This window comes from Lolium perenne, chromosome 4, assembly GCF_019359855.2.
Source record: "Lolium perenne isolate Kyuss_39 chromosome 4, Kyuss_2.0, whole genome shotgun sequence".
NCBI lineage: Eukaryota > Viridiplantae > Streptophyta > Magnoliopsida > Poales > Poaceae > Lolium > Lolium perenne.
Window position 1 is genome coordinate 231,686,200 of NC_067247.2, and position 60,948 is coordinate 231,747,147.

The 60,948-nt window shown below is 41.5% G+C and overlaps 1 protein-coding gene across 9 annotated transcripts; it reads left to right on the forward strand.

Moving 5' to 3' along the window:
* The first annotated feature begins 31,844 nt into the window (after window positions 1–31,844).
* On the forward strand, window positions 31,845–46,239 carry LOC127326132 (switch 2). Of its 9 annotated transcripts, none has more exons than XM_051352996.2 (14): window positions 31,845–32,878; window positions 33,135–33,180; window positions 33,421–33,624; window positions 33,800–33,846; window positions 33,982–34,023; window positions 34,517–34,634; window positions 36,336–36,446; window positions 40,118–40,224; window positions 40,865–41,783; window positions 41,857–42,104; window positions 43,064–43,190; window positions 43,279–43,554; window positions 44,390–44,624; window positions 45,749–46,239. In XM_051352996.2, exons 7-14 carry the CDS (start codon window positions 36,408–36,410, stop codon window positions 46,069–46,071), a joined length of 2,274 nt encoding a protein of 757 aa, XP_051208956.1. In that variant the 5' UTR covers window positions 31,845–32,878; window positions 33,135–33,180; window positions 33,421–33,624; window positions 33,800–33,846; window positions 33,982–34,023; window positions 34,517–34,634; window positions 36,336–36,407; the 3' UTR covers window positions 46,072–46,239. The 9 variants fall into 9 exon arrangements, with proteins under 9 accessions (XP_051208956.1, XP_051208959.1, XP_051208954.1 ...); XM_051352999.2 differs by having other exon boundaries at window positions 33,800–33,825; XM_051352994.2 differs by adding an exon at window positions 33,276–33,332 and having other exon boundaries at window positions 33,800–34,634.
* The last annotated feature ends 14,709 nt before the right edge of the window (window positions 46,240–60,948 follow it).

Here is a 60,948-nt window from a genome sequence, read left to right on the forward strand (position 1 = left end):
CGGATTCCTTCCGTCCGAGCTCCTTCTGCGGGTTCAGACAAGGGCTTGGGAAAAACTGAGGAAAAACTAAGGAGCTGGGGAAAACTGAGTACAACTAAGGACCTGAGGGCACGAAAATAGAAATCCCTAAGATTTATAATAACTTATCCATCGTACATGGAGTAATGTCATAATTTGAACAACTCATTGTTTTCATTTGACCAGAGCAAAATAACAATTATTAAGTTCTTTATTATAAATTCTAAGGGCTAGATAGGATGCCAACGACGAACATAATAACACTTTATTTTTGTTCTAGAAGTGCATTCCTATCATATTCCTTGTCAGTCACTTAGGCCATTGTATTCTTGTATTGCATTGTTTTGTATGACATTTCATACCAACCAATATGGTACTAATACCCAAGAATTTCATTGTGTGACCAAACTAGGAATACAACCATAACATGTATATCATGTATATACACCTGAGCTAGACTTTCTAGTCTTCTCTTTTCTTTCTGCCAAAATATCTTTTGTAGTTTCTCTTTTAGCTTTCCTCATTATTCAGAAAATACTTCACCTTCAATAACTTCTAGGTTTGTTGGTCAAATACCAATAACCTTGAGGTTCTTACTTTGAAGTTGATCATCATATGACAAGTGTTTCAGATTTCACTATTAGTAACTTTGTAATATGATGAACAATTTCACTCATAATTTTATCCATCATATCATGACGACTTTTCCGAGACCATGTCTGTACATGCTAGGCTCGTAAAGTTTAACCTAAGTATTCGCATGTGCAAATCTGGCTTGCACCCGTTGTATGCACACGTAGAATCTATAACACCCGATCATCACGTGATGCTACGAAACGACGAGTCTTAGCAACGGTGCATACTAAGGACGATCACTTCATGGATATGCGAATATCGTTAGTGCCCCAATAGTTGGAGGATTGGGACGCCTTGCGTCTTCAACCTTCCTACATTCCCATAAAACTTATGAGTTTATGTAGTCTCACCAAATTATATTCTATCATCTTGCAATAAGGTCTTAGATATCACATATATCTCATACCTTGATTATTTCTGAAAACAAAATTTTCAGCTCCTTACTTTTCAAACAGATTTGAACTTCAAGTTTCATGGAGACAAGATAACTTTAGGTACTAATTGAAACCATAGCTCTTTGAATCAACAATGTGAGGTTTACTAAAAGTTTGCAATAGGACTTAATCACTTCTTGATTCTTTAACAATACGGTACCAGTCCGTAAAGTTTCTTGTTAGATTTTAACAGTATTTCTATCTCAATTACAAGACTAGCGCTTGGTAGAAAATGGATGCCAATACTACAAATTAATTTAAAATACTACTCAGACTATGTTTATGATAATTAGTTCATGTTTTAATCTAATTACTAATGAACTCCCACTTAATACAACATCCCTCATAGTTGTTAAGTGGTACACGATCCACATCCACTACACCAAAACCGATCATCACGTGAGATGATGTAGCTTCAATGGTGAACATCAACATGTTGATCATATCATCCATATGACTCGTGTTCAACCTTTCGGTTTCCGTTGTCCCGAGGCCATGTCTGTACATGCTAGGCTCGTCAAGCAAACCCAAGTATTCCGCGTGTGCAACATGGCTTACACCCGTTGTATGTGAATGTTGAGTCTATCACATCCGATCATCACGAGATGCTTCGAAACGACGAACTGTGCAACGGTGCATACGAGGGGAGAACACTTTATTATCTTGATATTAATGTGAGGGATCATCTTATAATGCTACCGTCGCGTTCTAAGCAAAATAAGATGCATAAAGGATTAACATCACATGCAATTCATATGTGATATGATATGGCCCTTTAGTCTTTGTGCCTTCGATCTTCATCTCCAAAGCACGAACATGATCTCCATCATCAACGGGCATGATCTCCATCATCGTCGGCGTAGCGTCAAGGTCCATGGCGCCGTCTTCATGATTGTTCACCTCATGTAGCAACTATTACAACTACTTTGAAATACTACTCAACATGAAATTTAAAGACAACCATAAGGCTCCTGCCGGTTGCCACAATACAATAATGATCATCTCATACAAATTCATCATCACATTAAGTGTGTCACCCTACGGTTCGTGAACTATGTAGACATGGTTGAGAACTCTCTCCGACCAATAACCAATAGCGGGATCTGGAGATCCATAATGGCTCCCACATATTCAACGATGACTTAGTGATCGAATGAACCATTCACATACGATACCAATTCCCTTTGTCACGCGATATTTTACTTGTCCGAGGTTTGATCATCGGTATCTCTCTATACCTTGTTCAACCTCGTCTCCTGACAAGTACTCTTTACTCGTACTGTGATATGTAGTCTCTTATGAACTTATTCATATGCTTGCAATCTAATTAGACGACATTCCACCGAGAGGGCCCAGAGTATATCTATCCGTCATCGGGATGGACAAATCCCACTGTTGATCCATATGCCTCAACTCATACTTTCCGGATACTTAATCCCACCTTTATAACCACCCATGGCCGGCTAACCCTAGAGGGGTGGAGTCCCAGGTGGACTCCACCAAGGTGGTCGGCCACCCCTTCCCAAGGAAAGGTGGGAATCCCACCTCAAGTGGGAATCCCACCTTGGGTAGGTTTCATGTCATATGGAAGGTTTTGGTTTGGGGTCTTATTCGAAGACTTGTAGACCAACTCTTGGGTGTTCCACCTATATAATGAGGGCCAAGGGGAGGGGGCCGGTGATAACCCACAAGTATAGGGGATCGCAACAGTCTTCGAGGGAAGTAAAACCCAATTTATTGATTCGACACAAGGGGAGGTAAAGAATACTTATAAGCCTTAACAACTGAGTTGTCAATTCAGCTGCACCTGGAAAAGCACTAGTAACAGGGGTGATGTGAAAGTAACAGTAATATGGGAGCAATAGTTGTAGGGATTCGTTGCATAGAAAACAAAAAATTTCTTACCGCGAGAACGCAATCCAAGCCAAGATGCAATCTAGAAGACGGGAGCAACGAGGGGATGATCAAGACTCACCCTTGAAGATTTCCAAAGCCTACAAGAGTAGGATCTTGTTGCTGTGGTAGACGATCACTTGCCGCTTGCAAAAGCGCGTAGAAGATCTTGATCACGGTGCCACAATCGGGCAGCACCTCCGTACTCGGTCACACGTTCGGTGTTGATGAAGACGACGTCATTCTCCCCGTTCCAGCGGGCAGCGGAAGTAGTAGATCCTCCTCGGAATCCCGGCAGCACGACGGCGTGGTGGCGGTGGTGGTGGAGAACTCCGGCAGGGCTTCGCCTATGCGCTGCGGGAGTATTATGTGGAGGAGGAGAGGCTAGGGTTTGGGGAGAGGGGGTGGCTAGGGCGCCGGCCATGGGCAGCCCTAGGTGGTGCGGCCAAGAGTGGCTGCCCCCTCCCTCTCCTCCTCATTATATAGGTGGAAATCCCCAAGAGTTGTAGTCCAAGTCTTCGAATAAGACCCCAACAACAAAACCTCCCATAGGTGGGAAACCTACTCAAGGGGGGAGTCCTACCCAAGGTGGGACTCCCACCTTTCCCTTCGGTGGGGTGGCCGGCCACCTATGGTGGAGTCCACCTGGGACTCCACCCTTTAGGGTTTGGCTGGTCATGCAAGGTGGAGTCCCTTCCATGGTGATTTCTTCCGAACTTTTCTAGAACCTTCTAGAACCTGCCATAAATGCACCGGATCATTTCCAAACTTGGAATATGACTTCCTATATATGAATCTTATTCTCCGGACCATTCCGGACCTCCTCGTGATGTCCTGGATCCCATCCGAGACTCCGAACAAAACTTTGAACTCCATTCCTTATTCCATATCTACTTAAACGACATCAAACCTTAAGTGTGTCACCCTACGGTTCGCGAACTATGTAGACATGGTCGAGATCTCTCTCCGACCAATAACCAATAGCGGGATCTGGAGATCCATAATGGCTCCCACATATTCAACGATGACTTAGTGATCGAATGAACCATTCACATACGATACCAATTCCCTTTGTCACGCGATATTTTACTTGTCCGAGGTTTGATCATCGGTATCTCTATACCTTGTTCAACCTCGTCTCCTGACAAGTACTCTTTACTCGTACCGTGGTATGTTGTCTCTTATGAACCATTCATATGCTTGCAAGCTATTTAGACGACATTCCACCGAGAGGGCCCAGAGTATATCTATCCATCATCGGGATGGACAAATCCCACTGTTGATCCATATGCCTCAACTCATACTTTTCGGATACTTAATCCCACCTTTATAACCACCCATTTACGCAGTGGCGTTTGATGTAATCAAAGTACCTTTCCAGCATAAGTGATTTACATGATCTCATGGTCATAAGGACTAGGTAACTATGTATCGAAAGCTTATAGCAAATAACTTAATGACGTGATCTTATGCTACGCTTAATTGGGTGTATCCATTACATCATTCACATAATGATATAACCTTGTTATTAATAACATCCAATGTTCATGATTATGAAACTAATCATCTATTAATCAACAAGCTAGTTAAGAGGCTTTACTAGGGACTCATTGTTGTTTACATAACACACATGTATCAATGTTTCGGTTAATACAATTATAGCATGGTATATAAACATTTATCATAAACATAAAGATATATAATAACCACTTTTATTATTGCCTCTTGGGCATATCTCCAACAATAGTAACAGTAACACAACAGCAGTAATAGTAACACAGAGGCAATGGTACCAGAAAATAGTTGATACTACTTCCATTGACATGTAGGAACGAGTATATGACGATGAATGATGGACCGGGGTTCCCAGCTATCTACACTAGTGGTAACTCTCCAATAACAAGTGTTGGGTGAACAAATTACAGTTGGGCAATTGATATGATTGAAATAGCATTAAGATAGAACATCAAGATTATTAATCATGTAGGCATGTTTTCCATATATAGTCATACGTGCTCGCAACGAGAAACTTGCATAACATCTTTTGTCCTACCAGCCGGTGGCAGCCGGGTGATGCGTGCAGTTAACACACGTCCGTTGGGAACCCCAAGAGGAAGGTGTGATGCAGACAGTAGCAAGTTTTCCCTCAGAAAGAAACCAAGGTTTATCGAACCAGGAGGAGCCAAGAAGCACGTTGAAGGTTGATGGCGGCGAAGTGTAGTGCGGCGCAACACCAGGGATTCCGGCGCCAACGTGGGACCTGCACAACACAACCAAAGTACTTTGCCCCAATGTAACAGTGAGGTTGTCAATCTCACCGGCTTGCTGTGAACAAAGGATTAACCGTATTGTGTGGAAGATGATTGTTTGCGAAGAACAGTAAAGAACAAGTATTGCAATAGATTGTATTTCAGATGTAAAGAATAGGACCGGGGTCCACAGTTCACTAGCGGTGTCTCTCCCATAAGATAATTAACATGTTGGGTGAACGAATTACAGTTGGGCAATTGACAAATAAAGAAGGCATAACAATGCACATACATATATCATGATGAGTACTATGAGATTTAATCAGGGCTTTACGACAAAGTACATAGACCGCTATCCAGCATGCATCTATGACTAAAAAGTCCACTTTCAGGTTATCATCCGAACCCCTTCCGGTATTAAGTTGCAAGCAACAGACAATTGCATTAAGTATGGTGCGTAATGTAATCAACACAAATATCCTTAGACAAAGCATCGATGTTTTATCCCTAGTGGCAACAGCACATCCACAACCTTAGAACTTTCTGTCACTGTCCCAGATTTAATGGAGGCATGAACCCACTATCGAGCATAAATACTCCCTCTTGGAGTTACAAGTATCAACTTGGCCAGAGCCTCTACTAGCAACGGAGAGCATGCAAGAACATAAACAACTCATATATGATAGATTGATAATCAACTTGACATAGTATTCAATATTCATCGGATCCCAACAAACACAACATGTAGCATTACAAATAGATGATCTTGATCATGATAGGCAGCTCACAAGATCGAATGTGATAGCACAATTAGGAGAAGACGACCATCTAGCTACTGCTATGGACCCATAGTCCAGGGGTGAACTACTCACACATCGATCCGGAGGCGATCATGGCGATGAAGAGACCTCCGGGAGATGATTCCCCTCTCCGGCAGGGTGCCGGAGGCGATCTCCTGAATCCCCCGAGATGGGATTGGCGGCGGCGGCGTCTCTGGAAGGTTTTCCGTATCGTAGCTCTCGGTACTGGGGGTTTCGCGACGAAGACTTTAAGTAGGCGGAAGGGCAGGTAAGGGGGCCACACGAGGGCCCCACACAACAGGCCGGCGCGGCCAAGGCCCAGGCCGCGCCGCCCTAGCGTGTGGCCGCCTCGTGGCCCCACTTCTTATCCTCTTCGGTCTTCTGGAAGCTTCGCGTGAAAATAGGACCCCGGGCGTTGATTTCGTCCAATTCCGAGAATATTTCCTTACTAGGATTTCTGAAACCAAAAACAGCAGAAAACAGCAACTGGCTCTTCGGCATCTCGTCAATAGGTTAGTGCCGGAAAATGCATAATAATGACATACAATGTGTATAAAACATGTGAGTATCATCATAAAAGTAGCATGGAACATAAGAAATTATAGATACGTTTGAGATGTATCAAGCATCCCCAAGCTTAGTTCCTACTCGCCCTCGAGTAGGTAAACGCTAACAAAGATAATTTCTGAAGTGACATGCTATCATAATCTTGATCATACTATTGTAAGCATATGAGATGAATGCAGCGATTCGAAGCAATGATGGAGATAATGAGTAAACAAATGAATCATATAGCAAAGACTTTTCATGAATAATACTTTCAAGACAAGCATCAATAAGACTTGCATAAGAGTTACTCATAAAGCAATAAGTTCGAAGTAAAGGCATTGAAGCAACACAAAGGAAGATATAAGTTTCAGCGGTTGCTTTCAACTTCAACATATTTATCTCATGGATAATTGTCAACACAAAGTAATATAACAAGTGCAATAGGTAAACATGTAAGAATCAATGCACACAGTTTACACAAGTGTTTGCTTCTAAGATAGAAAGAATAGGTAAACTGACTCAACAATAAAGTAGAAGATAGGCCCTTCACAGAGGGAAGCATGGATTACTATATTTGTGCTAGAGCTTTTCATTTTGAAAACAAGAAATAATTTTGTCAACGGTAGTAATAAATCATATGAGTTATGTATAAGATATCTTATAAGTTGCAAGCCTCATGCATAGTATACTAATAGTGCTCGCACCTTGTCCTAATTAGCTTGGATTAACACGGATTATCATTGCATAGCATATGTTTCAACCAAGTGTCACAAAGGGGTACCTCTATGCCGCATGTACAAAGGTCTAAGGAGAAAGCTCGCATTGGATTTCTCGCTTTTGATTATTCTCAACTTAGACATCCATACCGGGACAACATAGACAACAGATAATGGACTCCTCTTTTAATGCTTAAGCATTCAACAACAGTTAATATTCTCATAAGAGATTGAGGATTTGTGTCCAAACTGAAACTTCCACCATGAATCATGGCCTTAGTTAGCGGCCCAATGTTCTTCTCTAACATTATGCATACTCAAACCATTTGATCATGAAAATCTCCCTTACTTCAGACAAGACGAACATGCATAGCAACTCACATGATATTCAACAAAGGTAAAAGTTGATGGCGTCCCCAGAAACATGGTTACCGCTCAACAAGCAACTTATTAAGAAATAAGACACATAAGTACATATTCTTCACCACAATAGTTTTTAAGGCTATTTGTCCCATGAGCTTGTTGGAGATATGCCCAAGAGGCAATAATAAAAGTGGTTATTATATATCTTTGTGTTTATGATAAATGTTTATATACCATGCTATAATTGTATTAACCGAAACATTGATACATGTGTGTTATGTAAACAAACAAATGAGTCCCTAGTAAGCCTGTTAACTAGCTTGTTGATTAATAGATGATTAGTTTCATAATCATGACCATTGGATGTTATTAATGACAAGGTTATATCATTATATGAATGATGTAATGGACACACCCAATTAAGCGTAGCATAAGATCACGTCATTAAGTTATTTGCTATAAGCTTTCGATACATAGTTACCTAGTCCTTATGACCATGAGATCATGTAATTCACTTATACTGGAAAGGTACTTTGATTACATCAAACGCCACTGCGTAAATGGGTGGTTATAAAGGTGGGATTAAGTATCCGGAAAGTATGAGTTGAGGCATATGGATCAACAGTGGGATTTGTCCATCCCGATGACGGATAGATATACTCTGGGCCCTCTCGGTGGAATGTCGTCTAATGTCTTGCAAGCATATGAATAAGTTCATAAGAGACCACATACCACGGTACGAGTAAAGAGTACTTGTCAGGAGACGAGGTTGAACAAGGTATAGAGTGATACCGATGATCAAACCTCGGACAAGTAAAATATCGCGTGACAAAGGGAATTGGTATCGTATGTGAATGGTTTATTCGATCACTAAGTCATCGTTGAATATGTGGGAGCCATTATGGATCTCCAGATCCCGCTATTGGTTATTGGTCGGAGTGAGTACTCAACCATGTCCGCATAGTTCGCGAACCGTAGGGTGACACACTTAAAGTTGGATGTTGAAATGGTAGAACTTGAATATGGAATGGAGTTCGAATATTTGTTCGAAGTCCCGGATGAGATCCCGGACATCACGAGGAGTTCCGGAATGGTCCGGAGAATAAGATTCATATATAGGAAGTCATTTTATGTGATTTAAAATGATCCGGAAGGTTCTATGGAAGGTTTTAGAAGGTTCTAGAAAAGTCCGGAAGAAACCACTAAGGAAGGCGGAGTCCCGGAGGGACTCCACCTCCCATGGCCGGCCAACCCTAAGGGGGAGGAGTCCCAAGTGGACTCCCCTATGGGGGCCGGCCACCCCCCACATGGAAGGGGGGAATCCCACCCAAGTGGGATTCCCACCTTGGGTAGGTTTCCCTATCACATGGAAGGTTTTTGGTTCGGGTCTTATTCGGAGACTTGTAGTCCAACACTTGGGGCTTCCACCTATATAATGAGGGGCCAAGGGAAGGGGGCCGGCCACCCAAAGACCACAAGGTGGCCGCACCCCTTAGTGGCCGGCGCCCCCCTCTCCCAAACCCTAGCGGCCCTCTCTCCTCTATCACATCCCGCACGCTTAGCGAAGCTCCGCCGGATTTCTCCACCACCACCGACACCACGCCGTCGTGCTGTCGGATTCAAGAGGAGCTACTACTTCCGCTGCCCGCTGGAACGGGGAGGTGGACGTCGTCTTCATCAACAACCGAACGTGTGACCGAGTACGGAGGTGCTGCCCGTTCGTGGCGCCGTGATCAAGATCTTCTACGCGCTTTTGCAAGCGGCAAGTGATCGTCTACCACAGCAACAAGAGCCTCATCTTGTAGGCTTTGGAATCTCTTCAAGGGTGAGACTCGATAATCCCCTCGTTGCTACCGTCTTCTAGATTGCATCTTGGCTTGGATTTTGTGTTCGCGGTAGGAAATTTTTTGTTTTCTATGCTGCGTTATCCTACAGAGCTATATATTGTAAAGGCAAAGAATAGAAGTTTTAAAGGTAGCACTCAAGTAATGTACTTTGGAATGGCGGAGAAATACCATGTGGTAGGTAGGTATGGTGGACACAAATGGCATGGATTTGGCTCAAGGATTTGGATGCACGAGAAGAATCCCTCTCAATACAAGGCTAGGCTAGCAAGCTTGTTTGAAGCAAACTCAAGTATAAAATGGTGCAGCAAAGCTCACATATGAACATATTGTAGCTATTATAAGACTTTACATTGTCTCCTTGTTGTTCAAACACCTCAACCAGAAAATATCTAGACTTAGAGAGACCAATCATGCAAACCAAATTTTAACAAGCTCTATGTAGTTATTCATTAATAGGTACAAGGTACATGATGCAAGAGCTTAAACATGATCTATATGAGCACAACAATTGCCAAGTATCACATTATTCAAGACATTATACCATTTACCACATGCGGCATTTTCCGTTTCCAACCATATATCAATGAACGAAATAGTCCAACCTTCGCAATGAACGTTAAAGATAAAGCTAAGAACACATGTGTTCATACGAAACAGCGAAGCGTGTCTCTCTCCCACACAAAGAATGCTAGGATCCGATCTTATTCAAACAAAATGAAAATAAAAACAAACAGACGCTCCAAGCAAAGCATATAAGATGTGACAGAATAAAAATATAGTTTCACTAGAGGAACCTGATAATGTTGTCGATGAAGAAGGGGATGCCTTTGGCATACCCAAGCTTAGACGCTTGAGTCTTCTTGAAATATGCAGGGATGAACCACGGGGGCATCCCCAAGCTTAAACTTTTCACTCTTCTTGATCATATTGTATCATCCTCCTCTCTTGACCCTTGAAAACTTCCTCCACACCAAACTCGAAACAAACTCATTAGAGGGTTAGTGCATAATTGAAAATTCATATATTCAGAGGTGAAATAATCATTCTTAACACTTCTGGACATTGCACAAATCTACTGAAAGTTAATGGAATAAAGAAATCCATCAAACATAGCAAAACAGGCAATGCGAAATAAAAGGCAGAATCTGTCAAAACAGAACAATCCGTAAAGACGAATTTTTCGGGGGCACTTAACTTGCTCAGATGAAAATGCTCAAATTTAATGAAAGTTGCGTACATATCTGAGGATCACGCACGTAAATTTTCAGATTTTTCTGAGTTACCTACAGAGAATTCTGCCCAGATTCGTGACAGCAAGAAATCTGTTTCTGCGCAGTAATCCAAATCTAGTATTGACTTTACTATCAAAGACTTTACTTGGCACAACAATGCAATAAAATAAAGATAAGGAGAGGTTGCTACAGTAGTAACAACTTCCAAGACTCAAATATAAAACAAAGTACTGTAGTAAAAACATGGGTTGTCTCCCATAAGCGCTTTTCTTTAACGCCTTTCAGCTAGGCGCAGAAAGTGTGAATCAAGTATTATCAAGAGATGAAGCATCGACATCATAATTTGTTCTAATAATAGAATCATAAGGTAACTTCATTCTCTTTCTAGGTAAGTGTTCCATATCTTTCTTTAGAGGAAATTGATATTTAATATTACCTTCCTTCATATCAATAATAGCACCAACAGTTCGAAGAAAAGGTCTTCCCAATATAATGGGACAAGATGCATTGCATTCAATATCCAAGACAACAAAATCAACGGGGACAAGGTTATTGTTAACCATAATACGAATATTATCAACTCTCCCCAAAGGTTTCTTTTTAGCATTATCAGCAAGATTAACATCCAAATAACAATTTTTCAATGGTGGCAAGTCAAGCATATCATAGAGTTTCTTAGGCATAACAGAAATACTTGCACCAAGATCACATAAAGCATTACAATCAAAATCATTGACCCTCATCTTAATGATGGGCTCCCAACCATCTTCTAACTTCCTAGGAATAGAAGTTTCAAGTTTTAGTTTCTCTTCTCTAGCTTTTATGAGAGCATTTGTAATATGTTTTGTAAATGCCAAATTTATAGCACTAGCATTGGGACTTTTAGCAAGTTTTTGTAAGAACTTTATAACTTCAGAGATGTGACAATCATCAAAATCTAAACCATTATGATCTACAGCAATGGGATCATTGTCCCCAATATTGGAAAAAAATTCAGCAGTTTTATCACAAGCAGTTTCAGCAGTTTTAGGAGTTTCAGGTAATTTTGCACGCTTTGCACTAGGAGTAGAAACATTGCCAACACCAATTATTTTACCATTGATAGTAGGAGGTTTAGCAACATGTGAATCATTATCATGACTAGTGGTGGTAATAGTCCAAACTTTAGCTACATTACTCTCTTTAGCAAGTTTTTCATTTTCTTCTCGATCCCACCTAGCATGCAATTCAGCCATCAATCTTATATTCTCATTAATTCTAACTTGGATGGCATTTGCTGTAGTAACAATCTTATTTTCAATATCCTCAGGTTTAGCAGCCATTTTATTAATTAAAGAGGATTGTGACGCAGACATGTATGAGATTCGGTTTTCAGCATTTGAAATCTTAGCTTGCAAACCTGAAATCTCCATATTCAAATTTTTAAGTTGATTTCCTATATTTTTCAACAAGGTAGATTGTTCATTCATAGTTTTAGTAAACAATTGATTTTGCTCATATTGTGATTGCATAAAGCTCTTAGTGGATCTTTCAATTTCTAGCATCTTTTCCTCATATCTACCATAAGAATTACCATAATCATTACCACTAGCAGCAGGATATGGCCTATAGTTGTTACCAGAATTGTTCCTATAAGCATTGTTGTTGAAATTATTACTTTTAATGAAGTTCACATCAACATTTGCTTCTTGAGCAACCAATGAAGCTAAAGGAACATTATTTGGATCCACATTAGATCTACCATTCACAAGCATAGACATAATCACATCAATCTTATCACTCAAGGAGGAGGTTTCTTCAACAGAATTTACCTTCTTACCTTGTGAAGCTCTTTCCGTGTGCCATTCAGAGTAATTGACCATCATATCATCAAGAAGCTTTGTAGCCGCCCCCAAAGTGATGGACATAAAGGTACCTCCAGCAGCTGAATCCAATAGGTTCCGCGAAGAAAAATTCAATCCTGCATAGAAGGTTTGGATGATCATCCAAGAAGTCAGTCCATGGGTTGGGCAATTCTTTACCAAAGATTTCATTCTCTCCCATGCTTGAGCAACATGTTCATTATCTAATTGCTTGAAGTTCATTATGCTACTTCTCAAAGATATAATTTTAGCGGGAGGATAATATCTACCAATAAAAGCATCTTTACATTTAGTCCATGAATCAATACTATTCTTAGGCAAAGATAGCAACCAATCTTTAGCTCTTCCTCTTAAGGAGAAAGGAAACAATTTCAATTTTATAATATCACCATCTACATCCTTATACTTTTGCATTTCACATAGTTCAACAAAATTATTAAGATGGGCAGCAGCATCATCAGAACTAACACCAGAAAATTGCTCTCTCATAACAAGATTCAGTAAAACAGGTTTAATTTCAAAGAATTCTGCTGTAGTAGCAGGTGGAGCAATAGGTGCATAGGAAATCATTATTATTTGTGTTTGTGAAGTCACACAACTTAGTGTTTTCAGGAGTATTCATTTTAGCAATAGTAAATAAAGCAAACTAGATAAAGTAAATGCAAGTAACTAATTTTTTTGTGTTTTTGATATAGAGAACAAGACAGTAAATAAAGTAAAGCTAGCAACTAATTTTTGTGTGTTTTGTTTAAGTGCAGCAAACAAAATAGTAAATAAAATAAAGCAAGACAAAAACAAAGTAAAGAGATTGGAAGTGGAGACTCCCCTTGCAGCGTGTCTTGATCTCCCCGGCAACGGCGCCAGAAAAAGAGCTTGATGCGTGCAGTTAACACACGTCCGTTGGGAACCCCAAGAGGAAGGTGTGATGCAGACAGTAGCAAGTTTTCCCTCAGAAAGAAACCAAGGTTTATCGAACCAGGAGGAGCCAAGAAGCACGTTGAAGGTTGATGGCGGGGAAGTGTAGTGCGGCGTGATACGTCTCCGACGTATCGATAATTTCTTATGTTCCATGCCACATTATTGATGTTATCTACATGTTTTATGCACACTTTATATCATATTCGTGCATTTTCTGGAACTAACCTATTAACAAGATGCCGAAGTGCCGATTCTTTGTTTCTGCTGTTTTTGGTTTCAGAAATCCTAGTAAGGAAATATTCTCGGAATTGGACGAAATCAAAGCCCAGGGGCCTATTTTCTCACGAAGCTTCCAGAAGTCCGAAGGAGAGACGAAGAGGGGCCACGGAGGGGCCACACTATAGGGTGGCGCGGCCCCCCCCTTGGCCGCGCGGCCCTGTGGTGTGGGGCCCCCGTGCCGCCTCTTGACCTGCCCTTTCGCCTATAAAAAGTCTCCGTGACGAAAACCCCGATCTGAGAACCACGATACGGAAAACCTTCCGAGAGACGCCGCCGCCGCCGATCCCATCTCGGGGATCCGGAGATCGCCTCCGGCACCCTGCCGGAGAGGGGAATCATCTCCGGAGGACTCTACGCCGCCATGGTCGCCTCCGGTGTGATGTGTGAGTAGTCTACCCCTGGACTATGGGTCCATAGCAGTAGCTAGATGGTTGTCTTCTCCCCATTGTGCTATCATTGTCGGATCTTGTGAGCTGCCTAACATGATCAAGATCATCTATCTGTAATTCTATATGTTGCGTTTGTTGGGATCCGATGAATAGAGAATACTTGTTATGTTGATTATTAAAGCTATGCTTATGTGTTGTTTATGATCTTGCATGCTCTCCGTTATTAGTAGATGCTCTGGCCAAGTTGATGCTAGTAACTCCAAGAGGGAGTATTTATGCTCGATAGTGGGTTCATGCCTCTGTGAATGCGGAGGAGTGACAAGAACCACTAAGGTTATGGATGTGCTTTGTTGCCACTAGGGATAAAACATTAGTGCTATGTTCAAGGATGTAGTCACTAGTTACATTACGCGCAATACTTAATGCAATTGTCTGTTGTTAGCAACTTAATACCGGAGGGGTTCGGATGATAACTTTGAAGGTGGACTTTTAGGCATAGATGCGGTTGGATGACGGTCTATGTACTTTGTCGTAATGCCCAATTAAATCTCACTATACTCATCATGATATGTATGTGCATGGTCATGCTCTCTTTATTTGTCAATTGCCCAAGCTGTAATTTGTTCACCCAACATGCTGTTCGTCTTATGGGAGAGACACCTCTAGTGAAGCTGTGGACCCCGGTCCAATTCTCTTTATTGAAATACAATCTCTTGTATCTTTGTTCTCTTGTTTTACGCAAACAATCATCTTCCACACAATACGGTTAATCCTTTGTTACAACAAGCCGGTGAGATTGACAACCTCAGCATTTCGTTGGGGCAAAGTACTTTGGTTGTGTTGTGCGGGTTCCACGTTGGCGCCGGAATCTCTGGTGTTGCGCCGCACTACATCCCGCCGCCATCAACCTTCAACGTGCTTCTTGGCTCCTCCTGGTTCGATAAACCTTGGTTTCTTTCTGAGGGAAAACTTGCTGCTGTGCGCATCATACCTTCCTCTTGGGGTTGCCCAACGAACGTGTGAAATACACGCCATCACGGCGCAACACCAGGGATTCCGGCGCCAACGTGGGACCTGCACAACACAACCAAAGTACTTTGCCCCAACGTAACAGTGAGGTTATCAATCTCACCGGCTTGCTGTGAACAAAGGATTAACCGTATTGTGTGGAAGATGATTGTTTGCGAAGAACAGTAAAGAACAAGTATTGCAGTAGATTGTATTTCAGATGTAAAGAATAGGACAGGGGTCCACAGTTCACTAGCGGTGTCTCTCCCATAAGATAATTAACATGTTGGGTGAACGAATTACAGTTGGGCAATTGACAAATAAAGAAGGCATAACAATGCACATACATATATCATGATGAGTACTATGAGATTTAATCAGGGCATTACGACAAAGTACATAGACCGCTATCCAGCATGCATCTATGCCTAAAAAGTCCACTTTCAGGTTATCATCCGAACCCCTTCCGGTATTAAGTTGCAAGCAACAGACAATTGCATTAAGTATGGTGCGTAATGTAATCAACACAAATATCCTTAGACAAAGCATCGATGTTTTATCCCTAGTGGCAACAGCACATCCACAACCTTAGAACTTTTACATCACTGTCCCAGATTTAATGGAGGCATGAACCCACTATCGAGCATAAATACTTCCTCTTGGAGTTACAAGTATCAACTTGGCCAGAGCCTCTACTAGCAACGGAGAGCATGCAAGAACATAAACAACTCATATATGATAGATTGATAATCAACTTGACATAGTATTCAATATTCATCGGATCCCAACAAACACAACATGTAGCATTACAAATAGATGATCTTGATCATGATAGGCAGCTCACAAGATCGAATGTGATAGCACAATTAGGAGAAGACGACCATCTAGCTACTGCTATGGACCCATAGTCCAGGGGTGAACTACTCACACATCGATCCGGAGGCGATCATGGCGATGAAGAGACCTCCGGGAGATGATTCCCCTCTTCGGCAGGGTGCCGGAGGCGATCTCCTGAATCCCCCGAGATGGGATTGGCGGCGGCGGCGTCTCTGGAAGGTTTTCCGTATCGTGGCTCTCGGTACTGGGGGTTTCGCGACGAAGACTTTAAGTAGGCGGAAGGGCAGGTCAGGGGGCCACATGAGGGCCCCACACAACAGGCCGGTGCGACCAAGGCCCAGGCCGCGCCGCCCTAGCGTGTGGCCGCCTCGTGGCCCCACTTCTTATCCTCTTCGGTCTTCTGGAAGCTTCGTGTGAAAATAGGACCCTGTGCGTTGATTTCGTCCAATTCCGAGAATATTTCCTTACTAGGATTTCTGAAACCAAAAACAACAGAAAACAACAACTGGCTCTTCGGCATCTCGTCAATAGGTTAGTGCCGGAAAATGCATAATAATGACATACAATGTGTATAAAACATGTGAGTATCATCATAAAAGTAGCATGGAACATAAGAAATTATAGATACGTTTGAGACGTATCACCGGGCCTCTAGGGAATCTACTGGAAATTAAGGTACTCCTTTTAATAGAGCACCGGAGCAAAGCATTAACACTCCGTGAAAACATGTGATACTCATACCTAAGCCTTCCCCTCTAGTTATCCCAGTTGCTGTCACTCTGGGGCCTCGGGTTCCGGACATAGACATGTGCAAACAACTTGTAGATACAATCTAAGCAATAAGTATAGAGCTTAAATCTAAGATCATGCCACTCGGGCCCTAGTGACAAGCATTAAGCATAACAAGATTGCAGCAACAATAACTTCACAACTTTATATATAGACTATTCATAATGTATCATCCATCGGATCCCAACAAACACAACACCGATTACATCAGATGGATCTCGATCATGTAAGGCAGCTCATGAGATCATTGTATTGAAGTACATGGGAGAGAGAATACCAACTAGCTACAGCTAGAACCCGTAGTCCATGGGGGAACTACTCACGGAGCATGATGGAGGCGGTGGCGTCGATGGAGATGGCTTCCGGGGGCACTTCCCCGTCCCGGCGGCGTGCCGGAACAGAGATTCTGTCCCCCGAATTGGAGTTTCGCGATGGCGGCGGCGCCCCTGGAGTCTTTCTGGAGTTTCGTCAATTCGTATCGAAGTTTTAGGTCACCAGGGCTTAAATAGGCGAAGAGGCGGAGTCGGAAGGGCCACGGGGGTCCCACACAATAGGGGGCGCGCCCCCCCCTCTGGCCGCGCCGCCACCATGTGTGGAGGCCCTGGGCCTCCCCTCTGGTCCCTCCTTCGGTGTCCTGGTCTGTCTCGGTGAATTATGATGTTTGGTCTTCGTTTCGTCGAATTCCGAGAATATTGCCCGAACAACCTTTCTGGAACCAAAAACAATGGAAAACGAGACGCCTTTGTGGCATCTTGTTAATAGGTTAGTTCCGGAAAACGCATAAAAACATTATAAAGTGTGAGTAAAACATGTAGGTATTGTCATAAAACAAGCATGGAACATCAGAAATTATAGATACGTTGGAGACGTATCAGCATCCCCAAGCTTAGTTCCTACTCGCCCTCGAGTAGGTAAACGATAAAAAGAATAATTTCTGTAGTGACATGCTACTTACATAACCTTGATCATACTATTGTAAAGCATATGAGATGAATGAAGTGACTCAAGGCAATGATCTATAGTTGCTAACAAATAGATAACATATAGCAAAACTTTTCATGAATAGTACTTTCAAGACAAGCATCAAAAAGTCTTGCATAAGAGTTAACTCATAAAGCAATAAATTCAAAGTAAAGGCATCGAAGCAACACAAAGGAAGATATAAGTTTCAGCAGTTGCTTTCAACTTTCAACATACATATCTCATGGATAATTGTCAACACAAAGTAATATGATGAGTGCAAATAAGCAAGTATGTAAGAATCAATGCACAGTTGACACAAGTGTTTGCTTCTAAGATGGAAGGAAGTAGGTAAACTGACTCAACATAAAGTAAAAGAAAGGCCCTTCGCAGAGGGAAGCAGGGATTAAATCATGTGCTAGAGCTTTTTAAGTTTTGAAATCATATAGAGAGCATAAAAGTAAAGTTTTGAGAGGTGTTTGTTGTTGTCAACAAATGGTAATGGGTACTCTAACTACCTTATCAACCAGACTTTCAAGAGCGGCTCCCATGAAGGACGTTATCTCTACCAGCAAGGTAGATCACCCCCCTTCTCTTTTGTTTACACATGTATTTTAGTTTCAGTATTTATGGATGACACTCCTCCCAACCTTTTGCTTACACAAGCCATGGCTAACCGAATCCTCGGGTGCCTTCCAACATTCACATACCATGAAGGAGTGTCTATTTGCAAAATTAAGTTGCTTACTGATAGATCAGGGCAAATCATGTGAAGAGAATTATTAATGCAAGTTAATTAATCGAGGCTGGGAACCCCATTGCCAGCTCTTTTTGCAAAATTATTGGATAAGCGGATGTGCCACTAGTCCATTGGTGAAAGTCTGTCCGAAGTAAATGACAAGATCGAAAGATAAAACACCACATACTTCCTCATGAGCTATAAAACATTGACACAAATAAGAGATAATAGCTTTTGAATTGTTTAAAGGTAGCACATGAAGTATTTACTTGGAATGGCAGAAAATACCACATAGTAGGTAGATATGGTGGATACACATGGCATAGGTTTTGGCTCAAGGTTTTGGATGCACGAGAAGTATTCCCTCTCAGTACAAGGCTTTGGCTAGCAAGGTTGTTTGAAGCAAACACAAGTATAAACCGGTACAGCAAAACTTACATAAGAACATATTGCAAGCATTATAAAACTTTACACTGTCTTCCTTGTTGCTCAAACACTTTTACCAGAAAATATCTAGACCTTAGAGAGACCAATCATGCAAACCAAATTTCAACAAGCTCTATGGTAGTTCTCCACTAATAGGTTCAAACTACATGATGCAAGAACTTAAACATGATCTACTTGAGAGCTCAAAACAATTTCCAAGTATCAAATTATTCAAGACAATATGAGGCATTTTCTGTTTCCAACCAAATAACAATGAGTGCAATAGCTTCCAACTTTTTTCATTGAACATTAAAAGTAAGAGCGAAGAACACGAGTGTTCATATGAAAAAGCGGAGCGTGTCTCTCTCCCAAACAAGGATTGCTAGGATCCGAATTTATTCAAACATAAACAAAAATAAAAACAAACAGACGCTCCAAGTAAAGCACATAAGATGTGACCGAATAAAAATATAGTTTCAATAGAAGAAACCTGATAAGTTGATGAAGAAGGGGATGCCTTGGGCATCCCCAAGCTTAGACGCTTGAGTCTTCTTGAAATATGCAGGGATGAACCACGGGGGCATCCCCAAGATTAGACTTTTCACTCTTCTTGATCATATATCATCCTCCTCTCTTGACCCTTGAAAACTTCCTTCACACCAAACTTCTCATAAACTTCATTAGAGGGGTTAGTACTCAAAAAACTTTAATCCACTTTAGTCCTGTAGTGACACATTGCAAGAACTCAATAAAACATTAGCTACAGCTCTCCACGTCTAGAAAGCCTTGCTTAAAGTTCACAAGAGACAATGCAAAAAACAGAGTCAGAATCTGTCAAAACAGAACAGCCAGTAAAGACGAATTTTTAAGAGGTACTTCCGTTGCTCAAATCAGAAAACTCAAAACTAATGAAAGTTGCGTACATATCTGAGGAACACACATGTAAATTGGCAGATGTTTCTGAGTTTCCTACAGAGAGACCTACTCAAATTTGTGACAGATAGAAATCTGTTTCTGCGCAGAAATCCAAATCTAGCATCAACCTTCTATTAGAGACTTTACTTGGCACAATATTGCAATAAAATAAAGATAAGGAGAGGTTGCTACAGTAGTAACAACTTCCAAGACACAACAAAACAGTAGCAAAATAAAGACATGGGTTATCTCCCAAGAAGTGCTTTCTTTATAGCCATTAAGATGGGCTCAGCAATTTTAATGATGCACTCGCAAGAAATAAGAGTTGAAGCAAAAGAGAGCATCAAGAAGCAAATTCAAAACATATTTAAGTCTAACCCACTTCCTATGCATAGGAATCTTGTACACAAATAAATTCATGAAGAACAAAGTGACAAGCATAAGAAGATAAAACAAGAGTAACTTCAAAATTTTCAGCGTATAGAGAGGTGTTTTAGTACCATGCAAATTTCTACAACCATATTTTCCTCTCTCATAATAATTTTCAGTAGCTTCATGGATAAACTCAACAATATAACTATCACATAAAGCATGTTTTTCATGATCCATAAACACATAATTTTCATCAAGCTCAAAAATAGTGGAATTAAAACTTTCAAACCCACTTTTATCAATAACATAACAAGATGATTGATCAATCTCAAGAGATATGGGACTCCTAGATAAAGTCAAGACCTTTCCAATCCCATTTTCATTAATGGTACAATTAATATTATCAAGTAACATAGGACCATCATCTAAAGCTTTATCATAAACATTTTTGCTAATCAAAACTCTTTAGTACCATGCATTTCGACATCAGGCACAAACAAAGCATTATCATAAGATTTATCAAAATAGCATGGATTATCATAGATAACAGTAGCATAATTATTCTCACAAGTTTTACTCATAGGGAATATTTCAAGAGAATCCACAGGAGCATAACATTCATCCTCCTTTGGTAAGCATGGAGGACAATCAAATAGTGTAAGAGATAAAGAGTTACTCTCATTAGAAGGTTGGCATGGGTAGCTAATCCATTCTTCCTCCTTTTGTTCATCACTCTCCTCTTCTTTTTCATCCAATGAGCTTTCAGGTTCATCAATTTCCTCCTCTTTTTCATCCAATGAGCTTTCAGGTTCATCAATTTCTTCTTCCACTGGTTCCTGCAAATTGTGAGTGCATTCTTGTGCATTAATGAGTCTCTCTTCATAATCAATGATATAAGGATTATCACTGTAACTTTCTATGCAAAAATTAAGGATAGAAGAGACATAATCTTTAAGGTCCTTACAAACAGCACAAGTTTCATAATTTTTAGACATGAATGATTCTATCTCAGAGGCTCCCATAAATAAGACAAATTGTTCTACCTCTTCGAACCCAAAATGAATATAGTTATTCTAATTATAGTTCTTAATTAAAACTTCTTCACTAAAGCCACATTGAAATTTAAGATGTTTAGTATCCTGTTTAGAGCAACAGTTTATATCATGGCGTTTAAGCAAGATTTTAGCAATTGTATTCAGTTTTTCTATCACAACACTCATAACTTTACCCGTTCTTGATTCTCTATAATTATTATATAATTCTATAAGCTCCAAATAGGTTGTAGGTTCTCCCATAATAACAGTTTTTAATTTTTAGGTTTTTCAAATTTTTATGGATTTTCGGGTATATAGGGAAAATAAAACAAAACAAAAAGAAACTAGACAAAAGTAAACTAAGCAAAATAAAACTAGACAGAAATAAACTAAGCACAAATAAACTAGACAAAAGTAAACTAAGCAAAACAAAATAAAATAAAATCAGAGAGAGAGAGGTAGAGTGTACTCCCCAGGTGAACTTATGAGTAGAGCTATGCCTCCCCGGCAACGGCGCCAGAAAATAGTCTTGATAACCCACAAGTATAGGGGATCGCAACAGTCTTCGAGGGAAGTAAAACCCAATTTATTGATTCGACACAAGGGGAGGTAAAGAATACTTATAAGCCTTAACAACTGAGTTGTCAATTCAGCTGCACCTAGAAAAGCACTAGTAACAGGGGTGATGTGAAAGTAACAGTAGCATGGGAGCACTAGTAACAGTAACACAGCAGCAGTAATAGTAACACAGAGGCAATGGCACCAGAAAATAGTTGATATTACTTCCAATGACATGTAGGAATGAGTATATGATGATGAAAGATGGACCGGGGTTCCCAGCTATCTACACTAGTGGTAACTCTCCAATAACAAGTGTTGGGTGAACAAATTACAGTTGGGCAATTGATAGGATTGAAATAGCATTAAGACAGAACATCAAGATTATTAATCATGTAGGCATGTTTTCCATATATAGTCATACGTGCTCGCAATGAGAAACTTGCATAACATCTTTTGTCCTACCAGCCGGTGGCAGCCGGGCCTCTAGAGAATCTACTGGAAATTAAGGTACTCCTTTTAATAGAGCACCGGAGCAAAGCATTAACACTCCGTGAAAACATGTGATCCTCATACCTAAGCCTTCCCCTCCAGTTATCCCGATTCTTTGTCACTCTGGGGCCTCGGGTTCCGGACATAGACATGTGCAAACAACTTGTAGATACAATCTAAGCAATAAGTATAGAGCTTAAATCTAAGATCATGCCACTCGGGCCCTAGTGACAAGCATTAAGCATAACAAGATTGCAGCAACAATAACTTCACAAACTTTATAGATAGACTAATCATAATGTATCATCCATCGGATCCCAACAAACACAACACCGATTACATCAGATGGATCTCAATCATGTAAGGCAGCTCATGAGATCATTGTATTGAAGTACATGGGAGAGAGAATACCAACTAGCTACAGCTAGAACCCGTAGTCCATGAGGGAACTACTCACGGAGCATGATGGAGGCGGTGGCGTCGATGGAGATGGCTTCCGGGGGCACTTCCCCGTCCCGGCGGCGTGCCGGAACAGAGATTCTGTCCCCCGAATTGGAGTTTCGCGATGGCGGCGGCGCCCCTGGAGTCTTTCTGGAGTTTCATCAATTCGTATCGAAGTTTTAGGTCACCAGCGCTTAAATAGGCGAAGAGGCGGAGTCGGAAGGGCCACGGGGGTCCCACACAATAGGGGGGCGCGCCCCCCCTCTGGCCGCGCCGCCACCATGTGTGGAGGCCCTGGGCCTCCCCTCTGATCCCTCCTTCGGTGTCCTAGTCCGTCTCGGTGAATTATGATGTTTGGTCTTTGTTTCCTCGAATTCCGAGAATATTGCCCGAACAGCCTTTCTGGAACAAAAAAGCAATGAAAACGAGGCAGCAGCATGGCATCTTGTTAATAGGTTAGTTCCGGAAAATGCATAAAAACATTATAAAGTGTGAGCAAAACATGTAGGTATTGTCATAAAACAAGCATGGAACATCAGAAATTATAGATACGTTGGAGACGTATCAGCCGGCCACCACAAAGCCATAGCTTGGCCGCACCCCATAGTGGCCGGCCACCCCCTCTCCCAAACCCTAGCTGCCCCACCTCCTCCACCTCTCCCGCAACGCTTAGCGAAGCTCCACCGGAGATCTCCATCGCCACCGCCACCACGCCGTCGTGCTGCCAGATTCAAGGAGGAGCTACTACTTCCGCTGACCGCTGGAACGGGGAGAAGGACGTCGTCTTCATCAACACCAAACGTGTGACCGAGTACGGAGGTGCTGCCCGATTGTGGCACCGTCAAGATCTTCTACGCGCTTTTGAAAGCGGCAAGTGATCGTCTACCGCAGCAACAAGAGCCTCATCTTGTAGGCTTTGGAAATCTTCAAGGGTGAGTCTCGTTCATCCCCTCGTTGCTCCCATCTTCTAGATTGCATCTTGGCTTGGATTGCGTTCTCGCGGTAGGAAATTTTTTGTTTTCTATGCAACGAATCCCTACAGTGGTATCAGAGCCAGGTCTATGCATAGATGGTTGCACGAGTAGAACACAATGGTTTTGTGGGCGTTGATGCTTATGTTTTTCTTTAGTTTGAGTACTTTGCATCTTTGTGGCATAGTGGGATGAAGCGGCTCGGGCTAACTTTACATGACCGCGTTCATGAGATTTGCTCCACGCTCGACATGCAACTTGTATTGCATAAGTGGCTTTGCGGGGTGTCTGTCTCTCCTACTATAGTGAAGATTCAATTTACTCTTCTATTGACAACACTAGTATCACCATTGTGGTTCATGTTCGTAGGTAGATTAGATCTCACTCGAAAACCCTAAACCACGTAAAATATGCAAACCAAATTAGAGAACGTCTAACTTGTTTTTGCAGGGTTTGGTGATGTGATATGGCCATAATGTGATGATGAATATGTATGAGATGATCATTATTGTATTGTGGCAACCGGCAGGAGCCTTATGGTTGTTTTTAAATTTCATGTTGAGTAGTATTTCAAAGAAGTTGTAATAGTTGCTACATGGGAGACCAATCATGAAGACGGCGCCATTGACCTTGACGCTACGTCGAGGATGATGGAAATCATGCCCATTGATGATGGAGATCATGTCCGTGCTTTGGAGATGAAGATCAAAGGCGCAAAGACAAAGGGGCCATATCATATCACATATGAACTGCATGTGATGTTAATCCTTTTATGCATCTTATTTTGCTTAGATCGTGACGGTAGCATTATAAGATGATCCCTCTCACTAAAATATCAAGATAATAAAGTGTTCATCCTTAGTAGCACCGTTGCCAAGACTTGTCGTTTCGAAACATCTCGTGATGATCGGGTGTGATAGACTCAACAAGTGCATACAACGGGTACAAGCCAGTTTTGCACATGCGGATACTAAGGTGGCCTTGACGAGCCTAGCATGTACAGACATGGTCTCGGAACACGTGATACCGAAAGGTAGAGCATGAATCATATGATTGATATGATGAACACTTTGAGTGTTCGCCATTGAAGTTACATCTTGTCTCGTGATGATCGGACTTGGTGTGGTGGATTTGGTTCGTGTGATCACTGAGACAATTCGAGGGATATTGTTTTGAGTGGGAGTTCACCTAGTTTTTAATTTTGTTGAATTAAAATTTGAACTCAATTTGTCATAAACTTAGTCTAAACTATTGCAAATATATGTTGTAGATATGGCGTCCCCAATCAATTTTAACCAGTTCCTAGAGAAAGAAAAGCTTAAGAGCAATGGTAGCAACTTCACCGACTAGTTCCGTCATGTGAGGATCTTCCTCGCTGGTGGAAACCTGCAATATGTGCTTGATGCACCGCTAGGTGACCCTCCTGCAGAAACTGAAACCGATGAAGTAAAGAATGATTACGCGATTCGGAAAACTCGGTACTCTAAAGTTCAGTGTGCCATCCTATGCAGTCTGGAAGCCAATCTTCAAAAACGTTTTGAGCACCACGATCCTCATGAGTTGGTCAATGAGCTGAAAGCTATCTTTGAAACTCATGCGACCGTGGAACGCTATGAAGCATCGAAACACTCAGCTGCATGATGGAAGAAGGCAGCTCCGTAAGTGAGCACATGCTCGCCATGACCGGGCATGCGAAGAAACTCAGTGACTTGGGAATAGTGATTCCTAACCGACTGGGGATTAATCGTGTCCTTCAATCACTGCCACCTAGTTTCAAGAACTTTGTGATGAACTACAATATGCAGAACATGAACAAAGAGTTACCTGAACTCTTCGCCATGCTGAAATCTGATGAGATTGAGATCAAGAAAGAGCACCAAGTGTTGATGGTCAACAAGACCACCAGTTTCAAGAAACAGGGCAAGTCTAAGGGAAAATTCAAGAAGGGTGGCAAGAAAGCTGCCACGCCTCCTGTGAAACCTAAGACTGGCCCTAAGCCTGATGCTGAGTGCTATTACTGCAAGGAGAAGGGACACTGGAAGCGAAATTGCTCCAAGTATTTGGCGGATCTAAAGAGCGGCCTTGTCAAGAAGAAGAAAGAAGGTATATCTGATATACATGTTATAGATGTTTATCTTACTGGTTCTCGTACTAGTACCTGGGTATTTGATACTGGTTCGGTTGCTCATATTTGTAACTCGAAACAGGAACTAAAGAATAAACGAAGACTATTGAAGGATGAAGTGACGATGCGCGTTGGAAATGGATCCAAAGTCGATGTGATCGCTATCGGCACACTTCCTCTACATCTACCTTCGGGATTAGTTTTAAACCTCAATAATTGTTATTTTGTACCTGCGTTGAGCATGAACATTATATCTGGATCTTGTTTAATGCAAGACGGTTATTCATTCAAGTCTGAGAATAATAGTTGTTCTATTTTTATGAATAATATCTTTTATGGTCGAGCACCTGAAAAGAATGGTTTATTTCTGTTAGATCTCGATAGTAGTGATACACATATTCATAACATTGATGCTAAGCGAATTAAAATTGAATGATAATTCTACTTATATGTGGCACTGTCGTCTTGGTCGTATTGGAGTGAAACGCATGAAGAAACTCCATACCGATGGATTACTTGAATCACTTGACTTTGAGTCACTTGATAGATGCGAAGCATGTCTAATGGGAAAAATGACTAAGACTCCATTCTCTGGTATTATGGAGCGAGCTACAGACTTTGGAAATCATACATACCGATGTGTGCGGACCAATGAGTGTAGCCTCACGCGGTGGTTATCGTTATGTTCTAACCTTCACAGATGATTTGAGTAGATATGGGTATATCTATTTCATGAAACATAAATCCGAAACTTTCGAGAAGTTTACAGAATTCCAAAGTGAAGTAGAAAATCAACGTAACAAGAAGATTAAATTTCTACGATCTGATCGTGGAGGTGAATATCTGAGTTATGAGTTTGGCATGCATTTAAAGAAATGCGGAATACTTTCACAATTGACACCGCCCGGAACACCACAACGAAACGGTGTGTCCGAACGTCGTAATCGAACTCTCTTAGATATGGTTTGTTCTATGATGTCTCTTACTGATTTGCCGTTATCATTTTGGAGTTATGCATTAGAGACAGCCGCATTCACTTTAAATAGAGCACCATCAAAATCCGTTGAAACGATATCGTATGAATTATGGTTTAAATAAGAAACCTAAGCTATCGTTCCTTAAAGTTTGGGGTTGCGAAGCCTATGTAAAAAAGTTACAACCGGACAAGCTAGAACCCAAAGCGGAGAAATGCGTCTTCATAGGATACCCTAAGGAAACTATAGGGTACACTTTCTATCACAGATCCGAAGGCAAGATCTTTGTTGCTAAGAACGGAACCTTTCTTGAGAAAGAATTTCTCACTAAAGAAGTGACTGGAAGAAAAGTAGAACTCGATGAGATTGATGAATCTTCACTCGTTGATCAGAGTAGCGCAGTACCGGAAGATGTTCCTGTGCCGCCTACACCGGCGACAGAGGAAGCTAATGATAATGATCATGAAACTTCAAACGAGATAGCTACTGAACCTCGCAGATCGACAAGGGAACATGCCACTCCTGATTGGTATGATCCTTGTCTAAATGTCATGATTGTGGACAACAATGATGAAGACCCTGCGACGTATGAAGAAGCGATGACGAGCCCAGATTCCAACAAATGGCAAGAAGCCATGAAATCCGAAATGGGATCCATGTATGATAACAAAGTGTGGACTTTGGTAGACTTACCTGATAGCCACAAGGCTGTCGAGAATAAATGGATCTTCAAGAGAAAAACAGATGCTGATGGTAATATTACTGTCTATAAAGCTCGACTTGTCGCAAAGGGTTTCCGACAAATTCAAGGTGTTGACTACGATGAGACTTTCTCACCTGTAGCGAAGCTAAAATCTGTGAGGATTTTGTTAGCAATAGCTGCATTTTTCGATTATGAGATTTGGCAGATGGATGTCAAAACGGCGTTCCTTAATGGAGACATTGAGGAAGAGTTGTCTATGGTACAACCCAAAGGTTTTGTCGATCCTAAAAATGCTGACAAAGTATGCAAACTTCAGCGTTCAATTTATGGACTGAAGCAAGCATCGAGAAGTTGGAACCGACGCTTTGATAAGGTGATCAAAGACTTCGGGTTTATACAATGTCATGGAGAGGCCTGTATTTACAAGAAAGTGAGTGGGAGCTCTGTACAATTCCTGATATTATATGTAGATGACATATTATTGATTGGGAATGATATAGAACTATTAAGCAGTGTAAAAGGTTATTTGAATAATAGTTTTTCAATGAAAGACCTTGGTGAAGCATCGTATATATTAGGCATCAAGATTTATAGAGATAGATCAAGACGTCTAATAGGGCTATTACAGAGTACATACCTGGACAAGATTCTAAAGAAGTTTAGGATGGACGAAAGTAAGAAAGGATTCTTACCTATGTTACCAGGCAAGGTCTTGAGTAAGACTCAAGGTCCGGCTACGGCAGAAGAAAGAGAAAGGATGAGTCAGATCCCCTATGCCTCGGCAGTAGGCTCTATCATGTATGCCATGCTATGTACTAGACCGGATATAGCACATGCTGTTAGTTTGACTAGCAGATATCAAAGTGATCCAGGAATGGAACACTGGACAACGGTCAAGAATATCCTGAAGTACTTGAAAAGAACTAAGGATATGTTTCTTTGTTATGGAGGTGACCAAGAGCTCGTTGTAACAAGTTACACCGATGCAAGTTGGAACACTGATCCTGATGACTCTAAGTCACGATGCGGGTACGTGTTTATATTGAATGGTGCTGCGATGGTGGGCAAGCTCGAAGCAGTGCACGGTGGCGAAGTCTTCAACAGAATCGGAGTACATAGCGGCTTCAGAGGCTTCATCAGAAGCGGTATGGATGAAGATGTTCATTGTAGAGCTCGGTGTGGTTCCGAGTGCATTGGACCCACTAGTCATCTACTGTGATAACATGGGTGCCATCGCTAATGCACAAGAACCAAGGTCACACAAGAGGCTGAAGCATATCAAGCTGCGTTATCATTCGATTCGCGAGTATATCAAAGATGGAGAAGTAAAGATTTGCAAAGTACACACTGATCTGAATGTAGCAGATCCGTTGACTAAAGCTCTCCCTAGGGCAAAACATGACCAACACCAGAATGCCATGGGTGTTATTATTGACTCTAGTGCAAGTGGGAGACTGTTGGAGATATGCCCAAGAGGCAATAATAAAAGTGGTTATTATATATCTTTATGTTTATGATAAATGTTTATATACCATGCTATAATTGTTTTAACCGAAACATTGATACATGTGTGTTATGTAAACAACAATGAGTCCCTAGTAAGCCTCTTAACTAGCTTGTTGATTAATAGATGATTAGTTTCATAATCATGAACATTGGATGTTATTAATAACAAGGTTATGTCATTATATGAATGATGTAATGGACACACCCAATTAAGCGTAGCATAAAATCACGTCATTAAGTTATTTGCTATAAGCTTTCGATACATAGTTACCTAGTCCTTTCGACCATGAGATCATGTAAATCACTTATACCGGAAAGGTACTTTGATTACATCACACGCCACTGCGTAAATGGGTGGTTATAAAGGTGGGATTAAGTATCCGGAAAGTATGAGTTGAGGCATATGGATCAACAGTGGGATTTGTCCATCCCGATGACGGATAGATATACTCTGGGCCCTCTCGGTGGAATGTCGTCTAATTAGATTGCAAGCATATGAATAAGTTCATAAGAGACTACATATCACAGTACGAGTAAAGAGTACTTGTCAGGAGACGAGGTTGAACAAGGTATAGAGAGATACCGATGATCAAACCTCGGACAAGTAAAATATCGCGTGACAAAGGGAATTGGTATCGTATGTGAATGGTTCATTCGATCACTAAGTCATCGTTGAATATGTGGGAGCCATTATGGATCTCCAGATCCCGCTATTGGTTATTGGTCGGAGAGAGTTCTCAACCATGTCTACATAGTTCACGAACCGTAGGGTGACACACTTAAGGTTTGATGTCGTATTAGTAGAACTTGAATATGAAATGGAGTTCGAAGTTTTGTTCGGAGTCTCGGATGGGATCCCGGACATCACGAGGAGTTCCGGAATGGTCCGGAGAATAAGATTCATATATAGGAAGTCATTTTATAAGTTTGAAAATGATCCGGTGCATTTATGGAAGGTTCTAGAAGGTTCTAGAAAAGTCCGGAAGAAATCACTTTGGAAGGCGGAGTCCCGAAGGGACTCCACCACCCATGGCCGGCCAACCCTAGAGGGGTGGAGTCCCAGGTGGACTCCACCAAGGTGGCCGGCCACCCCCTCCCAAGGAAAGGTGGGAATCCCACCTCAAGTCGAAATCCCACCTTGGGTAGGTTTCATGTCATATGGAAGGTTTTGGTTTGGGGTCTTATTCGAAGACTTGTAGACCAACTCTTGGGTGTTCCACCTATATAATGAGGGCCAAGGGGAGGGGGCTGGACACCACAAAGCCATAGCTTGGCCGCACCCCATAGTGGCCGGCCACCCCCTCTCCCAAACCCTAGCCGCCCCACCTCCTCCACCTCTCCCGCAACGCTTAGCGAAGCTCCGCCGGAGATCTCCATCGCCACCGCCACCACGCCGTCGTGCTGCCGGATTCAAGGAGGAGCTACTACTTCCGCTGCCCGCTGGAACGGGGAGAAGGACGTCGTCTTCATCAACACCGAACGTGTGACCGAGTACGGAGGTGCTGCCCGATTGTGGCACCGTCAAGATCTTCTACACGCTTTTGAAAGCGGCAAGTGATCATCTACCGCAGCAACAAGAGCCTCATCTTATAGGCTTTGGAAATCTTCAAGGGTGAGTCTCGTTCATCCCCTCGTTGCTCCCATCTTCTAGATTGCATCTTGGCTTGGATTGCGTTCTCGCGGTAGGAAATTTTTTGTTTTCTATGCAACGAATCCCTACACTTGGATCAAAGGAGCATCCATCCCATGGCCAAGATTGCATCTCCACCTATATATATTGAGGAGAACCCCTTCTTTTAGAGGCATCCATCCATTATAACGAAAATCCTCCTTCTTGGCAGCCGCCAAGAAGGGGGAATACCTCCTCCACACCAGCATCAAGTCCAGGAGCCACCGCCGCCGGGGTGCCACCGCCTCCCAAATACCACTCTTTATATTTTCTACTATTTAATCCAAAAATAAAAAGATACTTTCTTCACTTGCAAACACGCAAAATCCAAAAACAACTATCTCTTTATTGTTTTCATCTTGCTTGCTTAGTTTATTTACTTTACTTTACTTTAGTTATATTTATATTTCCTATTACTAACACAAAACCTTGTGCTTGACAACCACACAGTGGAGTTTGGGACACAATACAAAAACTTCGCTTTGCAGGTTGCTAGAAGAGGAAAAGGAGAAATAAACTCTTTGCCAATTCTCCGAGAGTTCGATATAAATCCTCGAGTCACCCTTGTGGGAAAAAGACGCTTATTACAACACTCTGCACTTGAAATCCCAACGAGTTGATACACACACAGTTTTTTCCACCACACGCCCCTACCCCGCCGGTGTTCACAGAGTTTTATTCCTTCTCGACTTGTAGTTTGTAGCTAAATATAGTGTTCCTGGTTCCTGTGATTCAATGACAAGAACAACTTCTCTAGAGAGAGAGAGCACGAAGAGTGATTGATAAGGAGATAGATGTGTGTCAGAATCTGGTCCAGAAGATACGACAACAAATAAAGAAATGCAGATTTCCGTTAGAACTGTGTGTTGCCGTATCTCAAAGGCATGATGGATGCATGCACATCTATAAACCTGATTACCAAATCCACTCTCACCATAATAGTCGCCTGAATATATCCTTATAGATATTGATGCCCAATATTCTAGTTTCTCCTAATTACTTCATTGAAAAACTATTTTTAGTGAAGTCTTAACCGTGTCAAGAAAAGCTACACCATTTCTAATCAACAACATGTCGTTCACATAAAGTATTAGAAATTAACTAAACAGAGTAATGCTGTTGTGATTGCTGGCTTTTCAGGCCTCCACGAGCGCGTTGAGTTAACTTGGGGCCCATCCACAGGTCGGTTTGAGGGAGATGGTGCTCTTTGACTTTTCTTTCGCATCTCTCTCGAATGTTTCCCTTCTCGCGTCTCTAGCTCCTTCTCTCTATCTGTGGCAGCGGCGAAGAATCCAGCGGCTAGGCGGCCTCTCCTCTGGACATGAGTGGCGGCGGCGAAGCATCTGGCGGCCTCTCCTCTCTCTCTCTCTCTCCCTGCCCCCTCTCCTCTGTACAGGAGATAGATTCCCTTCTTCATCGGCGACGGCCGCCGCGCACGCCTAATGGGTGGGGAGGAGAGGCAGCACGAGATCCCCGTAGAGTCGTGCCTCCCATCGGAACTAGAGGGAGGGATGGAGAGCGTCAGCACTCTTGCCGGCCAGCCGGCTGGAGGAGGGAGCCGGTAGCCGAAGGAGGGGCGACGCTAGCCAGGCACGATGGTGGCCGGAAGTTCCGCCGTTTTTCAGGGCGCTTGGACAAGGGACTCGAGGACCTCCACTGCCTCCTCACCCTATGGGTCTGGAAGGAGGATGGAGGGAGCAGCGGTTGCCCTCTTCCCGGCCGGCGGGTCTGAATCGGTACTAGGAGAATATGGTGAGAATGGCGTCGGGTGGAGGGGATTCGGGATTGGTGGAACTAGCCGCTGTGTCTCCTCTCTCCCAATTTCACGCCGGTGGTGCACGGGGCCGGGGCGTTGACGCGGTGCGCGCGCGTCAAAAAGAGCGCGAGACCAGAGTGGCCGACCTACTGGCGATGGCCGCCCTGCTCCGTAAATTCAGGTAGGGCACCACGGCCGTCAAGGACCCGATCCCCGGATCGGGTGGTAATCCAATGTCATTCTCTTTGCCGTGAGATCAATGGGTGTCAGCCGCCTTCATGTGCCCTCCTTCCACATGGTGCCAGACAGCAGTGTCCGCAACAGATCGGGAGAAATTGGAGAAGAGATTCCCGCAGGCTCCATCCAACAGAAGAATCACAACGCCACCACCACAAACTGAAAAGGATGTGAAGCTCAGGTGAGGTGCTCCTGATTCTCCTTATCCTACCCTTTTACAATCCACGAGTTTACATTGTTGCTCTCCATGCAAATGCACCAACAAATGCACTACTAATGTGTTGGTTCCACAAGACTTGCCGCATCAAAATTATTTTCCTCTCTTTCTGCAAGTTTCCCCCAATAATGTTATTGTTTTTATTGTTTGTCCAATGCAATTTTTAGATAAAGTGAACCTCTTTCTGATCTGTTGCATGTCCTTTCTTGCCGAGTTTCAGACTGTTCAAAGAGGCCGAGCAGGCTCAAGAATATGTACACTAAAAGGTACTTGCTCTACTCTTCTCCAATCACTTATATCTGACTAAGGAGGACAGCTTCAACCAGTGGTCTTACGGTGTTATACATGTATGCTGCATCAGCTCCTTTGCAGAAAGGAAGAGCTGAGAGCAAGCTTTCCATCTTCAACACATAGAGAAGTATTGGCGAAGCTTAGCGGCATCAAAAAAATTTGCTGTCCGCTCATCAAGAATCAGGTTTTAACTTTCTTTTTTCTGCTGTCCGTAGGTGGGACAAAACAGTAGGAGAGGCGTGCATGGACCAGCACCAACGAAGAGCGGCCACAAGCGTGTATTGGGGAGGTTCGTCTGTCAACCGACGACAACAAGTATAGGCGCGAGGACGTGGGCTTGAGGAGAACCTGCTCGATGAGGTTGGTCTGTCGAGGAGCTTGACTGCAAGATCCTCATCTCCGTCTGCTGCAAGAGTAAGGTATCCGTACACCGCTCTTGAGTTCTTTAGATTGAGTTTATAGGGTCAGGTAATGTGTGATCTGGTTTGTGTTTGATCAACATTTTTTCTTTGTATGCTACAAACTGATTTTGTGATTGTTCAACATTTATTTGCTTAACTCAAATAATTACTGGCTCCATGACATGCTCTGCAGGGAAGAAGCAGAGGGAAATCTCGAAGGTACTCAAGATTATTTGATAGGTATTATTTAGTTTATTCATATCTTGGATAATAGTTTGGGTATGAACTTTGAGTGCATCTTATCTCATCTTATTATAATATGAGAAGAATATGTACTAACTACTAAGGATTTTGTATGATGACACGATGATTCAGAGTTGATGGAGTCGAGATAAGCATAGCCCCGTCACATGCTTGGTAAGATGAGACTATGCTTTGGTGTGCATCATTTGAGGGGTTTCCTCCGCATACACCTATGTGGGAACAAAATTGAGATGTAGGGTATTATTATGCATTTCGTATTTAGCTGCAAATTTAGATTTGGGAGGTTTACTACGGTTTTCATTCCCCAAATTCTTTCCATAGAAGGAATTTGACACCATTGGTATATATCAAGTAAAATGATCACACCTCTACTATTCAGTTGAGAGGTTATAGTATACTAAAGAAAGAATTTGGCAGCTGTGCCAACACATAATATCAATGCATTTAGAGTTAAGTTGAAATACACAGAACTTCTTTCTTTTGTTTTGAGTAGTCTGAAACATCTGGAGAAGCTGAGAGCTAAATTCATTTGCCTGAACAAAGAAACAAGGTAAATTACGGCAGAGTTGTGAGAGAAAAAAGTGACATGTGTTTAGGTCCTAAAATTGCACTCACTTTATTTGTGAACTTACGTTCTATTTCTTAGGAATGTTGGCTCTTCGTCGCGCAAGTTGTATCCAAATGTTTGTTTCATCTCGGGAATGTTGGCTGTTCGACACGCAGGTTGTAGGCAAATGGTTGTAATCCTTCGTGCTCCTTAGCTGGTAAACTTCCGCCCGAACCGTCATGCCCTGGACGATTTGTATACATTGTTGTGCACGCTTGCCATTGTCTAGAAATTATATTACCTTTTTGTTTCGAAGATTTTATTGACTGTTGTACACATTATGTTAGCTAGGTTTTTTAGGAAATGGTTATTGAAACGAAACCCAGGGAAGCGCGCCTGGGCGCGCCCCAAAATATAGTGTCTTTTATACAAATATCAAGTAGCCCAGCAAGCCACTTAGTTCAAGTTATACTGTTGGCATGACATGTGAATTGGCTACGTGGGAGATGGATATTTTAGGCTACAGGAATATTTAGCAGATCAATAATGTGTTGATGGAGATTCCTTAAAAGCGGACCAGCAGATGCATTGATCTGTTTATCAAAATATCATTGCAAATGACACATGTATGTGTATAAGTTGGAAGTGGGATCACCATCTTATGCTAAAAATGAATAAATCACATCTTTTAGTCTGCGAGATAATGGCTTGGAGCTATTGGTTCTGGGTTTAGAGGCACTGAACACATTAGAAATACGATGTTACTGTGCTGTGGGATGAAAAATGTACGAGGCTATAGGGGAGATGCTGACTTAACTAAGCAATAACTGAACTAACGCCTGAGGTCTAGCGATAAGGAAGGTAGATAATTTTGTACAGAAAGGTCATAGTGTCCCTGACATCTTTTAAGCAAATGATAATACTTCTACCTCTGGTTGTGGGATGTACTACATGTTCCAATACTGAAAAGAATTTTTTGCCGAGGAGCTACTGTTGTAGTAAAACTGAAGTTAAGAACTAATTTTCAGTAAAAGACGTTTGAACATACGAACACTTCTGAAACTATCTTACTGCATGTTTAGCATTGATATAAATGGTGCTTTCAGAAGTAAGTTTGTTGACATGAACTATTTATTATTTAAAATTTGTATGGGAGAGGCCAGACCATGCGTTCTTCTTGCATCATCCAGTTAATTGTGTTCTTGTGGATTTTTAGAATTTGTTGTTAACTTCTCTTTTTTGCCATATTACCTCTCCATATAATATATAGCATGTACTATTAGGTTCAAGAAGTAATTTATTTTTCTCTTGCAACTATGTAGCAAGTTCACATAATAATCCATTCTACCTTAGGACTCTATGCTGTGAGCATCCTTTTTGAATTTTTTTGAACTTATCTTCTTTTGTTCTAATGGAGAGTTATCTTGCTTACTTTCCATCTAGGTTTCAGAACTGACCAAGTATCAACCTTGTGCTACGAACTCATGACCACCGATGCACACCTATTTTCTGGCACATAGTTTTCTGATTGGATGGCCATTAAATTTTTTGTTTGATTTTCATATCCCATGTGAGCAAGTAGATGACTCATGCCACATAGTCACCGGATTTCATTGACTTTTTTTATATGGACATACATATCTCTAAATCATATTTTTATCGAATTCTCATATGGTTTCCAGTAAGATGGTCAGTCAGAGGTTATATTATCATACCACTTCCACTCCTCATTCAGCCAATCCATTGTATGGAGACACTATTTCATAGTGTATTAAAAGGTTTTGGTTTGAACACTTGCAAAATAATGCTTGGCTCTCGAGGAAACCTATAGTAATAGGCAGGCGAGACATATTTTCAGTATCTGTAATATTTGTATTATTTTTTGAGTATTTGATTATAGTTGTTTCTATTTTTGGAGGATACACATGTTGTTCAAGGGCAGAAGAGGCATGTGACTTTTGGTGCTCTGGTAGGCAACTAAATATCTGGCATGCAGACAGATAACTTTGGAGGATATTCAAATGAGCCGGTACGTGCTCAGAAGCCAGAATGGGATTTTTTGTTGTAAATTTTCGTTTAAATACATATATTTTCTTATTGATGTATTTTCTATTGCACTGGTGTGACAAATTTCGGAATTAGGGATAGCACATCCCTGGTCTTGTGCGAGTCAGACGCATTATACAACTTTGGTGCCTATTTCTTAGAATATTTGCATGTAGTTCAATTGTTAACAAATATAGATTTTGCACAGGAGGCATTCACTGTAGGTTGACTTTGGTACTTACAGAAAAAAAATGCATGTCGTCTCCAAAAAAATGCATGTGCATTTGCAACCCTTTCAGTTCTGTTAACTCTTCTAATTTCTTAATATGCTCAATTCACCATATCTTTAATTCAGTTTTATGAAAAGTATCACTGTTTAGCATTTTTCGCCTATGCTTGCTGCAAGTATTTTACCTTCCACATGAACTTCATATGGAAATTGGAAATGACCGTGGCTTCGTCAAGTTGCGTGACATTGCAGGCTAAAAAGCTATGCTAATAAGATTCAGTCTTCAGTTTATTACTACCCACAATTTTCAGAATATAGCAGTTCTGTTGGGTGGAGCTCTCAGGAGCCTGGGGGCATACAGACCTCTGGGTATCATTCAGGTTGTTATTACGGCTATCAACCATCGATAAACCAACGCAGTATAGGGACAGATCACCCTGCTTCTAGAAATAATGAAGAGGGTTTCCATGACCCGAGGAAGCAAAATCTTTCCTTCATCCTGGGCAACTGAGCCAGTTGAGTTTTGGGCATCCGACTAACAGAAATGTGAGAATATCATGTAACATTTGAGTCATTGACAGTAGATGCAGGTCATGGAAGCTGCCATCTGAATTGGATATGTATGTGTAACAACTGGCAAACATGGTTTGTTGTCGTGCAATGGTGGATACGGAATTTGCACAGGTGGTATGCTATAAAACTGATAGCGATAGCAGCAACCTGCGACTAGCAATAAAACAGTCTAATGAACAAAAAAAAGTGTGGAAAAAAAAGATTGTTTTGTTGCATTAAGAGATACACAGGGTTTCAACTTCAAATATTTTATGCATGAAATATTATCTCAAGTTCTCAACAGTTGCGGAGTTGATAGTTGTAGGATGGTTGATTTTAGATGAGTTCTTGGGAAAATATAGGTTGAACCATTCATTCATGGGAAAATGGTAAGATGATAACCGTGGCAATCTGAAACAAATGTTTACCGCCGCGAAATGCATCATACCTGCCACGCTTTGTGAAAAGCAATGCAGGCGGCGAGGCGAAGCTCGCTTGTCATCTAGTATGTCTTAGTGTCCCACTTACTTTCTTGTAAATACAAGCATTTTCATCATTCCTGGTGAAATCAAACTCTTTGACCATTTCATCATAACAAAAATTTCAACTCCGTGATGCTTGCTTCATTCGCTGAAGTTTGCATATCTTTCTAGCATTCTCTAGATTGATAAAATCCTCGTTTGTACCTAATACGTATCCTTGGTTAGCTCCCCGTTAAGGAACTTAGTTTTGCTATCCATATACAGTGATTGCTAATATAACCCGTGCGAACTTTAAGCATCGACACGGAGATCAAATCTCATCGTAGTCAACTTTTGAACTTTGTCGAAAAACCTTTTGCGATAAGTCGAGCCTTTTAATGGGTGTGAAAATTTACGTTTGTTTCTTTATAGATCCATTTACGTTTAACGCTTTATACCTTCCGGAGATTCAATCAAGTTCCAAACTTGATTTTCCTACATGGATACTATCCTAACTTTTATGACACATAACCATTTAGCGGAGCAAAGGCTCATCATTTGCTTCCTTGTAAGTTGCACATCCATTGCTGTCACAACAACAATATTTCATCCTCAAACTACATCATGGTTTAGTACATAATCTGCTTAGTTTAGTTGCAATCTCGACGGTAATCTCTAAAACACATGTAGTGGCTTCTGTATCACTTATAATAGAAAACTTTGGAGCAACTTTCTGCGTTGCACTACTGTGTCCTGATTACGAAGATTAACCAATCTCGTCGAGTCGAACTGTTCTCCCACTCACCTTTTTTACAAGAACCATTTTCTCAAGAAATTCACCTTTTGCGACAAATAATTTTGTCTTAAGTTCGAAGTCAACAAAGGGTCTTTAGGGGTTTGCGTCGTCAGATCTGTTGATTCTTTTTGGATCTTGGTAATTGGTGTGTCTATCAAGGGGATTTTTTTTAGACGTGGGGATCTCGGGTCGTCAAGGAGCTTCATCGACGACTACTCCTTCCTCTTCGTCTTTGGGACAGATGTGGTCTTCTAGACCTATTTTACGATTTTCCGTCTGCAACCAACAACGTCAGACCGACTTAGGAGGAACGGTATTGGTAGTGTGCCATCGATCAGACATGTTGATCGGGTAAGGGCATCTCAAAAATTTAGTTGTAATTTGTTTTTCTTACAGTGTTTTGTACTGCTGTATGATGTATGTTTCTTTTTAATAATGGCAGGATCCTTTTTCCAAAAAAAAGGGAAATCAATACGATCAGACGAGGTGTTTTGAAGTGGCAATTTCCCAATTTCGCGCACCGGAAACCACCGCCGCTGCCAATCGCCATGGCCCTCAACCGCTTCAAGGAAGCCCTCCTCCCATGCTCCTCCTCCTCCTCCACGCAGAGCCAACCTCGGCCCCGATCGCCGTCGCCTCCTCTCCCAACGCGGCGGCCTCCCAAGACCTCCCTCTCACAGCAGCTCCTCCGCCTCGAGGCCACCTGCTCCTTTCCCTCCCCGCAACCGTCCCCTCCCAAACCCCCCAGCCACAAGGTAGCGGAGGATGCGGCGGAACTGCCGACTTCCTCGTCGGAGGAGGACGTGGCCCCTCGCGTCCGGCGCCGTCCGGCCCCGCCACCAGCGGCCGCCCTTGAGCCCCGCGGGCCCTACGAGCCACTCGTGCTCTCGCCGCCCGGAGAGCAGCCCGTCGTCCAGGTACCATCGTTATGTCCTCCTCCCCCAGTTTCGCGACGCCGGTTGCAATTCGGCGCTCCTCTTTCACGGGGATTCACGCGGTCAAATAAAACCTAAATAAGTACGTTTTTTTTTGTGTGGAGCAGCCGGCAGGAGCTCTCCCTTTTCATTAAGAGGAAGGAAGTTAGCCAGTTAATAAGGAACTTGGCCGAAAACTGATACAAACATGACACCCGTATCTGGTTTATAACGGAAATCAGACAAGGAAAACTGACACAAAACCTAAATATTCTCCGGGACCTACTATATGTTTAGACCCGGTAGCTTTCAACATTTCAAAGGTTGAGCTCTAACACAAATTATAGGTTCAAACAAGACAAATACTAGGTGTCACCATTTGTTGCAAATTTGCGGAACCCACAGTGTTTTGCTCATGCGCACACCCATGTGACGAACCAATTCTACCACCGACTAATGATTAATGCTCACCGGACCTTCCAATAGGTATTTTTTTCTCTTTGATTCTACCCGCGGCATATGCCTTTATCTTTGGCTGTTGCCCGTTATTGCATTATTACCTGCTCGGATTTCATAAAGCAGACCCGTGCTCATGCATTATTTATTTGATCTACTTTGTCTGACATGTTTTTTCTTCTGGTTGATATTTTACGTACTATCATTGGTTTCACATTGCTGTACTTTTCTTTTGCTTGGCTCTAGGTTCCCCCATCAATTAATTGCAGGCTACTTGCACACCAGAGGGATGGCGTGAAATTCTTATACAATCTGTATAGAAACAACCATGGTGGCGTGCTTGGAGATGACATGTAAGATTTGGCAGTTATTTTGTCAATAACTTACTATATTATAAGAACACTCATTTTTGTGACTGAACTACAGTGAACTATACAGCATCCACAATCACATGTAAAACATTGTATTTGGAAGCAAAACCAAGCTTGCTTCGATAATACTAGGCTTGCAACTGGGTAGATTGGGAACTGTCAAATTTTTGCCTTAACTGCAGATAATATTAGGTTCACAACTGTCTGGATATAAGGTAGATTTGCACAACATATGATGAATGTGGGAGTTCTATGTATCTTTTTACCATTCTTTTTCTTATGCTCTTCATCATCCACATATTCTTAATATCTGCAGTTCAAACTATCAACATGTATTTTAAACTATCAAAGTAACAATAAAGGAATCCTCACATACAAACGGATATAGATATATGACAGTAGGATCATTCCAGAAATTTTCGGGCATCCGTGAAAGAAATGCAGCTCACTTATAGAGGGGTTATGAACTTATGATCCATATGATTTCATAAGGCATTCATGTGATCAATGTAGTCTTACTGAGTTAGTGACGATATTTCTACTTCATACAGTTTATGGGCATACCAATATTTCGACATACGGTCGTTCAGATTTGTTAATGCTTTCTTTTATTATGATTTAGGGGTTTGGGAAAGACCATTCAAACAATTGCTTTTATGTCCTCTGTTATTGGAAAAGATAATGACCATGGCGAGAAATTAGCAGACAATGGAAAGAAGACCGGTCCTGTACTCATCCTCTGTCCCACTTCTGTAATTCGAAATTGGGAAAATGAATTTTCTGAGTGGGCCAGTTTTTCTGTTGCTGTCTATCATGGTCCAAATCGTGACTTAGTTCTTGAAAAAATTGAAGGTCAAGGACTAGAGGTGCTCATTACCAGTTTTGATACTTTTAGAACTCGTGACAAGGTTTTATGCGACATCCCATGGGAACTTGTGGTAGTTGATGAGGCCCACCGTCTCAAGAATGAAAAATCGAAGTTATATACAGCTTGCTTGGGAATTACTACACAAAAACGCTTTGGTCTCACTGGAACCATAATGCAGAATAAGATAATGGAATTATTTAATGTGTTTGACTGGGTCGCACCTGGTTGTTTGGGGGACCGAGAACACTTTAGAGAATATTATGATGAACCCTTAAAACATGGCCAGAGATTAAGTGCTCCTGAGAGATTTGTTCAAGTTGCTGATAAGCGCAAGAAGCACCTTGTCTCTGTTCTGAGGAAATTCCTGTTGAGAAGAACAAAAGAGGAGACTATTGGACATCTCATGCTTGGGAAGGAAGATAATATTGTTTTCTGCAGAATGAGTGATGTTCAAAAGCGTGTTTATAGAAGAATGCTGCAACAGCCTGACATACAAATCCTTGTAAATAAGGATCTCCCCTGTAGCTGCGGAAGTCCTCTGACTCAGGTTGAGTGTTGCAAGAAAATTGAACCAAATGGCATTATCTGGTCCTATCTCCACAGAGATAATCTGGACGGCTGTCCTCTATGCCCCTTCTGCCTTGTTCTTCCTTGCCTTGTCAAGCTTCAGCAGGTATTTTCTGATTCTTGCAATATTTTGGAAGTTTCAGTTTGAATTTGTTATAACTTAGTTTCACTTCAATTAGATTAGTAACCATCTGGAATTGATAAAGCCCAATCCAAGGGACGAGATCGAAAAGCAGAAGAAAGACGCTGAGCTTGCGGCTGCTGTGTTTGATACAGATATTGAATTAGTTGGCGGTAGTGCTAAAAGTGAAAACTTCATGGGTCTCAGCGACTCAGAACACTGCGGAAAGATGCGTGCACTGGAAAGACTTATGGTTCTATGGACTCTAGAGGGTGACAAGATTCTTCTTTTCAGCTATTCTGTCAGGTGACTATTCGTTTGTGTGTGAATTGATTATTCTGTAAAATAACAGATATATTCCCATATGTTAGCTATCCAAAAATAATCTTTATTTTGACTGTAAACAAATCAAGTTTTTCATATATCGATTCGAGATTTTTTTTTCATAACATCTATTGGTTTTGAACAATAACTTGATGATAGATAAAAAATGCACGAAACAAAATTGCTTCCATTTAAGTAATGTCTCCTCTTTTCTTCAATTGTTAGCCATTTGCATAGCAATGTCTGTTCTTTACGTTGGCTCGCCAAGCCTATCACAACCCTCCTACTTTACCCGGGCTTGGGACCGGCTATTCCTAAAAGGCATAGCCGGAGTTACCGGAATCTTAGTTTACTCGTTCATTTTCTTTTTTCTTTCTCTGTTTCTCCTTGTTTTGGTTTCCTTATGTTTTTGTTGGGTTTCATATCTAGCTTACCCCAACTTCCTTGGGAAAAAGGCTTTGATGTAGTAGTAGTAGTTGTTAGTCATTTGCAATTATTTGTAATTTTGCCACTTGACGGGTAAGTGGGTGCGCTTTGTTGTAACCCAGGATACCCCCATGGGCCCATTATTGAAGTGCTTATATTTATGCCAAAATGATCTCTGGTGGATTTTTATTTAACCTAGGTTTGTACAATTAACGATGATGTCGATGATGATAAGATGTTGATGAGTTACAACTTTTGCACCCATCTCTTTTATAACTTCCACTGAATCCAAATCGAGCGTATTTTGGATCTTAATAAAAGGTTCAACCAAGCCTAGCTTATATTATGGCAAGTTATTCCGTGTGTAATCATCTTTCTTTGTAATTGTTAGTGTTGCATTTACTTCTGTCAATTTTCTTTTCTTTCAAATAGTTATGTTTTAGATATGCTACTTCTAGCATCATCTGTATGTGGAATATAATTTTCTTGTTTCACATATAAACTTTTACAAATAGGATGCTTGACATACTAGAGAAGTTTCTTATAAGGAAGGGTTATTGCTTTTCTCGCTTGGATGGATCAACCCCCATGAATGCACGCCAGTCGCTCGTTGATGAGTTCAACAAAAGCCCTAGCAAACAGGTGAATATCTGTTGATTTCTTATTTTTTCAGTACCAATTCTATGTGAGAGAACTCAGCGAATTTAAATTGTGAATCACTTTTCTGCAGGTTTTCCTTATATCTACTCGGGCAGGCAGTTTAGGTGTTAACCTTGTGAGTGCTAACCGTGTGGTGATATTTGATCCTAGTTGGAATCCTGCTCAAGACTTGCAAGCACAAGACAGATCCTTTCGATATGGACAGAAACGGCATGTCACAGTATTTCGCCTACTTGGAGCTGGTTCACTAGAAGAACTCATTTATTCTCGACAGATATATAAACAGCAGCTTTCTAACATTGCAGTCTCAGGGACAATAGAAAAGCGTTACTTTAACGGTGTGCAGGTAATACCACAATCATTTCAGAATTTCGATAACATTAGGTGGAGAATGTGATGTACTGTACTTGTCTACTTGGGTATTTACAGCTGTGGTCAAGTTAATGACAAAAGGTGATGTGGACTAGGTTTATTTGGTCCATTCTCTTAGACATTGACTATCAAGAACTAGAGTTATAATCTTTAAAAGAATAGTATAGGTCTAAACATAAGGACCAAAATGATTTTAGTTTTTGTATCTCACTATTATTATAATTTTCTCCTAATCACCTAATACCCATGCTTCTCATAATCTCACTTCATGACTGTTTTATTTTTGGACTGAATATTCAGTTATTACTTAAAGTATGACCATATGAAGTTCAGAAACATGTTTCTTTTGACACTTTAGAAACATGTTTCAAAGAATTTGACAAGTAAACCTAGTTAAACATCAACATTTTGAATTTAATTAATCTCTTGGAGTCTTGCTGTATCGCGTATCACTTATAGATCATCGATGAGTTTCCCCCTAATGCAGGGTATTCAAATGTACCTTGATGTATTGTTACTGTTACAAACTAGTATACAGTTTATAGTCTACATGCATGAATATTTATGGTTAGATGGCATTTAGAATGAAGTAAACAGGTGAACTGCACAATGTTGTGCAGAGTGGCATGTATTAGTTTAATTTCAACTTGAGCTGTTAGTTTGGGTTCTGTAAGTGTAAGGGAGTTGCACTTATAAGCACATATTAGTTTACTTTCAGTTTGGGCTTTTGTGTGATTACAACACATTGGTCTACTAGGGCTCTGTCTTGTTTGGAACTTTGGGTAATTCGGGGAACTAATTTGTTTCAGGATGATAAGAAATTTCAAGGTGAGCTCTTTGGGATCTGCAATCTGTTCCGTGACTTGTCTGATAAGCTTTTCACTAGTGAGATTATTGAGATGCATGGAGAACATGAGAAAGATAAAACATCTGAAGCGACAGGGATAAGAGAAATAGTCGACACTGATTTATTTGGCACACAAGAGAAAATGAAATCTCCCACAGCAGCAATAGGTGATGAAAATCAGACATTGGCTGACTGTGGTAAGTTTTGTCAATATCTCGACTTAAATCACTTGATTTTATCTCGTTGACATATGTTGCATGAAAGCTTCAATTGCACAAATGGCTGAGCAGAAGCTGTTACTCCTGCTGTGTGTTTTTTTTTTATATTTCTAGATTTTAAAAAACTGATACTGAAAACTAGCAATTGAACATTTGATTGGTATGTCATCTCATCATTTTAAATACATGCTTTATTCATTTTGACCGACTTATGTGTGTTGGTCTATTTTTGTAAGGTACTGTGTTGTAACCAATTTTCTAGGCCTATTGTCCAACCTAGACACCTTTACTGTATATTGTTTTTTGCAGAAATCGATCGCTTCCGTTCACATAATCAGAAAAAGATTTTTCCATGTCCTGTCACAAAATTTTACGCATTTGCTAAATCGATGCCATTTTATAAGGTTCCACTACAAAACTAATTTTGCTTGGATCAAGGTTTACATTTTATTAGCCTCACGAGTTGTGTTTGGATCCTACTTTTCTACTCTTCAGCTTGATTGTCAGGGAATAGGATAAGTAGGTAATATGGGGTTATTAGTGGTTTAATAGTTGTGAGGGTAGTATTGGTATTTGACCTAGGATGTCATCTTGTAGCTGGCTATGTCTTTATAAGGTTAGCATTGTATCTTGTGGTAATCAATCAAGAAATCAAATCCTAAATTTTGTCTTGTCTTTATTTCCAGTTCTTCAGTTACTGCATTTTATCTCTTAATTCCTCTCAAATTGCTGTTCTCACTGATCCCAGCTCGTCAGATCCCATCGGGGGCCTGACATTGATGCAGAGAACATTCAATTTCTATCTAGCAATTACCAAGTTTATCTCTTAATTCCTCTCAAATTGCTGTTCTTACTGATCCCAGCTCGTTAGATCCCATCGGGGGCCTAACATTGATGCAGAGAACATGCTCTAGTCTTTCTATCATGCTCGCTATTTATTCAGAATAATGTTATCATGTCAACGTACCATGAACAAGGTTGCCAAGGAAATGTTTCCTGCATGCTGACACGACTTCTCCAAAATATAGCCCTTCTGTCTCCATATTACCCCTTGTATTTTGTATTATGATGAAGTAATAATAGAGTTTGTTTCCTCCAAACAGGAATAGTGTATGCTCACCGGAACGAGGATGTTGTCAACACGAGGACACAGGAACACAGCGAAAAAGATGACGGTGCTACTGAAGAATGTGTACAGATCCTCTCCGAGGGCCTGCAGAGTAAGAAGCAAATAAAGCCCACGACCAGGGCGAACTTTTGCTCAGTGGAGGAACAGAAACGGAAGGAGTTCAGCCGCGTTGCATCTTCTGTTGGTATGAACGACCTTGAGTTCAGCAAGTGGTTGCTATCCGTCTCACCTCTGCAGCGGCAGCAAGTACTGGACAATCATAGGAAGAAAAGGAGTAGTATAATCAAGCGTAAATGATGCGAGCCTTCAGAGTATTTTCTATTCATACTTTCTGATGGACCTTCAGAGTAGTGTAGGGGTTTCACGTATGTTTGGATGTCTGTAAAGGTGTTTATGCTTTTCTTTAGGGGAGGCCTCGACACTACTTTAATTTAATGGTTTATGCTAAATCATAGCTAGCTCTTTTGTAATTCGTCCACACATTTTTTTTCCAGTCCGTGTCTCTAAGATTCACAATGCAGATACATCAGATGTGATGCGTGGTCTATCAGGCCACGGGTCCATGTGTATTTCGGGTTTTCGGATGGGAGCTGTTGGGATTTGCATAGCGCTGTTCGTTGTTTTTGTCTGTAATTTTTTTTTGGGGCTTCGCCACGTGTCTATTTGGTGTAGAAGGGGGAGGACAGAGTGGTGTGCAGCTCATAGAGACAAGGCAAGTTTGCAGAGGGAAATAGGTGGATGAAAAGAGGAGCGGCGCTTCGCTGTCTTCATCGCTGCGGTGCTCGCATGGAGGCAAGAGAGTTCGCCGGTGACGGAGGTATGTCAGCCCACCCCCATGCCCCCTCTTTTGCCTCTCATACCCCGCGTTCCCATGCTCCCGTGGGCACATGGGCGTGCTGCACACTACATCATCTTGTTTGTTATTGTGCGATTCACTAGGGTTTTATTTCTTTTGCCTTTGGAAGGAGCTAAGCTGTAGGTCCCTAGAGGCGCCGGGCTTCCTTGCGACCTGCTTCTCGTCGATGTTCACCTGGTGTGCAGGGGGCGGATGGGTGATTTTTGGGTTGGGTCTAGGTGCTCAATGTTTCGGAATTTTGTTTCCATGGGTAGCTGGTTGTGTGGATGTGATTTGTCTGCAGGCCTATCTGACATGAATTGTTCATAGGTTTTTATCAGTTCTGATATGCAGACCTATGTTTGTCATATTTGTTTCTACTTAGATGAATGATTTTCTGAGCATATTAGTTGATTTTTGTGATTTTTCGGTTTAGGATTTAGATGATGTTTTGTTTGTTCTCTACAGGCCTATCTTACTTTTGGTTATTTTTATTTGTTTTTGTTCAGAGTTCATGTTCAAATGAGGTTCATATGTGGTGTGGGCGGTGTGTGCAGTGATTCTGAATTCATTTTGAAATCAACATCATAGGGGGCGTGGGCTTTGGGGAGGGTATTTTATATAGATTACATTGAGCGATGATGACAATCACAAAACATTTTTCTTTTTGGAATAGCAACTGAATCTACTAGTTTGGTAGTACTATCATTGGATGCTAATGATCATGGACTAGTGGATTATGTAGGAGTACTTTTGCATTATGGAGGAGCATGGAGCAATTTCTGATTCAATGCCTTCAGCACTTTTTTCAATGCGCTCTGTGCGCTAGCTACATTGTTTATATGGCATGTCATTTGTGAGTCGTTCATTTTTTATTTCATAAAGGCATTAGAGGGTTGAGTTTTTAGTTCTTATTAGTAGTGTTTTTGTGTGAAACATAATATATGCTGCATTTTTAACATGATTTGTTTTTATATCGAGGTCATGTTCTGTATTAGTGGATTCTTCTACATGACAAGCTAGTGTACTTTTCAGTATGCTTCAATCTCTTTTAAATCATCTTTTTTTCATGTCTTTTCTTAAATCAACTGAATCTCGTGATTATCATTATGATTCAGGCAAAAGTGAAGGGAACAGTTTTTTCAGTGGCAATGATGTGAGCTTCTGCTCTTTATTTTTGTCATTATTTATCTCCCTTTTTCTGTTTAATGGGTGAGTTTGCTCATTTTTTCTTTATTTTGTGTGTACGATATGAAATATCAAACAAGAGATATGATATTAGATGACGCTTTGTTTGGGTTCTTCAGGAAACATGCAAAGGTTTCTTCTTCTCTTTTACTTTTTAGCAGGTGCGTTATTTATATTCTTCTTATGTTTTTTTGGTTACCTATGTACCAGGTTTTGCCTCGAAACAGGCTTCCAACCCACTATATTAATATAGCAGCCACACGATACAACGAATCTGCTGGGGCCACAAGACAAACAAGCACAAAACAAAAGAGAAAGAGAAAAAGAAGAGAAACAATGTCAATACTGGCGGGCCGACGAAAACGAAGATGAACTGCAACCGTTGTGCCCTCCAGAGTATTTCCACCATGCTCCTAGCACTACAGAGTATTTCCACCATGCTCCTAGCACTACAAAGCGCAGCGTACCAAGGAACACCTCCAAGAAGGAAAGCGACAACAACGTTGTTGCCTGGAACGACGACACTCGCAAGTATCACCGCGTCGGTGTAGATATGAGATGGGTTTCTTCTGACCCCGCAAAACCACACCCCAGACGATCCTTACCCCCACCAATCTTGTCACCCACCAACACACGCCAGCACGGTCTTGCAATCACCACCGTCATCTCACTGTGGCCGATGTTGCGAGCTTGGCAAGACCGAGAAGAAGGGACTCCGGCGAGGCGTGGCAGTACGGTAGCACGCGGGAGGGAACGACCTCCACTCCCGTCGGCAGTAGCCGACTAGATGCAACAACATGGACAAACCAGACCCACACAGACCCATATGGGCTCAGATGGGGCCTGTAAAGCCCCATCATCGCACCGCAGCAGGCACACCACCGTCTCCGCTAGCCCCAACACGAGCACCCGCTCCTCCGTACACAAGGGGCGCCGCCACCGTGCCTGAGAAGGCTTGTCTAGACTCAGATAGGGCCCAAAGGGCCTAGATCTGGGCCAGGAGGGCGCCGTTGGCTGCGCTTAGGCTACCACGACGCCTCGTCGCCAAGAGACTGCTCCGCCGCCACCATGACCACCCGAACCTCACCGTACCATCGCTTGGATGAATTGCACCGCCTGCAACCCTCGCCGGCAGCGACGAAGAGGGGGATGGGATAGGCGGCAGGTTAGGGTTGCCCTACTCACCCTCGCGGGGCGAGACATGAGCGAGAGGGGGGAAATGATACCTGCCAGGCTATTAAAACTTGGAACATGAATTTCTCCGATTTCCATAAAGATTTCACCAACAAAGTATGGTGTGTTTTTCTCAATATTTATAAAAGGTTCTTTCTTTCTTCACTCTTGCATGTTTCCCCCTCTTTTTGTCCATTTTGTTTTTTTGTTTTGTAGGTTACGAGTAAAATAGATGGTGTGGACAAGACCGCTTTCACTAGATATTTACTAAAGTACTTTCTAGGAGTTCTAAGAGCATCTCCAACAAATGATGCAACTTATACATCATATGATGTAAAACACTTCATCTGTTTTTGCTCCTTTTCAAGTTTTTTTTGCATCACCTGCTTGTGCTCCCAAAAGTCATATGATGTAAAATACATCACCTCTCCTTTGAAAGTGCTCTAGGAGATGATGTATTTTACATCACCATTTAGGTGATGTATATTTCAGATTTGCCAACATATGAATGAATCTCCTATCTAAATGATTTAAAAACACAAATAAAATTCAAATAATACTAAATATTACATTACACAAATAATTCATCATTATTACACGAATAGTTCATCATCAACTTGCATGCAGATCAACTCACAAACACACACAAACACTTGAAGTTCATCCACAAACACGCATAGTTCACCACATAATTCATTGACGCCCACCACTCTGTTGTTGCCTCCACCATGTCCACCACTCCTCCATGAGATCCTTATGAAGATTTTAATGGGTATCTTCATCTCGGATCATGTGGTATCACTCAATGAAGCGGGCGACGTGGTCTCGCTCCCGTCACACACGCACCGGATGCCCCGTCAAATAGTAGTGATGCCCGTCCACATCTTGACCACACTTATTCTCAATGATCATGTTATGCATGGTCACACAAGCCATCATAATGTACCAAAGGATCTCTTGATCTCAAAACTTCTCTCACAATAGCAAACTGGGCTTGCAAAATCTCAAATTCTCTCTCCACATCACATCCTTCATAGCCGCCGGTTGAGCATCTTGTTCTTTCTTATCCGAGGGGCTGACGAGAGGCTTCACAAATGTAGCCCACTTCAGATAGATGCCATCAACAAGGTAGTAGCCTTTGTTGTAGGTGTGGCCATTGGCTACAAACTGCACCGCTAGTGTCTCTCCTTTGGATAGCCTTGCAAAGAGAGGTGACCTCTGAAGCACATCGATGTCATTGCAATAGCCCAGCATGCCAAACCCACGTCTCCTGGTCGGCAATGGCCTCAAGAATAATAGTGGAGTCCTTCTTGTGTCCTTTGGAATATCCATGCCAAGCTGTAGGACAGTTCTTCCACCTCCAATGCATGCAATCAATAGAGCCAAGCATGCCAGGAAACCACTTGCGGCGTTGGTCGCCAGAAGTCTAGCAGTGTCCTGAGCATTGGGAGCTCTCAATTACTCCCCACCAAAGACGTGGACAATAGCAACAACAAAGCGCTTGACAGAGAGAATGGCTTGGCTCTCACCCACTACCAAGTTGTCATCGACGAGATCCGCCAGATTCCATGTGCCATCGTGCGCAATGCCAAGGTCACCTTCTGAAATGTGCTATGTCAACTTGTCAAGTAAGCCGGCTGCATTCCTCCTTCGCTCGAAGAAGGTTTCGTGCAACTTCACAACCTCCACAATATACTTGAACAGCTCCGCCCCCATCCGAAATCGATGATGAAAGAAGCGCTCAGAATATATGGGCAGCTCGTTAAAATAGTTGCGCATCAGCCGTCAGTCGGCATCGTCCCTTTCTCTCTTAACTGTCTCCCGTCCAAGGACTGAATCGACATGCTCCAGACGCTTGTTCTATGTGCATGCAATGCAAGAACCATGGCTATCTATGCGCATGCAATGCAAGAACCATGGCTATGTCTTCTTCCTCTTCCATGTTAAACTCTTCGTCGGACGTCATGTGGTCATACAAGCTCAAAATCATCTACATTTGCCAAACAATTGTATTGATTAAAAGCAACACCACAACTACAATTATAAAAGAAATATTACAAGAAAGAGATCAAAATATTACCTTTGATGGAACTACCGACGGGGGCGCTCGGGACCAGGAGGTGGTAGAGGAGCAGCGCGGTGGGCGGAGTGGATAAGGCGGGGCCGGCGAGCAGGGGGATGGGGCCGACGAATAGCGAGGGCGTGGTGTCAGGATCGCGCGAGGTCACTAACCCTCCCAATCAGGCCAGGGTTAGCCGCGCGGGAGGTCGTCGATGGAAAACTGGCGTCCACGGCCACGCAGATGGACGTTGATGTTGGAGATATGCCCAAGAGGCAATAATAAAATGGTTATTATAATATATCTTTGTGTTTATGATAAATGTTTGCGTACCATGCTATGATTGTATTAACCGAAACATTGATACATGTATGTTATGTAAACAACAAGGAGTCCCTAGTAAGCCTCTTGTATAACTAGCTTGTTGATTAATAGATGATCATGGTTTCGTGATCATGAACATTGGATGTTATTAATAACAAAGTTATGTCATTAGATGAATGATATAATGGACACACAACCAAATAAGAGTAGCATAAGATCACGTCATTAAGTTCAGTTTGATATTCGCTTTCGATACATAGTTACCTAGTCCTTCGACCATGAGATCGTGTAAATCACTTATACCGGAAGGGTACTTTGATTACATCAAACGCCACTGCGTAAATGGGTGGTTATAAAGGTGGGATTAAGTATTCGGAAAGTATGAGTTGAGGCATATGGATCAAGAGTGGGATTTGTCCATCCCGATGATGGATAGATATACTCTGGGCCCTCTCGGTGGAATGTTGTCTGATTAGCTTGCAAGCATGTGAATGGTTCACAAGAGATGATATGCGAGTCTCGACCATGTCTGCATAGTTCACGAACCGTAGGGTGACACACTTAAGGTTTGATGTCGTTTTAAGTATATATGGAATATGGAATGGAGTTTGAATGTTTGTTCGGAGTCTCGGATGGGATCCAGGACATCACGAGGAGGTCCGGAATGGTCCGGAGAATAAGATTCGCATATAGGAATTCACTTTCCAAGTTTGCAAATGATCCGGTGCATTTATGGAAGGCGCTAGAATGTTCTAGAACCTTCCGGATGAAATCACCATGGAAGGTGGAGTCCCGGTTGGACTCCACCAAACCCAACCAGCCAACCAAGTGAGAGGGTGGAGTCCATGGAGGACTCCACCTCCTTGGCCGGCCAAAGAAAGGGGGAAGGGGAGAGTCCCTTTCCCTCTAGGTTTCGTCCATAAGGCAGTTTTTGAATTGGGTTCTTATTCGAAGACTTTGGGCAAACCCTTGGGGTTCCACCTATATAATGAGGAGGAGAGAGAGGGGGCAGCCTTGTACTTGTCCGCACCACCATAGGGGGGGTCCCTGGCCGGCGCACCTACCCCCTCTCTCCCAAACCCTAGCACACCTCCCTCCTCATACACCTCCCGTAGCGCTTAGGCGAAGCCCTGCCGGAGTTCTCCACCACCACCGCCACCACGCCGTCATGCTGTCGGGATTCCGAGGAGGATCTACTACATCCGTTGCCCGCTGGAATGGGGAGAAGGACGTCGTCGTCAACACCGAACGTGTGACCGAGTACGGAGGTGCTGCCCGACTGTGGCACCGTCAAGATCTTCTACGCGCTTTTGAAAGCGGCAAGTGATCGACTACAACAACAACGAGATCTAATCTCGTAGGCTTTGGAAATCTTCGAGGGTTAGTCTCATGATATTCTCGTTGATACCATCTTCTAGATTGGATCTTGGCTTGTTATTCGTTCTTGCGGCAGGATTTTTTTTGTTTTCTATGCTATGAATCCCATTAGTGGTATCAGAGCCGTGTCTATGCATAGATTGGTTGCACGAGTAGAACACAATGGTTTTGTGGGCGTTGATGCCTTTGTTGTTTTTAGTTAGAGTACTCTGCATCTTGCGGGATGGTGGGATGAAGCGGCCCGGGCTAACTTTACATGACCGCGTTCATGAGACTTGCTCCACGCTCGACATGCAACTTGTATTGCATAAGTGGCTTTGCGGGTGTCTGTCTCTCTCACCATAGTGAAGATTCGATCTACTCTTTCTATTGACAATACTAGTATCACAGTTGTGGTTCATGTTCGTAGGTAGATTGGATCTTACTCGAAAACCCTAAACCACGTAAAATATGCAAACCAAATTAGAGGCGTCTAACTTGTTTTTGCAGGGTTTGGTGATGTGATATGGCCATGATGTGATGATGAATATGTATGAGATGATCATTATTGTATTGTGGCAACCGGCAGGAGCCTTATGGTTATCTTTATATTTCATGTAATAGTATTATTTCAAAGTAGTTGTAATAGTTGCTACATGTGGTGAACAACCATGAAGACGGCGCCATGGACCTTGACACTACGCCAACGATGATGGAGATCATGCCCGTCGATGATGGAGATCATGTCCGTGCTTTGGAGATGAAGATCAAAGGCGCAAAGACTAAATGGCCATATCATATCACATATGAATTGCATGTGATGTTAATCCTTTATGCATCTTATCTTGCTTAGATCGCGACAGTAGCATTATAAGATGATCCCTCACATTAATATCAAGATAATAAAGTGTTCTCCCCTCGTATGCACCGTTGCTACAGTTCGTCGTTTTGAAGCATCTCGTGATGATCGGATGTGATAGATTCTACGTTCACATACAACGGGTGTAAGCCATGTTGCACACGCGGAAATACTTGGGTTTGCTTGACGAGCCTAGCATGTACAGACATGGCCTCGGAACACAGGAAACCGAAAGGTTGAACACGAGTCATATGGATGATATGATCAACATGTTGATGTTCACCATTGAAGCTACATCATCTCACGTGATGATCGGTTTTGATGTAGTGGATGTGGATCGTGTACCACTAAACAACTATGAGGGATGTTGTATTAAATGGGAGTTCATTAGTAATTAGATTAAAACATGAACTAATTGCCATGAACATAGTCTGAATAGTATTTTGAATTAAATTTGTAGAATTGGCATCCGTTATCTACCATGCGCTAGTCTTGTAATTGAGGTAGAAATACTGTTAAGTCTGACAAGAAACTTTACGGACTGGTACCGTATTGTTAAAGAATCAAGAAATGATTAAGTCATATTGCAAACTTTTAGTAAACCTCACATTGCTGATTCAGAGAACAATGGTTTCAATTAGTACCTAGAATCATCTTGTCTCCGTGAAACTTGAAGTTCAAATCTGTTTGAAAAGTAAGGAGCTAAAAATTTTGTTTTCAGAAATAAGCAAGGTATGAGATATATGTGATATCTAAGACCTTATTGAAAGATGATAGAATATAATCTAGTGAGACTACATAAACTCATAAGTTTTATGGGAATGTATGAAGGTTGAAGACGCTAGGCGTCCCAATCCTCCAACTAGTTGGGCACTAACGATATTCGCATATCCATGAAGTGATCGTCCTTAGTATGCACCGTTGCTAAGACTCGTCGTTTTGAAGCATCACGTGATGATCGGGTGTTATAGATTCTACGTGTGCATACAACGGGTGCAAGCCAGATTTGCACAAGCGAATACTAAGGTTAAACTTTACGAGCCTAGCATGTACAGACATGGTCTCAAAAAGTCGTCATGATTTGATGGATAAAAATTATGAGTGAAATTGTTCATCACATTAAAAGGTTACTAATAGTGAAATCCAGAACACTTGTCATATGATGATCAACTTCAAAGTAAGAACCTCAAGGTTATTGGTATTTGACCAACAAACCTAGAAGTTATTGGTGTTGAAGTGTTTTTCTGAGAATGAGGAAAGCTAAAACAGAAACTACAAAAGTTTATTGGCAGAAAGAAAGAAAAGACTAGAAAGTCTAGCTCAGGTGTATATAGATGATATACATGTTATGAATGAATTCCTAGTTTGGTCACACAATGAAATTCTTGGGTATTTGTACCATATTGGTTGGTATGAAGTGTCATACAAAACAACGCAATACAAGAATACAATGGCCTAAATGACTGACAAGGAATATGATAGGAATGCACGTCTGGAACAAAAATAAAGTGTTATTATGTTCGTCGTTGGCATTCTATCTAGCCCTTCATATTTATAACAAAGAACTACATAATTGCTGTTTTGTTCTGGTCAAATGAAAACAATGAGTTGTTCAAATTTTGACAGTATTCCATGTACGATGGATAAGTTATTATAAATCTTTATGGTGAAACACACATGCATAACACTGACGCTAAAATGCCATAAGGCAAATGATTTGAATTCCACTTATTTGTGGAACCGCCATTTAGGTCATGTTAGAAAGGAGTGCATGAAGAAACTCCATGCAAATGGATTTTTGGAGTCATTTGATTTTTGAATCATTTGGCACTTGCAAATCTTTTCTAAATGACAATGACTGAAATACCGTTCATAGGCCAAGAGTTGAACGGGCAACTGACTTAGTAGAAACATACATGATGATGTATGTGGTTCACTGGGCATAGTTGTGTGCGGGAGATTCTTCTACTTCATGAAAACTTCCAACAATGAATTGAGTATATATATGTAGATATATTCAATAAGGAAGAAGTTTGAAACATTTGAACGGATTCAAATAAATTTCAGCATGAAGTGGAAATCATCGTCATAGAAAAGTCAAATATCTATGATTGGATCATGGTGGGAATATTTGAATTACGAATTTTAGCGAACATCTAAGAGAGTTATGAAATTGTTCTACATCTCATGTTTCTTGGAGTATCATAGTGATGATGGAGTATCCGAGAGATGTATCCAAACCTTGTTGGGTTAATGATGAGATAAAATGACGCCATTATATTTTTGTGGATTATGCTTTAGAGACTACCGCTTTCACACTGAATAGAGCATCATCATGATCCGTTGAAATGACGCCATACGAGTTATGGCATGGGTATAAACCCTAATAGTCCTTTCTTAAATTTTTTGGTATGCATAACATAAGTAAATAAGTTTACAACCAAAATCAGATAAATGTCTTTGTTGGTTATCCCAGAGAATAAATTGGGAATTCTTTCCACTATGAAGTAAAAGACAAAAGTGTTTGTTAATGTTACTTGCTAATTTCCAAGAAATTGTTTTCTAGCGAAGTATTTAAGTGGAAGGACAATAGAACTTGATAAGGTTTATGAACCTGACCATAATGAACAGAGTAGCGCAGCATCGGAAATGGTTCCGGAAGCGGCCACGACGATCATGGCTCCCATGACTACAAAGTGTTTTAGCCATGGAGATCAAAGTACCTATTGAATCTTGTAGGTATGGTTTACTTTGTGATCAAATAAATGATTTGTGGACAAAGGATTGATTTTGAACACTGATAAACCAACTACAAACAAAGAAGTTATGATGGGCCTTGACTCCGTTAAAATGGCTATGCGCCATGAAATCCAAGATAGATGAATACTTTTTGAAAGTAAAATGGATCTATAAAATTGATGGACTTGGATGAAATATCCTTGAATAAGCTCGACTTGTCGAAAAGTTGTTTACAACAAAGTTCAAATAGTTGAATACGATAAGATTTGATCTTCCGTAGCGATGCTTATAGTCTATGTGGATTATTCTAGTAATCGCTACATATTTCTTTTATGAGATATGCTAGTAGGATGGCAAAATACATTACTTAACAGAAGTGTGTATTAAAGGTGTATACAAGATACAACCAAGATTTTTTGCTAGTCCGTGGAATACTAGATAGGTATACGAACTTCAATTGGATGAAGTGAGTATCGCGAAGTTGGAATCTTCACCGGATGAAATAGTCAAAGAGTTTTTGATTTCATCAGAAACGATGAAGATGCTTGCATTTGCAAGAAATTAAGTGGGAGCGCTCAGACATATTTATAATACTTTATATAGATGACATATAGTTGGTTATAAATGATGTAATTATATACTTGATTAAAAAGGTTTCATTGAGAATTAACTTCAATGAAAGGATATGGACTGAAACATATTTAGTGTCAAGATCTATGAAGATAGATTGAAACACATAATAAGTTTAAGTCAAAGTACATAGAATGGATACTGAAGTAGTTCAATATAGAAATATTAAGAAGGTGTTCTTTTCATGTGAAGGTTTAACAAGACTTGAGTGTATCTGGCACTCAATAAGTAAAAACACATGAGTGATTTTAGATTACGATTAATATGTGTTGGAGATATGCCCAAGAGGCAATAATAAAATGGTTATTATAATATATCTTTGTGTTTATGATAATGTTTATATACCATACTATAATTGTATTAACTGAAACATTGATACATGTGTGTTATGTAAACAACAAGGAGTCCCTAGTATGCCTCTTGTATAACTAGCTTGTTGATTAATAGATGATCATAGTTTCACGATCATGAACATTGGATGTTATTAATAACAAGGTTATGTCATTATGTGAATGATGTAATGGACACACCCAATTAAGCGTAGCATAAGATCACGTCATTAAGTTCACTTGCTATAAGCTTTCGATACATAGTTACCTAATCCTTTCGACCATGAGATCATATAAATCACTTATGCCGAAAGGGTACTTTGATTACATCAAACGCCACTGCGTAAATGGGTGGTTATAAAGGTGGGATTAGGTATTCGGAAAGTATGAGTTGAGGCATATGGATCAACAGTGGGATTTGTCCATCCCGATGACGGATAGATATACTCTGGGCCCTCTCGGTGGAATGTCGTCTAATTAGCTTGCAAGCATATGAATGGTTCATAAGAGACCACATACCACGGCACGAGTAAAGAGTACTTGTCAGGAGACGAGGTTAAACGAGGTATAGAGATACCGATGATCAAACCTCGGACAAGTAAAATATCGCATGACAAAGGGAATCAGTATCGTATGTAAATGGTTCAGTCGATCACTAAGTCATCGTTGAATATGTAGGAGCCATTATGGATCTCCAGATCCCGCTATTGATTATTGGTCGGAGAGAAGTCTCAACCATGTCTGCATAGTTCGCGAACCGTAGGGTGACACACTTAAGGTTTGATGTCGTTTGAGTAGATATGGAATATGGAATGGAGTTCGAAGTTTTGTTCAGAGTCTCGGATGGGATCCAGGACATCACGAGGAGTTCCGGAATGGTCCGGAGAATAAGATTCATATATAGGAAGTCACTTTCCAAGTTTGGAAATGATCTGGTGCATTTATGGAAGGTTCTAGAAGGTTCTAGAAAAGTTCGGAAGAAATCACCATGGAAAGTGGAGTCCCGGAGGGACTCCACCTTGCATGGCCGGCCAAACCCTAAGGGGGAGGATTCCCAGGTGGGCTCCACCTTGGTGGCCGGCCAACCCACCTCAAGGAAAGGTGGGAGCCCCACCTTGAGTAGGACTCCCCCCTTGAGTAGGTTTCCCACTTTTGGGAGGTTTTGTTGTTGGGGTCTTATTCGAAGACTTGGACTACAACTCTTGGGGATTTCCACCTATATAATGAGGAGCCAAGGGGAGGGGCCGGCCACACCAAGCCACTCTTGGCCGCAGCCCCCAAGTGGCCGGCGCCCAAGCCCCCCTCTCCCCAAACCCTAGCTACCTCTCCTCCACATACAACTCCCGCAGCGCATAGGCGAAGCCCTGCCGGAGTACTCCACCACCACCGCCACCACGCCGTCGTGCTGCCGGGATTCCGAGGAGGATCTACTACTTCCGCTGCCCGCTAGAACGGGGAGGAGGACGTCGTCTTCATCAACACCGTACGTGTGACCGAGTACGGAGGTGCTGCCCGATTGTGGCACCGTCAAGATCTTCTACGCGCTTTTGAAAGCGGCAAGTGATCATCTTCTGCAACAACGAGATCTAATCTCGTAGGCTTTGAAAATCTTCAAGGGTTAGTCTCGTGATCCCCTCGTTGCTACCGTCTTCTAGATTAGATCTTGGCTTGTGTTTCGTTCTTACGGTAGGAATTTTTTTGTTTTCTATGCTACGAATCCCTTCAGTGGTATCAGAGCTGTGTCTATGCATAGATTGGTTGCACGAGTAGAACACAATGGTTTTGTGGGCGTTGATGTTTTGTTGTCTTTAGTTCGTGTACTTTGCATCTTGCGGCATGGTGGGATGAAGCGGCCCTGGCTAACTTTACATGACCGCGTTCATGAGACTTGCTCCACGTTCGACATGCAACTAGTATTGCATAAGTGGCTTTGCAGGTGTCTGTCTCTCCCACCATAGTGAAGATTCAATTTACTCTTTCTATTGACAACACTAGTATCACCGTTGTGGTTCATGTTCGTAGGTAGATTGGATCTTACTCGAAAACCCTAAACCACGTAAAATATGCAAACCAAATTAGAGGCGTCTAACTTGTTTTTGCAGGGTTTGGTGATGTGATATGGCCATGATGTGATGATGAATATGTATGAGATGATCATTATTGTATTGTGGCAACCGGCATGAGCCTTATGGTTGTCTTTATATTTCATGTTGTAGTATTCTTTTAAAATAGTTGTAATAGTTGCTACACACGGTGAACAACCATGAAGACGGCGCCATGAACCTTGACGCTACGCCGACGATGATGGAGATCATGCCCGTTGATGATGGAGATCATGTCCGTGCTTTGGAGATGAAGATCAAAGGCGCAAAGACTAAAGGCCCATATCATATCACATATGAATTGCATGTGATGTTAATCCTTTATGCATCTTATTTTGCTTAGATCGCGACGGTAGCATTATAAGATGATCCCTCACATTAATATCAAGATAATAAAGTGTTCTCCCCTCGTATGCACCGTTGCTACAGTTCGTCGTTTCGAAACATCTCGTGATGATCGGATGTGATAGACTCTACGTTCACATACAACGGGTGTAAGCCATGTTTGCACACGCGGAATACTTGGGTTTGCTTGACGAGCCTAGCATGTACAAACATGGCCTCGGGATAACAGAAACCGAAAGGTTGAACACGAGTCATATGGTTGATATGATCTACATGTTGATGTTCACCATCGAAGCTACATCATCTCACGTGATGATCGGTTTTGGTGTAGTGGATGTGGCTCGTGTACCACTTAACAACTATGAGGGATGTTGTATTAAGTGGGAGTTCATTAGTAATTAGATTAAAACATGAACTAATTATCATAAACATAGTCTGAGTAGTATTTTGAATTAATTTTGTAGTATTGGCATCCGTTTTCTATCATGCGCTAGTCTTGTAATTGAGATAGAAATACTGTTAAGTCTGACAAGAAACTTTACGGACTGGTACCGTATTGTTAAAGAATCAAGAAATGATTAAGTCATATTGCAAACTTTTAGTAAACCTCACATTGTTGATTCAAAGAGCTATGATTTCAATTAGTACCTAAAGTTATCTTGTCTCCGTGAAACTTGAAGTTCAAATCTGTTTGAAAAGAAAGGAGCTGAAAATTTAGTTTTCAAAAATAATCAAGGTATGAGATATATGTGATATCTAAGACCTTATTGCAAGATGATAGAATATAATTTGGTGAGACTACATAAACTCATAAGTTTTATGGGAATGTATGAAGGTTGAAGACGCCAGGCGTCCCAATCCTCCAACTATTGGGGCACTAACGATATTCGCATATCCATGAAGTGATCGTCCTTAGCATGCACCGTTGCTAAGAATCGTCGTTTCGAAGCATCACGTGATGATCAGGTGTTATAGATTCTACGTGTGCATACAACGGGTGCAAGCCAGATTTGCACATGCGAATACTGAGGTTAAATTTTACGAGCCTAGCATGTACAGACATGGTCTCGGAAAGTCGTCATGAATTGATGGATAAAATTATGAGTGAAATTGTTCATCATATTACAGAGTTACTAATAGTGAAATGTGGAACACTTGTCATATGATGATCAACTTCAAAGTAAGAACCTCAAAGTTATTGGTATTTGACCAACAAACCTAGAAGTTATTGAAGG

Excerpts from the sequence above, each read along its gene's own strand:
- LOC127326132 (XM_051352991.2), top strand. The coding sequence starts at position 39,050 with ATGGCCCTCAACCGCTTCAAGGAAGCCCTCCTCCCATGCTCCTCCTCC. Across the intron at positions 39,419-40,117 it reads GAGAGCAGCCCGTCGTCCAG|GTTCCCCCATCAATTAATTG; the intron begins GTACCATCGTTA and ends GCTTGGCTCTAG. Across the intron at positions 43,191-43,278 it reads ACAAAAGCCCTAGCAAACAG|GTTTTCCTTATATCTACTCG; the intron begins GTGAATATCTGT and ends ACTTTTCTGCAG.